Genomic DNA, 66,770 nt, shown 5'->3' on the forward strand with positions numbered 1-66,770 from the left:
AGGCAGCTATAAAAATATTAGTAGGTATTCATTTCCTGAGGAATTCCCTAATAAATTTCAAGCTAATTTTAACATGACATGACAATTTGACACCAACACTGTATTTTGTATGTATTGGGCTGATTCCCTAATTTTACAAAGCAAAACCCTTCACATTGTATTTTGCCATGCTGTTCACTACAAGTCTTTACTCCTCGTACATAGATATCTACAATTATGCAAGTTTTTTTAAAAGGTTTCACAAAATGTTATATTCTTATAATTACAGATTTTGTGTGCATATAAGGATATGAACAGTACTTCATTAGATGTTCCAAGATCACCTTTTCTCTATTGCCTTCAAGCACAGACAATGGAAAACACGGTAAAAATAGTGGGGTAGCAAAGTCGTACGCTGCAGCAGGTGAGAATATGTTCAAATGCAGCAGCCATAGAAACAAAGGAAATAATCTGCTTACCCTTAGGAGGCCCCAGGTAGGCAGGGATCTTTAGGGAGATACCTTACCCTCCACTGCCAGCCCTTAAATGAAGTTTGCAAAGGAGTGGATCCTGGCTGCACCCCTTCCAGTCAGTCAGGCATATTGCATGCACCTGAGCTCCCCTGGGCTGGCTCTGCCTTCCTGCCAGGTACTCAATCACTGGTTCAAGCCATGACTTCCTTTTCCATTACACATGTTGACCTTCACAAGTACCTCAAATCACATAGTAGTAATTTAAATACAATAAAATTAAGATGCGTTCATTTGCAAGAAATCCTGTATTTCACACTGAAGAGTAAATGTAAGATTATATTTAACAGGGATAGTCTGGCCTTAATACTGCAATATTCCTCACATTAAAGTATGTTGGATATTTGTTCATTCAAATAACCAGGCATGAGCATGAATATTAGAGTCACATGCACAAAACAGGAAACTAATGAACTCCAATGACTAGATTTTCAAATACTCTGAGTTTTAGATCCATTAAAAAGATAAAACCAACTCTGGTAACAAGTAAGCAACTGTTTTGTCTTCAGATGTTCTCATTTTAACCATGAGTTTTAAACTATTCTTTCAATAAACAAAGAAAAATCAAATCATATGATACAGTAGCTTTCCACGTTTTTACAAAAGATACTTTTGCTAGTAAGTCACGCTATTCTCTTCTTTTCACCACTGCAATAACAAACAGCAGCTAGCATGAAGTATTGACATATGTGGATTGGATAGGAAGACCAAGAAGGAGATCATCTGCACAACTGGGTCATCACGTATCTTGTCTTACATAGGAGTTTGCAACAGAACACATGTATTAGCAATCTTTGGACAAAAATATTTCTAAGTCTACAACCAAACTTTGACATAACTCACATTTTATCCTAATTCAAAGGGGATTACATTCTTCAAATATCTTGCACTCTTCCACAAATACTTCCAAAAAGTTTCCTTTTTAGACAGAATCTGAGCGCTACAATAACAGACTTAAGCAATTATAATACCAGCAGGTAAACAGGATGCAAATATGGGAATGAGATCAGAAGACTTAAAGAGCAGCAATACCTATCAATGAGTGCACTGACTTGCGCTACGAGTAGTCTCCTTACAGCACATTGAGCTCAGTGAACTAGTTACATTTGCTTTAATTTTTCCAAATTGCAAATACATTTCCTGACTCAGCCAGTTTGCAGATGACACCAAACTGAGTGGTGCAGTTGATACATTGGAAGGAAGGGAAGCCATCCAGAGGGACCTGGACAGGCTGAAGAAGTGGGCCTATGAGAACTAAATGAGGTTTAATACAAGTGCAAGGTGCTGCATGTGGGCCAGGGCAATCCCAAGTATTTATACAAACTGGGAGAACTCCTTGAGAGCAGCCCTGAAGACTTGGGGATCATGGACTTGAGCCAGCAGTGTGCACTTGCAGCCCAGAAGGCCAACTGTGTTCTGGGCTGCATTAGAAAAGGGGTGGCCAGCAGGAAGAGGGAGGTGATTGTCACCCTCTACTCAGCTCTTGTGAGGCCCCATTTGGAGTAGTGGGTTCAGGCCTGAGGCCCCCGGCACAAGGACATGGGGCTCTTGGAGTGGGTCCAGAGGAGGACCACTAAGATGATCAGAGGACTGGAGCACTTTTCCTATGAGAAAGGTTGATGAAACTGGAATTGTTTAGCTTGGAGAAGAGAAGGCTCTGGGAAGACCTTATTATGGCCTTTGAATATTTGAAAGGTGCGCATAAACAGGAGGGAGAACCACTGTTTATGAGGGTGGATAGTGATAGGTACAAGGGGGAATGGTCTTAAACTAAGACAGGGGAAGTTTAGGTTGGATATTAGCAGGAAGTTTTTCCACACAGAGGGTGGCAATACACTGGAACAGGTTTGCCCAAGGAGGCTGTAGGTGCCCTATCCCTGGAGGCATTCAAGACCAGGCTGGATGTGGCAGCCTCGTCTGCTGGTTGGTGACCCTGTATACAGCTGGGGGGTTGAAGCTAGATGATCATTATGGTCCTTCTCAACCCAGGCCATTCTATGACTTCAGTTCAGTGAAACTTGAACCACTGTACCTGAATCTGGATTTCTCTTGCAATTACACAGACACCAAAGCTATAACAGAAGCTTTCACTAAACTGAAAACTAGCTTCTCTTTTGGCCCTTAGAAGTTACAAGATCATATCCCCGTAAACATGCCCCACTTCATATGGTGGTAGCTGAAGAATCGGCTCATCAGCATAAACCAGACTCAGGAAAAAGATTAAAACAGGTGCCCTTGTCATCTTTATAATGGCATCTTAGTTCCAGCTATACTTTTAGCATTGTGCAGCTACAGCATTATGGAGGATGGACTATAGCTTCTTAAGTATAGCCATAAGGCACATTAGGAGATCATCTACTGTGCTCAGTTTCCAACACAGGAACAACCACACTTAAATCATTCTTGACAAGTACATGCTTCAAATATTCTTTATGTTCTCCAATAAAAGAGACTTTACAGTCTCTTAAAAAAGATATTCCAGCATTTAATATTTTTTCCTACAGATGAAGTCACCGAAAACCTCCTTCTAATTTAACTTTCTACCACTGAAGTCCATTGTCCTACTCACCACAGGACCATTATTTTGTTTCTAGAATAGATTTGCAAACTATTGTGTCATCCTCTAGCGTTCTTTTTCTCACCTTAAAGAATCCTGTCCATTCAGTCTTTCTTCATGGATCCTCTTCCTAAGTATCTAATGACTCAGTGCTTTCCTTTGTTCTCCCAGCAAACAGTCTAATTTTTTTTTGGAACCTAACGATGAAACTCCAGCATTCTGGATCAAGCCTTACAGAGAGAGAAGAAAAGCTGAGGTCCTTCTTGCTACAGTCCTATTCAAATGTTAGAAAAAGCACAACACAGTTATTTCTCTTGTGACTCATTGTAAGCGCTGAATCTTCCTCTGCAGAACTTATGCTTAACCCTATTGCTTTCTTGTCCATATTTGCAAAAGAAATTACCACCACCACATAATCACTCAAACCCACTGAATTTACCTGATACTTTTTAGATCATTCCTAATTTACCAAAACATTTTTAATTCTAATCGCATCCTCAACTAAAACCGTGGCTCACCTCATCTTTGGTTCATACTACCCTTTAAAACAAAACAAAAAACCAAACCAGCCATGTCATCAAGGAAATTTTCAAACAGAAGCAGGCTCCAAATATACTCCTGAGAAAGTTTGTGTGATAGAGCCCTTTGCTACAGCCACAAATCACTAGTAACTATTCTACAGTACAATTGCCCAACTGATTTTGTACCTACCCTTACAATAGCTTCACCTACCTCACGTCTTGAATTCATTATGAAAGTGTTGTGCAAGACTTTTAAAAGCCTTTCTGAAGCCAGAATACAGAAGGATTTATTGCTTCGCCTCTATCCACAGATACATTGACCAGCCATGGAAGGCAGTTACATTAGTTAAACATGATTTTTTCTTGAAATATTTTTGGCTGCTTTTCATCCATTATTTCCCAGATACTTCCAAACTGTACATTAATTTGTTCCAAAATGTTGCAAGAGAGTAAAATCAGTTCGACTAGTCTACAAGGTTCCCTGCTCCTTTTCTTTTGCCAACCCTCTTTAAATAAGCATTGTCCCTTTACTCAGCTTTTTAGTGTATTTCAACCACCCTCAACAAATTTAGAGAGATACTAAATAACAGAATAAATCACTTCATTTTGAAGACAAGGCCGGATGATGTGAAAAGAAATCCAAGTCTTACTTTTTGGATCATGCAGAAGCATCATTTTTGAGATTTTTTTTTTTTTTTTTTGCATCTGCGTTTAATGGGGTGATTAACTGCATTATAAAATATTAACTGTACTAGCTACAGCATGTAACTGACCCATTCAGTGTTGATGGATATGAAACAGTTAAAGAAGTCAGCATTCTCAGCATCCATCCTCAGAGGCACAGACAAATTTTGCGTATTACATCCAGAATTTTACCCTCCTGAACCACAGGCATAACAATATCTCTCAACCAGAAAAAAATGGAGGAAGAAATCCTTCAAGCTCTCAGTCTGGACTGATCACTCAAGAGACACAGCTAACTTGGATAAATGTCCAAACTCAACGTTGATTTTTGAGTTGATGCTCCTGAGGTTTACTCATACTAATCATTAGTCACTACCATTTATTAGCTTGCAGATAAACTGAAATAGATCCTGGGAAAGAGAGAAAAACATTCTCTCAGGACCTTGGTTGTTAATTTTATTTATTAAAAAAGAGCTAAGGCTAAATTAATAGCTTTCTATGTATCTAGCAGAAAGTTGGAGGAGAGAAGGAAGGCTCTAAAACACTGTGAAAGCAGGTCTCTCCCATATGTATTCCTCTGAAGAGGTCACCTTCTATCACAGGCCTCAAAATCAGGACCATAAACATCAGTGAGCATTAAACACTGCTACATGGGAACGAGGCACGCACAGGGTTATTTGGGAGGCATACCAGAGGACTGCACCAGCACAGCCCTTCGAAATGACCCCTGCCACACTGATTCGTGGACCCTAAACAGGCAGGCATGCACAAACAGACACTGAATTTCTCATGTCTGACAGATGGGAAATTTGGAGCTGACTAAACACATGCCCTACCCTATATTCTTAACACAGATAGCACTTTATTGACCCCTAGCTGATGGAAACGCCAGAAGAGTACCATCTGAATGTGACCCCTTAATGTAGTCCATGTGTGAAAACCTTAAGAAATCGTTCTCCTTCCAGTGGAGGCCAGGAAATGAATGAAAAACGCCTACTGAAGTCAAGGGATTTACATTGGCATAAATCTGACACGCAGAAAAGATTAGGGATCCAAAATCTGTCCTCCAAACAGAGGCCAAAGGGACCCCAGGCAAGGAGTTTCTCCATTAGTTTCCATATACATAGGCACATCATTCCATTTGGAAATAAGAAATAGCCAGTGCAATGAGCTGTAACACTAACAAACACAAAATATTGTTATTTCAAACAATAAAAAAATCCTCTAAACACCACCAAGGTGTTTTGCTTTTTCTCCTACATACCTAAAAACTGCTTTTCGTGTTAACTAAATTTTCCAAAAGAGTCCAGCACAAAAGGTACTGAAAATGCATTGAAATTCAATGGAAGACTGGCCACTAAGTCTTATTTCAAAAATCCAATTATTCTTAAATTACTAATTATTTGCAGAAAATAGATATTCAGATGCATGTAATTCACTAAGTAGATATTCCCGATGCATATGATCTTTGCCAAAACAAATCTGTATTTGCTTCAACACAAATATATCTATAAACCACTATTCATAGATTACAGTACTGTGATTCGCTACTAAATAAAGTCCATTTTATATACACTCATTTGAGTTAAAGAATATTAAAATGAATTCCAACTTACTGATTATCAAACAGCATCCTCTTATTGACATCTTTATTTAATAAATATGCTTTGAGAAATGTTTGGCAAATAACATTGCTCTTATATATCTTGCTATTTCAGAGATATTACTTCTCTGAGGAAACACTAGGTCTAGTAACAGAAATATCTTTAAATCTTTTAGATAGCCAGTCCACAGGGAAAGGTTTAAGAAAGGATCAAAGCTTGTCCTTTCAGCTTGAATTATTCCATTACAGCTGAATGTGACATAATTACAAAAGATGTTGGATGTGGAATCTCATCAGGATTATCTGACACTCATCTTTGTTGAACAAGTCCCCCCAGCTGTTGCTCTGATAGCACAAATGCGACAGGAGCGTAGAGCTCAAAGTAGCTGTGACTGACCGCTGCTTTGGGTTCTCTGGCCACACAGCAGCTTTTCAGCCACCACAAATACTAAGGCTGTTTAGGACTGACTTGCAGGCAAGAGGGAACACCAAGTATGTTACTCAATTTCTGAATAAGAACGGAATTTATAGCAACCAGACTAAACTTCTAGCTATGTTGTTTAGCTGATGCATACATATAGTTCATCCTTTAGTATCTGAAAGTCAACAAAATTCACTGTCTGCATTTTTACCCACAAAGAAAAGGGAAAATCCTGCTATGCTTTTTTTTTTTTCATTAAGACATGAATAAACTGCTGTTTATGACATTTAAGATAAAGCACTTTCTCTTTAAAAATCCAAATTTCTCTTTAAAATCTGTATTTCTCTTCACACTTGGTGCCTTCTTAATCAGTACACACAAGCATAAATAACAAAGAACGGGGTTTTTCCCTCCTTATAGTGTCATTATATTGAGTGTGCGCCTTTTTTTCCCCCTAATTCTGCAAAGGGATCTCAATTGTAAACTATAACATCAAACATCAGATCTTGAATAATTACCCATTCCAGAGGATTTGGTAGCTGTAAAAATACTTTTCTTTCCTTCCTTGTCATGGATTACATTTCCTTCATACATTATTAATGAAGTTAAACTACTAGTAACATGCCAAATGTGCTGCATAGGAGATTTGTGTCTAATCCAGCACAAAACAGGCCCAGTCACATAATGATAGAAAAAAAGAACAAATGTCAACAGTTTCACACTGGGACTAGATTAAGCAGACCATACTTACTGATTTCTTACACAGGGATTACCTCACTTTTAGGGCTATGAGAAGACAGGCCACACTTCTGTGTTATTAACACAAAACTGCACCTAAAAAAGGTCCCAGAATCTGCTTCCAGATAGATGCACACACACACAGGCTGCAGTTTATTAAACATGGCATTCAAACTCTCCTCGAGCTGACAGAAAACAAAGGGACACCAATAGTAACATACCAAAAACGCTTTTTCTGCTTTAGATATCAGTCCAACTTGCAATGAAGTTTGTTGATAGTCCGTCCTTAAGGGGTTATTACTTACAATCAGACTCCAACTGACTCCCAATTAAACTAAATTAAGTGGTGTTTGTAAGGTTTACCCTACTAACACAGAAAACTTTCTTTGGCTTCGGATTTGAGTCACACCAGCAGCCAACAAGTGTCAGCCTGATAACTTAAGCGCTCACTGAAGCCAAAACTGAGCTCACTCTTAAGCACTCACAGGACCTGGCATTTGGCACAGAACCACCTGTCAACTAAGTAGTAAAAATTTCCACAACTAGAATTTGCCTTCTGTTTTTTAATCTCCTCTCTATGAGGCATATTCTCTAAACCCCCCTATGACAGATGCAGGTGTTTGTTAAGACAGCATACTTCAAAGCACAGCTTTGTGATGTGGATAATGTTGCCCAAAAATGCTTACTACTGCATCAGGAATGCTGAGACCATGACACAGGCTACAGAATCAGTAAAAACTCACTTTGCCATTTCAGATCTGTTCGAAGTAGTAGTTCAAGGAGTAGCTGTCCCAGCAGAGCAGGCAAGATCAGGTGTCATCTGTCTGCACCACCCTGAACTTGATGCCAGATTGGGTATCGGCCCCACTCCTACAGCTGGCACAAGCTGCTGGCAGCAGTACAGTATGTACCACATTGGGTTCACAGCAGCACAGCCAGGTGCCTGTGTTGATCCCAGCCTCATTAGTCTGTGCCTTGGCCTGGCAGAGAGGACCGTTGAATCACAGACTACATTTGCAGCTCCAAGTTGCTCCTTCTTACAGCAGAGCAGTCTGCAAGCAGCTCTGCCTTTCAGATTTCATACTATGCAGTCATAGCTGCCTGGTCTCCAAAAGTTCCTATCACCTTCCTGGCACTGATTCATATGCACGTGAGATTGTACTTCACACCAAACCTTTGAAGAGATGCTGGTTTTATAAACCAGAACAGTAAGCACACGCACAGAGTTGTGATCTCCAGCTCCTTCAGAGGTGAGGTTAGCTTTCTTCAGAGATCTAGATAGGAACCTACAAATACCTCAACAATAATACAAGGGCAAGTTGCCTCTGAAAGAGAAATGTCTTAAGCTGAGTCTTCCTCCAACCAAGTGGAGAGCCACCCTATAATCAACCTACTGCCTTCTGAAGGGACATCCTGTACCTCACCATGAATTCAACTACAAAAGCAAGTAACTGAAAACAAATGAAAAGTTATTCAGTATACTGTATGCTCATTCTGAGCTCAGAGGAAAAACATGAAAAAGAAGCAGCTGGAAGATTACCTTGTGCAAGGCTCTAAGTGTTGATAAAATAAATACACAGAGTTAGGTAAAAGTTTGTTTATTAAAAGTCTGTGCTTACAATGCGTAAGTCATTGTAGCGGGACCAGGTTTTTAGATTCTTAGGGTTTTCCTCAGAAGCCTACATATGAAACAGCACATTATATCTACTCCTCAACCTTGATTTCATTTCTTCTTGCACATTCAGCCCATGGCAGTATCAGAACGGGGAAACAGCCTAAGTCAGAAGAGAAAGTAAATAACCTAAGCACATGCTTAGGAGAGATAACCAGGCTGCATCAATTTCTCCATTAGGAAACAACCCATAGACTGCTGGAAGGTGCAGCAGACAGCACCTCCGTGGTGCCCCTCTCCTCCACACAGAGCATAAAGCTTCTTTCTCACTTAAGAGGTCTGGAGCATACAAACTCCATGGAGCAGCTCTGCTGGAGCTTTCTGCAAATACTCTGTGAAATGCAGCTCCTCCTCACTGCAGAAGGGAGCCTATGAGGAAAGCATTAGTCAGCATCAAATTCTTTCTACATCTCGTGGACATTTTTTAATCTGGACTATTTCCTCTCTAGTTTAGGGCCACGGACTTCTCTAAGCAACATTTGGACCTCACAGGTTGCAAGAAACGGTGTTTCTGAAGAGGTTAAATAAGAATGCTAGGGAATATCCTCAAACAAGTTTTCTCTGCTTTGCAAATCTCATTGGACTACATGACTTTATTGCATGATGATGATGACATTGAAAAATAAATTTTAAGTTCAAGTTCGTGCAACTTCTCTGGCACACTTGCAGTTAGTTAAAGTTTGATTTTTGATCTCATGAAATGCATTAAGTATGAAGTGTCTGGCTTCAAAGAAATATAACACCATAAAGTGTATGCTCAGCTTCAGTAAATTCTAATTTATAATTGCAGCCTATGCTTTATCCAGTTTCAAAGTAGTTACCAAGTCAGAGAAGTCATTACGTTTCATTTAGTAAAAGAGAGCACATCCCAAATGAGGTGTCTTTAAAGAAAAGAAACAGGACAACTTGTGTTGACATTTACCCTTTGTGCTATGCAAAGCTCTCCTGATTCATCACCTGTTCATCTGCTGCTGACACATCACTGGCCAACATCTGTTTGCATCTTAAATCACTGCCTTGCTATGAACTCTCCCTAGTTATGTTCCCCTGGTAAAAGTACAAGCCCCATTCGTACACGGCCTACTGGGAGGAATGCTAGGAACTACTGGAGAGTTATGATATGCAAACAATCTTTATTATTATTACTTCTATTTTGCTGGTTACTCTTAATCTTTAACAAATAAAGACGGGTTTTTTTCAAGTATTTCATGGTCTGAGAGCAGCAGAAAATTAAAAAAAAAAAAAAAAAAACACACACTGATTTTCACTATTCATTCCAGAGGGAACTAGCAGAAGTTCAGAAGAATGGCCCTTATCACAACTTATGTTTTTGAACCCCAGCTTTCCTAGCCCCCTCAGCATACCTAGATCTGCTCCAGGCATCATGCAACCATCTTGTAAGCAGACATACATCAGCCATCCATCTTGCATCAGTCACCATGCATAACGAAGTTAGAAAATTCAAAGTAAAACAACCCTTAGCAGCTGATAGGGAAAACAAAGAAAACGGACAGTGACTGCAGAACATTGGTCAAGGGAGCTAATAGATGTAGTGAACAGTGATAGGCATAATCCTGAATGAACCATTGTTGAGGATTTGAGCCTTTAATCAGTAATTTTGGCATGTGCAAATCACACATTAGGTATTTGACAACTTCTATGCTTTTTAAATATATAGAGTGATGTGCAAAGAGATTTTCATGAGAAGTTTTCATGAAGAAAACAGAGCTAGTCCCCACCCTTTCCCCAACACAGTAAACGAGACAGCACGTGCTCATTTCTGCAAGCACGCCCAGAAGAGGGGAAAAGCTCTTTCATTAGTTTCTCTTGGGATCTGTCAAGTGGGAAAACCTCACAAGTCTTACAGAAGAATACAACCTAAACTTGTGCACCAGGAAACAGTTCCATATTGCAAAAGCCACTGGAGGCTTGCCCCAGCAGGACATCAATTTGTGGAACGATATTTTATGTTATATGTGGTTCAATAAATTAAGCCAGCAAAAATTTTACAACTGAGATGTTATTATTCTCTAACAGATATTTCACCATTAGAAAATCCTGATTCAGAGGGACTAATAAATTGGTCCAGTAGGTGTTAATCAATAATATAAATGAATAACCAATGAAAAGCTGTCACTAGTATGCCAAAGGGGAAATCATCCAAGAATGAAATCAGTGCAATAATACAAGCGCGTTGTATCCATTAACAAATACATGTAAAGCATGCTGGATTGACATCAATTCCCAGTATAAAAGCACGTACTCTTTACACTGCTCAAAATAATTAATTTCATACAGTGTTTTCCAAAGTGAATTTTTTCCTAATTGTAAATGATAAATTGAGCTCAAAGATGCCCATATATGTGTGCACACTCAATATTTTGCTTAAATCTTGTAGGTTTTCCTTCTAAATTATTCCTACAGACAGCTTTTTGCTAGAGCTCTTCACACCTTAGAGGAAAATCCCAGGAGATCTACAGGGGGGAAAAAAAAAAGAAAAAAAAAGCATCTCCTCTTATTTGCTTGTTGAAAACACACTCAATAACAAATTACCAGGATGGGCACAGCCTGCCCTGTTTTAACATCTAAAACATCCATGCAAGACCCTCACACAGTCTCCATGCATTTATAAAGCTCTGGCTTCGGTCAAGTTAACAGTGTTCATTTTAACTCTCTGCAGATTGCAGTGCAGCCCACAGCTACTGCAAGAGCTTGCTGATTTTTGTTGCTCAGAACTCCCATTCAGGTATGAACTACCGGTCTTCTGAGTTCATGACCCTTTGTCTGTCTACATTAGGACTCCTGGTAAAAACACACAGAACACCTGGGACAAATCTCTTTCATCTTTGAAATTAAATCAGGCCCCAAATCTGTATATGCAGTGCATGAAGCTAGTGAGATTACTCCCTTTAATGACAGAGGGAAGATGGGCTGTATCCTTTACTCTTTAAGAGGGAGGGAACAAATTAACTACCACCTTATATAACTGTTTCCTTTGTATTAATGCTTCTTCCCTCCTTCATCAAAAATCCACTGACTAATTTGACCATCCACATCTCTGCATCCTTCTACTTGACAATGCCAAAGGAGTGACTGCAACAGCAGTAGGAGAGGGAGATTTTTCTTTCAAGATTTGAAGATAATGTCTCATCATCAGTACTGGCAAAGACATATGAACATAGCTTAAGATAATCACAAAAAATTTTGCACCTTACAGTCCATATTCCTTTACAAGAATTGAAGGTTTTCATTTCTATTAAGTTTCTATGGCTTTCTGCCAACAATTGGGCAATAAAATCTACATTCCATAAACAAGACCTTCTGAAGCTTCACACAGCAGCATTGTAGCCGCAGTTATCAAAACCCACGTGTCCAGAGAAGCATCTTGTCAGCAAAGGGACTGCTAGCATATGAAGTATGAGGCAGCCTCACATCTAAAGCCGGTGTTATGGTGAGGCACAAATACTCCTCAGAACAGCATGGAGGCCTTCCAGATACTGATACACAGTGCTGATCTCAGCACATCTTCAATCAGGAAGTAAAGAATAAAATGGAGAGTGACAGAAGGCAGCTGCTACTTCGTGTGTCTGAGGTACACAGGATAGTCAATGTAAATTCCCCCTACCCTACATCTTCCTTTTACCCTATCACTCTTATGTTACTCCCACTGATTTCCATCACATCTCAAATTTTACAGTGAGATCTCTGCTGTGGAGAAATCAGCCCTAAGTCTAAACTGCATATTTATAGTTCTTCCTCACAGGAGTTTTCTATTGTATTCACATTTACTTCCCTTTGTCCTTGGGCTGATCTCAGGCTTGATAGTTCACACTCACCTTCATATGGACCCAAAGAGACATTCTGGCAGCCAGAAGTTCCCAGCATGTTGCAAAGTTACAGCCTAACCACTTTTGCTCAGAAAAGCAAAGAATGCTTACACTGAACAGGAAGGTAGAATCCTTTTCAGGCAACGAGTGCTATTCTTGTGACCTTCTGTCAACAGAAGAGTCTTCCAGCCATGGGTTAAGCCAACATTACAGCTACTTCACAGAGGGTAACTAAGCTGCAGACCTGCCAGCTCATCTTTTCTGCAGTCTTACAAAAGGCTCTATGAAAAAAGTAAATAGGAGTCTGTGATGAGCAACACAAATAGAGTACGTTTTGTCAGTAGCACCAGGTAAATCTAACAACAGACATGTTTGACACAGATGTAATAATGTGCAGAAGGAACACAAGTGTGCCTAAACCTCCCATAGGTATCCAGTGAGCATCCACTGTCGGATCTGCAGCCACTGGACACATGGTAGGTGAAAGATTTTAAGATCGTTCCTGTATCGCTGCTGCTGCAAGAGATTTACTGGCTTTATTTCAGGCATCTGGCAAATTCTGCAAGCCCTTTTAGACTTGGAATTTATAACAGTTGAGTCGCAAGGAAGAAGACTTCTGTTAGAGTTAGCACAACTACTGGCACTTCTTGTCTTTAAAATCCCTCTTTTCTGAATTAAGGAAAAGAATATATAGGCATGTATTTCTTCTACAAGCAGCATCTACTGTACCTTCTAAACAAAGCTTACTATAGCAGGTGGATGTCACGATTTTGGCCTGCGTGGGCTACATTGAGTGGAAATAAATTGTTTTAAGCCTTGCGTTCAAGGTGCCCATCAGATTTTTGATTAAATTTTACTCTTTCTGTGCTTCATCCTTCAGAAATTGTTCACAAAAGTACCTACCATCAAAAAGCAATAGTGCTGTTGAGGGCTAATTCTAAACAAACTGGGCTACCATTGTATTAGGTATCAGAAGAATACTTAGTTTTCTTAACCAGGGACTTCCCAGAGCCAGAAGGCCTTGAAGAATATTTTGGAGACATTGCCAATGTGGCAAGAAAACCCAAGGTCTGTGAATTCTTATGATGGTATGAAAATTGCTAACAACCATCATGAGGAGAACTGACTGGAAAATTATTAACTTTGTGACATTTGTGTTAGATGTTGTGCAGATAATGTTACACTGTGCTTGATCTGTGGGTAACCACCAATTACCAAGTGGTGTGCAATCCTGAAATAAGTTAGTAGTGTCTCTCCTGAGTGCGCAGTGATTGACTCCTTGCACACCCAGCAGTGAACCCACTTTTTGGACAACATGAATAAGGCTGTCTTTTTCTCCAGTAAGAGAGGTCTTAAAAATTGGGTAGAGAGATGTGATCACAATTTTGTGTTGAGTACCTGACTGCAACTCCATATCTTCCATTTGAAAATTGGCACATAGTGTATTTATACCAACTGAAAATCAAGTCACAGATATCCAGAAAATTCATGATTTTTTTTTTTTGCACCTTTGAAACCTATTCTCAGATTCCTTTATCACAATGGAAATACAGCTTCATATTTTTCACTGTTCTTGAAACTGTGTTTAGCCAGCGTATCACAATGGATAAGCTTATTTGTCATCACTTGAATCAGCACTGCTCTGTACCCTCCCCCATACCCTGTGGTTTCAGCCCAGACAGTGCTGATGGCACACACTGAGGTCCAGGTGATGCTGAGCAATGGGTGCATGCCCAGGGCATGATGGAATAAGGCAGGCCCCAGTAGGAACTATGCTGGGCCACATGTGGCCCACAGGTTGTATGTGTCTGCTATAACTCTAACAATCACAGGACATTTTAAATGGCAGATAAAATGCTTCAAGCCAGTAAGAGATATTCAAGTATTATAAAATACAACTTTCAGCCTATATATTTTCCTCCAATGCAATTGTACTTGAGTTGTTTGCAATCCACAGGGAATTCCCACTACTCCCATTCAAATGGGACTGTTATTGTTACCATACTGACAGCTACTTTTAAAAATTTGAAGTGACTTAATGTGATAATGAACAGGACTCTCAGTGGATTGAAGAGGGAAGATCCAGAATATCCTAATTTATACATTTCTGTTGGACTAATACCTATCAATCTATGAATAGAGTAAATTGGTAAATACCTATGTACACACAATATTTACTGGAAGTTCCTTAATTTTTAAATAAAAAATCCTAAACATTCAATAACTTTTAAAATAATGTTAACTCACTCATGAAGATGCAAAGTACATCTACTGGTTATCTTCAGATATCAGATTCAATGCTTAGTTCATGTTAACATACGGTACAAATCCATATTCAAGTTACATTTTTAACAATTCACCCATTATAGAAAAAAGCCTATAAATAGTTTTTAAGCATCAATTACACAAGTTCCCATTAAAATTTCCATTCCTACTGGAAAAAAAGCATTCAGTCTTACTTTAACTCTCTTTTGCAGATCTTTCTCTCTAACCTCCTGTCAACCCAAGTTACTTTCCTCAACCATACATATAGTTCATTGAAAAAGCTGCAGTAGTAAATTTGATTAGTGTCAATTCTAGCATTCCTCAAAACCTCTAAGACTTCAGAGACCTGTGCTTACTCAAATGTTTTCAGCTGTTGATAGAAAGCATATCATAGCATTATGGCTTACAGAATGATTTCCTGCACTTATTTAGACATGTGTAAAAAAAAAAAAAGTGACAAGAAATCATCAGTTTGTATCATTCAGGAAATGAAACAATTCGCAGTTAGAATAAAGCAGTCTCTTGAGCACCTCCAGGACAGCTGTTCTCTAGCCACCCCTATTACTCATTGAGACTACAATAGATAAATAACAGACAATGAACTGAGAAGTCTGCACAACTCAAACCAAATCTTGTTTTGAACCTTTTTATAAGTATTGTTCACAGTGATTTTTTTTTTTAGAACATTAACTTTGACATAATTACTATCCCCCTACTTAAATTTTCACCAATTAACATGCCTCCATAAAGTTTATATAAAAACAGCACATACCTTTACAATTCACAAGCCGCTCCTGTGCTCTGATTTATACAGATCTCTGAACAGATTATTTGACTGAAGTAACCACTTCCACATAAGCTCTCCATGTGTTCTCCAAGAATGTCTGATTTCACCTCAATCTCATTTCTGTCACATTCACACTTTTTTGACACATCCACAAATTTCTGCTTCACATGATCTCTTACCTTAACAAAAAAAAAAAAAAAAAAGGAAGCAGTTGTGAAACAACTCACAAACAGTCAGCATAATGTATCTGCATCCAAAGCATACTGGGCTATGTATGAGGATAAAGAACTCCAAGGATTTGAATGCCAAGACTTCACAATTCTGCCTTCAGAACTTTCAGCACAGCCTTGAGCAAAAATAAGTTGTCACCCCCATTACCCATAAAAATGCATTAAAGCTACTCCTGAATCTCATCTTACAGGAAATTTAACAGATACTGAGGCATTCAGGACCTGCCTACACAAAGCAATGCAACACCACATTCAGCTGATGCTGGAGCCAGCTCTGAGAGAGCAGCAAAACTAAGCAGGCACTGCTGCTCACATCCCCAGAAACCCAACATGTTGCTGGGCTCAGAATTAATGAAGCAATGCACTGCTGATATGCAGAAGCCATTCCCAGGCTCAGCTCAGCCAATTCGCATTCAAGTAGACCATGTTCCTCGACACAGCACAGTCAGGCAGTGAAACAGCAGCCTTCCAGCCATGAGAGACCAGGCTGGCCACACACACACAACATACACAATCTCATACCTCAGATTAACTTGAGTGTACTGCCATGCAAGAACCATAGAACTGTTTTAGTTGGAAGGGACCATGAAAGACCATTTAGTTGAGCCCTCCTGCAAGGAGCAGGGACACCTCCAGCTCCACTGGGTGCTCAGAGCCCCTCTAGCCTGACCTTGGGTGTCTCCAGGGACAGGACATCCACTGCCTCTCTGGGCAGCCCATGCCAGTGCCTCACCACCTTCACTGCAGAAAAACTTCCTTATATCCAGCATAAATCTCCCCTGTTCTAGTTTGAAGCCACTTCCCCTTGCTCTGTCACAACAGACTCCCCTAAAGATTCTTTCCACTTCCTTCTTAGATGCCCCCCTTTAGATACTGAAAGGATGCTCTCTGGTTTTCTCAGAGCCTTCTCCTCTCCAGGCTACACAGCTCTCTCAGCCTGTCCTCATATGGAGGTGCTACATCCCTTGGAACTTTTCTGTGGTCCTTCTCTGTACACACTCTAACAGGTCCAATATGAAAAGGTGGTGGAATTCATTCATTTGAACCACTTCCCATGGGACAGGTTGAAATTGTTCTTTGCCAGGACAACTCTGAGATCTAAAGAACCAAGATTTTAGCTGAAGTCTCTGTAAAATACATTTTTATTATTAGGATGAGAATGGAGACCTCAGTGTTGTCTGACAAAAAGCATAGAAGGAAGGCATTTCAAGAAAGATGATAGTATCATGCCTGGCCCAAGCAAACGATTTTGAATTAAGATGGTAACAATTTATTGAAGAGCTGGAAAGTTTCTTCATTTACTAGAACTGAGCAAACTTTTGAAATGTGCAAGTAAAAATATAAATAATATATGCAGCACTCCGTCTTTGAGTAAGGGGATTTTGTTTTCTGAGTGAACAATTTCATCCACTTTTTAATTTAAAATTATTAATTATTAAATTGCACCCAAATTTAAGCCTCACAAGAACTGTAATGTTTTTATTGATTAAAAAAAAAAAAAAAAAGAGAGAGAGAGAAAAGGCAGACTACTGAGGGAGTCCTTAGAAGCTATTTTGTTTATGCGCAGTGTAAAGAAACAGCTACACAACTTAATCAGGGTTACCAGTTTCCTCCCTTCCTTCTGCTCCTAAGCTTACCTCCCACAGATAGGTAGGTAACTCCTTCAGCCACAGCAAACTTGTTTTGTTGGTGAAAAGCCAGCCTGATCTGACCGCTCAGGATATATTTGCTCTCTAATTTGGTAAATGATTAATCACCAACAAGAATAATGGCAATGCCGGTCTCTTCAGTGGATTATGTTATCACTACAATACTTTACATTGGTAAATTCATGTGTGGTTCAGCTCACGCTTCACTTAAATATTTGACTAATGAGAGCTTTCTTGCAGATATTTCCTTGCTGTAGCAGCAGCCTCTCTTAGTGACAGGAGATATGAAACCTATATTAAAACACCATAATCATCTTAATAATTAATTCTTGCAACTGTTTTTTTTTAAAAAAAAAAAAACTATTGTAAGACTAAAATATAACTAATAGCAGTTCCAAAGCAGCAGCTGAAACAAAACAATGAAAGAAGTGAAAACAAGGTAAAACAGGGCAAAAGACGAATTAGCAGAAATCTTTGTGAAATCGCCCATATCACCTCTCCTCCACAGAACATGAGCACACACTGTTGAACTGAACTTTTCAAAGAAAAGTGAGGTGCGCGTAACAGCACTTGTTGATTAAGCTTGTAGTAATCTGTCTGAAAATAAATTCCAAGCATCCCAGCACAGTGAGGAGTACTTAGTGTATAGTCTTTGTCACCCAGACTGCTGAGGATGCAGTCATATGAGATGTTAACTAACTGATTCAATCACAGTACTCAGCTTGTGCTCAGAGTCCTGTGGCACGTGACCTGTTTTCCGTTCTCCATCACTTACAGAATGGAAAAGGGAACATTTCAATCTCTCCCCTCCAGACATGCTGTATTACCAAGGAACCAGATTATTACTCAAGATCAGCAAGAGTAGCACTGCTTGAAGACAAGTCTGAGGTGGTGCTTTTTTTTTTTTTTTTTTAAACAGTCCTATATATGAGAACTTCAATCACTACAAGACATTCAAGAAGTATAAACTAACGCCCAAAAGCCAGCATGACATTCTGACAGTGATAAATTGCTGTTCCTTATGTCAAGGGAGTGCACACCAACAGCTGGCTGTTGCAGGAATTGGACACGCATCCTGTCACTGCAGCACAACCTCCTTACAGACCTTGCCCTCATTCCAGCTAGCCAGGAGAATTTCTTCCATTGCACCCAAGCACACTGCGCATATTTTCTCCTATTTGGTAGAAGGAGGACTCTCAGTTCACTTCCTCTCCATATGCAAGAGGTAGTCCCAGCAAGTCTCCCTCACATAAATAAAGCATTTTTAGATAAAAATTTATTTTAAGGCATTTAATAAAATAATAAGGAAAATTACAAAAGCCTGTTAATAGAGGTTATTTAAACAATCATCATTAGTGTGATACTCTCCACCTTAAATACACAGAATCAAGATTCCATACTTTTTCCCCTCCATGAATTTAGCTTGAAAGTTAGAAATGCACAGATCATGAGAACTCCATGCAAGTGAAAAAACACTGGAATAATAGCAGTGTTGAATATAGGAATGTAAATCTCTGAGCTCCTTATATTATGAAATAAAGTCTCCTTGTGTACATAAAATGCAGTTCAATGTTAAGTATTTTCTAGAAAATGGGGGACAAATCCTAGTATAATCTTCAGACAAAGTCAGATGCTTAATGCCTGTAAAATTATAGCTGTGTCTGGTCCTAAACTTAAGGGTCTTTTGACATACCCCCTGTAAAACCATTTTTTCCAGGAGCTTACAATTTGACCATGAAAATTTGATTCTGGATGAGTGTATAAACCTTCAGCTTGGGTTGTATTTCTGAGTGGTGCCCAAAAATACAAACGAGTTTATTTTCACCCATGCATAGGAGCAGCATCAGTCTTTAAAGGATGCTCTTTGCATTCAAAATTTCACATTCGTGTCATTTATATACATGGGGCAAATTTGAAGAGAACAGCAGACAAGCTGCATTTCTAGCTAACCTGCTTTATAAGAATGCACCGGGCAAGAACAGAAGCCCTTGCTTGTACAGTGATGAGTACACAAAGTAAATATTGCAACATTTTTAAACACAGTACTAAAAATGAGCACTTATGGAAGGAAAAAACCTGAAGCCGCTTCCCAAAAAAGATTTTCCTAACCTACATTATTTTAAGTTTACAAAAAATACAGTCTAAATGATTCTATGTTCCCAGAATTACTATTTTTTTTTAAACTCTATACTGAAAAGAATAAGAGGGCTGGCCAACCTGATGAGGCCTTCCTGCTGTTTTGGGGCAAAGGAATAAAGAAAACTGAGAAGCCAGATCTGATCCTAAAACTCTCTTCAACAACATGAGACCCCAGCAATAGCAAAGGGACAGACTGGCTGGTTATTTTAGCCAAGTGCACGTGTGCTCCTGTCTGCCTGCAGCCCACAGCTGCTGAAGTAGGCAGTGGGACTGAACAGGCACATGGGCAGGCATCTTTAAGTAGAAAAGAATATAAGCAGCAACGTTTGGGTTCAGATTTCAAATGCACCACCGTCCAGCAGCACTCATATCCTGCGTCACGGTGCTCACTGCAGCTCTACTTTCAGGGCACTCAGCCTCATCCATGAGTTAAAACAAGCAGCAGAGGAAGGGTTCACCTGTTCTGCAGTTTGACACCTTAAGAGCGTGCCAGTGAGACCAGGATTAGAGTCATAGTTTGCTCAGGGAGAAGAAAGGATTCTGTGTTTTGCGGGGAGGTGGTATATAAGTGCCTGAAGACAGCTGCCCTCGTTTCTGCTCTCTGCTTGGATGCTTTCAGCACAACCATGAGCACCCGCCCAGGCATCAGCCCCAAGACATCACAAGGAGGCTAATAATCTAATCCTCTTTTTGCTATCCCCTGAACAGAGCTTGCAATTTAACAACAAATGCAAGTGCAGGGAGGAAAAAAAGTCTTAATAGCAGGGATAATTATGAACACCCACATATAATCTGACAATAGGAACAATTCAAGTAACCAAACTATATTAAAATCAGCAGGAGAGCTCAGCTCATATGGTTTGATGCCACCACTTCTGCTAGTTACTAGAGGTGCCCTTTGCAAACACGCATCCTTTCTTCCCTAGTAACAGCCTGTTTCTGTTATTTTTGTGGGTTCTGCTGAAGAGTAATAAAAGGGTCTGCCAAGAAGATTCCTGGTCTCTGCTATGCACTGAACAAGTCAGGGGCCAAGTTACCCTCTTCAACTGTTTCTAGGGGTGTCTTCTAGACAGCAGCTTTCCCCAGCTATGCCCACATGCTTGCACACCCTTTGCAACAAACAACATACAAGGGTCATCTTCCTCCCCTGTCTCTGCCAGGAGGCTTCTGTGCCCTGGACATACACTGGACATACCTGGGACAATACTGCCAGATTGCTTCTGTCCAACCCTTTGGTTGTGTCTAAGAAAAGGATTTTTAATAAAGTGTATGGACTCTGCAGCACTCAGATTTCTACCTTGTTAAGCTACATATCACTGGGCAGACACCCACCAGCTGAGGAACTCCTGCCCTTTCCCAGGAATTGAAGTGTTTTCACAGCAGGAAAAAATAAAAATTGCTATTTTAAACCTCAGTTCTAAACATTGCAGTTAAGGACAAGATGCAAATCCAAGCATAAACAGCTGCTGAACTGCCTACAGCCAAACCATAGAAATCAGATATTTCTTATTTTTAAGGATATAATCAAAGTGCTTCTTGTATACTTGAGAACCACTTTAAACCCAATGAATAGACAGAACTCTACTCCTTCCCATAGGCAGCTATTTAAGTTCTGCTTTCCCTCTACATCTCCTAGGTACCTTATATTAAATGTAATCATTTGGTAGAAGTATTATTTAAGATAAATAATGTTACACTGGCTCTAGAAACATATGTCCTCACTAATGAGAAAATTAAGATGACCTGATGAGTATTTTACTAATTACACATTGAAGATACCATCTCTGGTATTTAATACACATGAATTCATTCATTTACATGAAAAAGCCTACATCATTACAGAATAAAAGCATCTTGTAGCAGGCACGTGTGTCCAAAGGATCTGTTACATCAATGTATTGTGTATGAATCAAACATGAAGAAAGGCTTACATGCCTAGTGGCTTGCCTGTTTCCTATCCCTCCCCAAATCAGCTGCCTGGATAGCAGGAAAGTCATGCTTCCTTGGGACAGACAACATACCACTCCTTTTGTATTTTGGAAGCAACAGCAAGTTCACATCCATTACAGATCAGTTTTTAATTGACAATGGAAGTATTTAATACACCTTTTGATCTAATCAGTTAATGCACAAATATAAAATGCTCAGTATGAAATATAATATTCAGTTCAACTCAGCCATCATTTGGAGTGTGGGCCCACATGGGGCTCCACACACACAAAGCAGAGCACAATGCCTGCCAGTAACCAGCCAGAGGGTTAGGGAAGGATCCTGACCCTCACCTTTTATAAGAACAGAACAAATTTATGCTTTAGAACCCTGTATTAAAGGCATGACTGGAGGAGCACACTAACAGAAGGAAATGGAGGATTGCCTTCCAAGTAGGGCTTCTCTCCCCTTATACCCTAACAAGAAGTCCCATTAGTGCACACATACACACAAAGAAATTTGCTTAGTACAAGCTTTCCTGAGTCAGACCTGCCTATTACTGCTCATGCTCTTGACTTCCCAGCCAAACATTAGCAATTAATGTAATGGTACAGCCATCTGGAGCACTGGTTGATTTTGTACAGCTGTTTGCTACTTGATCCTTAAGAACTTTACTCACAGGACCAGGGCCTATGCCCTAGATGTACTGCTGTGCACCTCACAGGTAGAGTTGTGATGAGGCATGCTCAGAGAGCATAGAATGTGGCCAGAAATGTGCCTCCTGGGCAATACAGGTACAAATACAACTACTCTTAAAGGCAGCACCCTGAGGGTACAAGAGAATGAGATCAAAGAAAAGAGGGAGAACTGAAAGGGACTAATAGAATGCAGACAGAAGAGCACAGGGTCCAGAAAGAATTATACCAGCAAACTAACCAGGGAAGTCTGGTGCCCTTGGACAACTCAAAGGAATCACTGCATCATCTTTTTTTTGAAGACCAAGCTTAAGTCATATATACTAAGGCCAGCCTATGAAGGGCCAGCTTATTACAGGAAAAAAAGAGGATAGGAGATACAAAAATAAAGAAGAAAACATACACCAAAAAAAATACCAGGTACTCAGGGCTCATTCCACTTTGAGCAGCAAAACAGCTGTTCTAAGTTGCTTTGAAACTGTTCATGACTATTAAAATGCATAATATATCCATCCATGGTATGCAGTTCTGAGACACTTGAGTATCAGGATTAGAAGGGACCTCGAAAGAATTCCAAAGGAGAATACAGCTTTAAAATAAAAAAAAAAATACCATAAACAAAGATACTTTGACACAGAGCATATCTGCTGGTCTCACTAACTGATTGAGCAGGACCTCAAGATGTGCAGCTCTGTGCTTCATGTCACAGAACAAGTTGAGACTACCTGAAATACTCAATTAGGTATTTTGTAAACCACAAAGCAGAAAGCATGTAAGGTGTTTATAATAAATCGTTGCTCATGTTTTCCAATGTAAACTAATTCTTACTTTCACAATGTTGGGTTTTTTTTTTCCCATGCTTTCCCTTCTACCTCCTCCTCCCCACCCAAAGGATGTCAGTCATTTTCTAGTCAAAACTAAGCAGTTCAGAACACTAACAGTTTGTTTCTGTACATGCACAGCATGCATGCATTTTCCTGTTTTATACCTGCTACCCTATCAAAACTCCGCTTCCATCACAGCCTACCCTATACAGAGGAAGACAGACAGATTTTAGGTAACATCTATGTAGCATACAATAAAGCCAAGTTCTCAATTCCTTATAAAAGTACACAAGAAGATTTTAAGATCAACCTTTTGGTTTTAGGGTGTCTTTATACTCTCAAGAAACCATAAGTTAATGTTTGCTTAACCCTTACTTTAGTCATATCAGAGTATTACAAGAAATATACATTTTTGTCTATGAGCAACAGTTTGGTAGAAGATGTTATTAATACAGTCAGTACAGTACACACTCCCCCAAAATGTTAAGATTCACGTACACAGCTCTATAAAACTATGTCAAAAAATCTCCAAGAGAAAACACACAGGTAACAAGAGGTTAAGCTTCACTCTTTGGTCAAGCCCCATTTATAATCACAGTAAATTCTGATGATGAGAACAAACCAAAATTCAAAACCAAAAATATTTTTCAAGGAAAGCCACAGTATTATTAATATTATGTTTTAACATTCTCCCAGTATTCTTGGCTGCAAAAATTGTTCTTGGCCAAATGACAGACTGCAAGCAAACTATAAATATGCTTACATTGATACCAGATTAAAGTACTCGCACTCTTTTGGTATAAATTACCCCTGAGTAGCTTGCATCCTCATCTTATGTACACTCTCAATGCCTCCAATAGTCCACACTGCAATTGCTTTTTTCATTCAGAGATCTTAGCACGTTTTCAGCAGATGTATCATCAAGTGTTTTACATGCCAATCTGTTTATCATTAAAATGAAAAATCAATATGTCTGATTCAAGCGTAAACAGAAGTTGAATGTTCAAGCTGTCATTGAAAATGACGTGCAATTATAGAATATGATTTGCACTTGGCAAATCACTGTTTCCTAAGAAGGGCAACAGACAGTAGCAACAAACTTTTCACAGCAACTCAGTGCAGTGCCACTTATAGCCAGGGAATTCATTTCATGACTGCAAAAAAATACCTACGTAACCAGAAAGAGCAATAAGCAAACAATCACTGTTAAATTTAATCATTATGTATGTTTAGTTGATGAGAGAACATGTCACTTCATGTTACTGGGCTGAGTCCAGATTTTTATTTAAAACAGAAGTACTGAAAATAATAACTTCAAAAAAAATACTCCGGGGTTTCTGTTCCGGACCATTAATTTTTCAGTCAAATCAAACTATCATTTAATTGAATCCTGATGCTGGGACTTGGATTCTACATTAAAAAAAACTGGAAACTAAAGCATATAACAATAATTTGTTATGCTGAGCAATTCATCCCAATATGTCAAGAAAAAAGAAAGGCAAACTCAAAATAACATTAGCCTACTTTCTGCAGTGACACAAAACTAATAACGAAAGGCAACAAACCTCAGTCCCAGCCAAGGAACAAAGCCATTAACCATCATTTCCTCCAAGATACACTTAAAAGTACACACAAGATGAAAGAGAATACAGCAAGAAGAGAGATTTAGATTGGACATAAAGAAAAGTCTTCTTTGCAATACAGGTGGTGAGGCAGTGGCTCAGGTTGCCCAGAGAGATGGTGGATGTCTTGTCCTTGGAAACATCCAACATTAGTATGGGGGGGCTTGGGGGGGTCTCTGAGCACTTAATGGAGTTGTAAGAGTCCTTGCTCATTGCTTAGATGGCCTTTTAGGGTCCTTTCCAACTCAAACAATTCGATGATCTATAAATACTCATAACGTTTTCATGAAAAGCCAAGTAATTCCAAATTTTTAGGTATCCTCTAAGCCAATACAAACACACAGGTCTTCACGAGCAGCAGAGAACAATTTCAAAACAAAGAAAACTACCTCCAGAGTTGTGTCACATCAAGTACGTAAACACAACTGGGACAGGGAGAGTTGTTTCTCATCCAGCCTGTACAATCAATAAGTGTACAGAGGTGTAAAATCAATTGCCGTACAGAGTTCTAGGTTAAGTAGGATTATCACAGTGGAAAGATAATAAGCAGAAAATGCTTACCCATGTTGTAGGCTCACAATATTCTCCACGAGGCATGATCTCCAGGAAGAGATTCTTCCTCGGGGGCAGTCAGCTCTTAAATGGGTCTAGGAGAGGTGGAACCAGGCTCCACCCCTTCCAGTAGCACAGTTGAATTGCCTTCACCTGTGCTCCCATGGCTGACTCATTGCTTGCCTCAGGTGGTCAATCAGAGGTTCAGGCCATGATTCAGCAGCTCCCATACAATGCCATACTCGCAATTTGACAGCAATAAGAGAACACCACTTCAGAAATAGGAGTTCTCTTTTTCTGATTTTAATCATGATTTACAGAAGTCTTCAAACCTGGCATATGGAGTCTTTAATTAGTATTTTGGTCCTCTTTGTGTCGTAATCCTATTCTCCCCCACTGCTAAATTACTAGAGACAATATCATCCACAGAATGAGGTAAGCCCCTCCATTTTTTACTTGAGGCAATCATTCAGCTGACCAGCTGTAAATGTTTTCAGGCAGACAAGAACATGCTGAAATATATGGCAACTTTCAGCTAAGGATCTGCGAATGTCCTGGTCCTGCTGCACAGCTGACATGAACCAAAGAATTTCAGTCCTGGTGCATCAGAAGCAATCAGACTCAAACAACAGCAGATGGGAGCACGCTGGTTTCTCCAGGTCTTAAACATCAATAGAAATCACAGAACTCCTCAATGAGTGCTCCTCATCTTGGTTAGATAGTCCAGGACAAAGACAAAGGGGGTGCAGAAGGACAGTGGAGGGAAATTAGTGCTCTAATTATGATCTTGCATTTTTGCCTCCTAGTTACTTTCTATTTAAAAAAAAAGTAACTGAATTCTGTAATCAGGGAAAAATGTGTTTCTACTATGCAGACAGAAGGAAGCATTAGCTTCTTCCATATGTAGAGATCACCTGGGATTGCAAAGTAAAAGGAGCACTGTTACTCTAATTATCTGACTTGGAAGAGTAAATTTTATAACTGCACCCTCTGCCACATCTTTACTTTATTGCCACCAGTAGGAGCATTAAGCACTTAGCATATCTACAGATTGTACCAGCAATCTCACTGCTGTAAGTTAAGCACCTTGCTGCTTATTTAGGCTTTTCTAGGTGTATTCCCATCACCGCATTTTACTCCTTCTCATCAGCTCAGCCAGGTTACAGAACCAAAGGGTACACTTTAACATTTGTATTATCAAGTATTAACAAACATCCAGAGATGCAGCAGCCTTCAAATGCACAATTAATAGACAAGCTTGCACATCAGTTTGTTGAATTGCACAATCAGGTTTTTGCTTTTTGGTTTGGTTTGTTGTTTTTGTTTGTTTTTGCTCAGGAAGAACATGCAAACATGTCTTAGTCTCCAAAAGACATATCTAAAGTGCTTTAAATTGAATTTATTGTATAATATTCCTAATAAATATAACAGCTTAATGATTTAGAACAGCAAGCTCTGCTAAAGATTATTAAATGCTAGCCTGATAAATAAGCTTTGAATTTTTAATATATTAAAATCCAGATTTACTTCACCTCCCACCATAAAAGGAAGAAGGGGAAAAAAAAAACAAAAACCACAGCATTTCCCACACCACTGCTAAAACTAAGTCGCCCTCACCATTAGGTAGAGAGCAGTGAAGAACTCAACATATGGAAGATAGGGGTATAAAATATAAATATATATATATATTATATAAAGCAGATCAATTGTGTCCCAGTTATTTGTATTGTTATAAGGATAGCATTTAATTCTCTTGTGTATTCATTTATTATCTGTTTAAAACATTGATACTGCTGGATCAGAAATACAGCAATTTGCACAAACTCAGTACAGTTTCAGAGATTCTAGTAGAAAGGTAGAAGCATGGATGTACACAGGAGATATATTTGCCTTCTTTCTCGCACAAAATATCAGGAAGAACAAAGGCCTGTTATGCTGAAGAGTGGAAGTAGGAGCTTCCTAAATACACCAAGTGTTGCTTTCCCTTGAAAACTTTATGCTAGCTTGAGAACTAATGAAATAAAAATAACAAACCAGGAAAGAAAGTGTCTGAGCTACACACAGAAATTGCCAAACCTATGAGCAAACAAGACCCTAGATTACTGAGAAGCAGAATCAGCAGTAGAAATATGATTAACTAAGAGCAACCTACAGGTTTTACCTACCTCATCATCCACAGATAAAATCCTCCTCTCTATAGACTAACGCAGTCCATTCCCTTAGCACACGGGTTGTTCTTTCTAACCTTGTGTTTGTTGTATTAGCTACTCAGAAGTCATAACTGAGATCCCATAAGTAAAGACACTTTGGTCTCCTCTAGCTTGTACACTATAACTATTAAAAGACTTGAACTAATATGCCTATCCACACAACAAAGTTATTAACTATAAAGACAAAACATTCTCTGAAATACATTAAAACAAAATCTGTTTAAATCCTTAGCTCCTCCATGGTACTCAGACCCAAAAGTAGCCCTCTTACAGCTGGCATTTAGAGTGCCAGCACCTGACTGGGATCAGCAGGTGTTAGAAGTTACAAGAATTGTGCTGTTCATTGTCTCTGGGTGTGTTTTTCTCCAGTACTCAGGGTTCCCTTAAACTGCTGTTCTAAGATCATTGCTTTTAGTTGCCTGTAACAATGCTAAATGCTAATCAGGGAGGCACTTGTGTGTTGAAGATGCATTTTTTTTTTTAATAAAAATAAAATAGGGAGGGGAAAAAAAAAAAAAGCAAAAAGCAAACACTGGTAAGTGCATAGATAAGTCTTGACAGGACAAGGAGGAATGGTTTCAAACAAAAAGAGATTTAGATAGGATATAAGAAATTTTTTTTTCTACAGTAAATGTAATGAGGTACTGGCACAGATTGTCCAGAGAGGTGGGATGCCCTGTCCATGGAGGCACCCAAGGTCAAGCTGGAGGGGCTCTGAGCACTTGAAGGAGCTGTAGGTGTCTCTGCTCACTGCAGGAAATTGGACCAAATGGACTTTAAAAGGTCCCTTCCAACTCAAACAATTCTATGATTATCAGAAGAAGAGAAAGGCAAAATAACAAGAGATTTCTCAAATCTTGAGAACTTTTGGTATACTAACACTTTCTAAGTAAGACCTGCTATTTAAAGGCAGGTGGGGTTCTGCTTTGGGTATGTTTTCCATAGGAAAATACATCAGGCTAAATTCTAATCCTCATAGAATCTGTGTGTAAACATCCCCCAAAGGGAAAGCTAAAGTGGATGTGTGAGACCTGGGCTCTGGAGTGGAAAAGCTCCAGAAGTGAGCCCTCTGGCAGGGCTCTGGGACAGGAAGATCGTAATCAGCTCTGTAGCTCATCCTTCTAAGTCAAGCACAAAAAAACCTTAAGGAATGCCTGAATGATCTAAATATGCCTTCCTTTTATATCTTCCTATCATCTGCAAATAAAAGATTACTGGCTGTTTGTACCATAGCTCAGCAGGCATGACAAGCAGCCCCAAAATGGAACGCTTTGTGTTTCATTCAGCAGATTAGGAAAGCCCACAGACAGGTTTGCAAAAAAACAGCCTGTCATTTGATACAGACTGGGCAGGCACTGCCTCCACTGCACAAGAGCTGACGTTGCCAGGCCTTTTTGGGTACCAGGAAGAGCTGGAGTTTGGCATGCAATGATGCTGCTGCCTATCACGCTCTTTTCCCTGCCCACTCCTGATTGCTCAGCCTGCCCAGCCACTGCCCAGCTGTGTACCTGCCTGTTCCCTGAAAAAATTATGCTGTCTGCTGCAGCTGTGACTCCTACTTCAGCGTTTGGAAATTTTTTCTCTCACTCCCTCATCTGCGAAGTGCCAAGGAGCTCAGCTGTTCAGCATTTCATTGCTGAGCTCTTTGGGAAGGCATGGAGAAGCCACAAATGGGCTTCACACTCGGAGGAGTCTTAAACTGAAAGAGGGAAAGAAAGAGAGAAAGGCAACTTGAGGCTGTTCTTTTTGTTGTTGTTTTTGTTGGTTGGTTGGTTTTGTTTTAGTGTGTGTGTGTCCTCACCCTCTATGAACTGAAGAATCTCAAAGTTTTCACCCTCACCATGTTTTGAATGTCTCTCTGCCCTCTCACATGTCTCAGAGCAGCAGAGGGAGTGCCCCCACCTATTACTCATCACCCAGCTATACTTGGGGGAAAGCCTATATTTCAGACTTTCTCATCTCTTTGCAGAGACGGTAGAGTCTGCTACTGAGAGTAGTCAGAGGAGATCTTATCACGCCTTTTAAAAGGATTTTTCTCCCCAACTAAACAAAGTAGGAGTGGCCAATGTCATCTATATTCATGCCGTGTTTTATAGCTCAAACATCAGATCACTCCTGCTGTAATCCAGTTTGTAAAGCATGTTTGGAGGGAATGAAAACAAAGCAAAAAGTTATTTTTTTCACTGAGTGTAGATCAAAAGGCTTACATGCTGTACTTTTACCACAAAGCAAATGTTTGTGCTATGTAAACTCCCAACAATTGAGATTATAATGAAAGCACTAACAGACATTTTTATTGACCTACAGCTCGCTTATAATCACAGGTATGTTCAGTAGCTTTTAAAATCCAAGAGGACAGAATTAACTTCCTGGCTGTTCTTACTGTCCAGTGTTTTCTGAGCCTCCCTGCTTTGACGTGGGCTTTCATTTCATTGGGAGATTGTTGCCACAAAGCATTCACAGCCCCTGCATTCCCAGCGCTTCAAGGCAAAAAAGAAAATAAAGTCAAGTGGGTTGTGTGAAAATGTTTGGGGCTCAGAAATCAAGAGGGGAAACAATAACCAGAATCAGCAATAGCTGCCCAGCAGCAGAGAAAGACAGGGAAATGAGCTGCAGAAAGATCTCCTTACGACCCCAATAACTTTTGCCTACCAAATTTAAAGGGCCTTTTGATTTCCTCCCCAAAGGGTGCATGGGGATTGTGTTGATTTAAGAAGCACAGGAAGGCAGCATGGCTCTCATCCCCAGCAATGGTGGCGTAAATAAGCCCAGGCTAAAATAAGCCCACAAAATAAGGCCAGTAGACAGCAGACAGAAAAAGCACGATATACCCATTGCAGAAAGAGCTCAGTCATGAGATCAATGACTGTAGTTACTGCAAGCAAATCCATAAACATGCATTCCTATTAATCCACAGAGCTGAGTTAGCTACAGTTGACAGATAAGTAATGGCCTCTCTGAGCAGAGCGGTGCTGTACGTGGCAGTCATCCTCATGAGGCAGTACTACCACTCCCAGGGAAGGCCATGAGACAGGAGCAGGCTCCATGTTGTGAAAGACCTGCTCACGTTCAGCAGGGTAGCATTTGTGAGCATCTTACAGCTGGGAAGCCAGGCTCCTGAAAGGAGGGAAACCTGCCCTTAGATCTCTTCTCCTTCCTTGTCTGCTGGAGCGGTTTGGACACAACAAACACATTCGGATTCCCTTTTTTCACTATTGCCAAAAAGAAGCACCTTTTAACTGTCCTCTCCAAGCCCAGCTTCAAAGTCAATGTCTTTTTGCCTGGGTGAAGCAGAGGCACTCCTATAGGCTGTATATAAACTCGTCTTACAGTTTAGGGCTTTGGTGTGTGTTGTTCGGGTTTTTTTAGCCGGAGATCTTTCCAACTCTTCTTTGCATTTTATTATACCTACGCTCTGTTTCCAAACACTTTTTGATAAGCTGTCCAAACATGCCTAAGTATGGCTTTATGTGATTGCCGCAATGTCATCAGGAGCCATTTCATCTAGACTACCACGTTAAGCTAACTATAAATTTGAATAACAGATCACATCATAAATTCCATCAGAACAAATATTTTTCTAAAAGCATTTAACGTTTTCTCTGACAGGGGATGCCAGAACAGCTTCATATAAAAATACAAGTTTAAAAAAAAAAAAAAATGAAGCAATGCTGAACTGATGAAGAAAATTTGCCATTATGTTTCCAAGCGAAACACTTTTTAAAAGAACTGTCTAATAAGGAGCCAGCTCTTTGACACGGTGCGTTACAGTGAGTAAGCAACTTGGCTGCACTCCCAGGCAAAGAGCAGCTCACTGGGTGCCACCACATTGCTCTTACACAAGAGGTTTCCCCAGTCGCTGCTTAATATGTTAACCTCTTCTGGGCTCTGTGGGGAGAGCAGGGACATCAGGTCAGTGTTCCTGCCACTGTCACAGCCAGTGAGCAGCCTGGGGTCAGACCATGGCATGTCTCTCACTATTTCCCCGTGAAGAGGCACGACGGTGGCAGTGGCAGCAGGGGCAGCCATGGTACCATGGTGGTGGCAGAGCTGCCTGGACATACATGAGCCTGCCTGCTTCTAGTGGGCTCTGAAGGCCACAGAGTGGAACAACCTCAATGCATACCAAAACCTGACTGTTATGCCTCAAAGTCTTCTGCCTTGAAATTTCAAAAATGCACACCAGACCCTTTCCCAAGCAATTTTACCAAGAAAAAGTGGCAGACATGGGGTGAGAGACATACTCCAGAGCCTCCACGGAGAATGGGAGCAGCCACCCTGAAGGACCACTGCCACAGTGGACTGCTGAGGGCCATGGTAACTCACATCAGAGCAGGGATGGTCTGAGGGCTCATGGATGGCACACATCAGCTGGGACATCAGCCGGGACACCCCAGGGGCCTGTGGTGACCCACATCAGGGCGGGGACACCCCCAACAGACAGTAGCAGGGCAATGCCCATGCACTGATTTATCCCAACACTACTACGGAATGGCTTTCAAGGAGGCCAGGTGCCATTTTCCCCACAGAAGTGTTGGATTGATGAAGTCACACTGCCCATGACCATCCAGCACAGGGAAAGTTTCAACACAAGAAGGTGTGCAGCCTGAAACATAGGCTTTCTCTCTTCATGGCTGGCAGAAAGTGAAGCAAGTGAAAGGAAAAACCACCACAGAGAAAATACGAGATATTTTATAGCATGGGGTTTAAGCTGCAGTTGCAGCACTACTGCAGTGATCTTAGTGACCACTGCAGTTTCAGGTTTGTAGAGAAATTCTACTTCTGTTAGGAAGAAAAAAAAAAAAAAGCAAACAAACTTCTTTTGGATAATTTTATTTTGATGAAATTTGCTTGGGTTTTTCTGTTTCCTCAGTGAGAAGCTGTGATGGGGGAAAGAGACCTGTGCTGAGAGATGGGAGATTTCTGACATGTTCTTCTGATTTAAGATAGTTTACACACACACACAAAGAGAGAGAGAGAGATAAATCAGTGGCAACTTGAAGGCCTTGGAAAACAGAAAGATGAGAAAGTGATTTGCTGTGAGGAATGACATGAGGAATGACATGATATCTGTTGGATACTTACTAGATACTCTGGATACACCATCTAGAACACTGTAGACAGGCTGGATGCAAATCATGACATCAGACGTCCCAAAAACTGTGCAAGAGGAAAAAGCCTAAGTGATGCATATTTACCTCATCTTCAGTAAGCTTCTTCACAATCAGTTCACAACCAATAAATATAATAAAAGTAATAAGAAATACTCTCTTGTAACAAAACTATGGTATTCAGATATTTTGAAGTCATTCTGGCATTATTTTCACTCTTCTCATTCAGAAGCATTCAGACCAGAGCCGAGCACCACACACAAACACCTCAAGCTGAACATTTTACAGCTTGAGGGATGGAGTAGCACCAAAAAAACACGAAGTCCAGCAGAAGCAGCTATGTGACAAGCATAGCAAGGAGAGTGAGCACAAACAGTGCGAACACTCACAGCATGAGCAATGAGATCCAGCACGCCGCAGCCATCAGAAGGTGTGACACCTGCGTGGTTTCCGGATGAGAGCAATAGGAAGGCAGTGAGCTGGGACACCCCAACAGTAGCAGTACTGTTGGGCTATACCTGTTTTTTGAAAAATGTGACATCCCCTTCAGCCTACACCTGCAGCGCTTAGCAGAATGTCTAATTTCACCAAGCACGGATGAAAATGAATTAAGCAACTACATGAAGATCTTGGATTTCCATAAGCTTTGGACAAGATGTACAAAGCAGTGTAGAAAGCCATGCTAAAAAAAAACCCTCCAAGTGGCACCCCTTCTAGGGTTTCTCTGCTAAGCTCTCAAATCCCCCAAATTTGAATCCAGCTCCTACAAGGAAACAAGGGGTGGTTTCATTCAATTGCTGAACTACAACATGACACTACTGAGAAAGAAGTCCAATGACAGTACTGCAGAGTCAGATAGAGGGAGAAGAAAGACGTGTTAAGTACACTGAGCTGGACATGGGATATGAGCAAGCTATGGGCTGAAAAGTCCTGTCACAAACGACTGAATCCATACAATGAGGCTTGAAAACCAGTGCTAGGCCATCTAATCATCACTGATAAGTGTTGCCACTGCACAAACCAGATTGTGAGGAGATGAGGCTCAACGGGGAGTGTAAGGCTTAGGTCTAACCAGACAATCCTGGTTGCTGCAGCTCAGTAGCTGGCTCATGAGTGATGGGTGGCACACACTGACGACATGGACATCGTCTGCCCTGCTCAGAGGTGAGACATGAGCTGGTCAGACTGGCACGTGCTGAGAAAGGGCAGTGATCCTGCAAAGTAATCCACGGAGTAACCACACACTGAGCAGGAGCCCTCTGAGCATTCACAACCTGGGTTGGGATGCTGCTATGGAGTGGACAGAATGAGAGAGGCCAGCATAGGTGCTAACCCCATCCCTCTGACTCTGCTTCCTGACTCTGAAATAAGGAGTGAACACATACAAAACAAGAGGGGGGGGAAAAAAAAAAAAGAAAGAAAAAAAGAAAGAAAGAAAAAAAGAAAAAAAAAAAAAAAAAGGAGGGAGGGGAAGATGCCTGTAAGCAACAGCTTGCTTTGTCCTGAAGAAACAGCAGCCAGAGCAGGAAGAAGGAATGTGCCTGTGTGTGTGCACCATGTGGGACAAAGGCAGCTCCTTTGCTTTCAGCCCTATTGGAAAGCCCCGCTGTCATCTTTCAGTCTTATATGCCTGCAAACGAGCAACACCACGCACGACGTGCTTCTTGGTGTCTTTGATAACAGGTTTCTGTTGTTACTCTCATATGAATTTTCCTTTTGGAAAGATGTATGCATCCAGTTTTGATATTCCGTTATCTGGCTGCAGACAAGTTGCAGGCTTGCATGTCTGGTGGGTGCAACACACACACATATACATACACACGTTCACCTCCTTCCCCCCTCGTGCTGACCTCTCTCCACACTTCTCCACCCCAACCCGATGCGTCTGCTCCGTCCTCATTGCCTCCCCAGCCCCAGGGCAGCTCCTCTCTCTGCCGGGGGAAGGAGTCGCAGAGCTGCTCTGGGGCGGGAGGGAGGGGGGGGGGGGGCGGTGGGCTGCGTTTTGCCTCGGCCCCGGGACTCGCTCGGGTAGCAGGGTGGGGGCGAGGATAAGGCTGAGGCCGCGGCGGTGGGAAGGAGAGTTTGGGAATGGTTAAAAAAGTTCTCGATAAGCAAATTCAGCTGCTGTCAGAGAGATCCCCCCCCCCCCTTTTTTTTTTTTTTTTTTTTTTTTTTTTTTTCCCTCTCCCTCCTCCTCTCTCCCTTTTTATTTTTAAGGCAGTTGATGTGGTAATTAAGAATTTGGTGAGAGCCCGGTCAGGTCATCTCGTTTCTCAGATCAGAGCCCCATCAGAAATTCTTTCAAGTGTCCTTCTGCGTCGCCAAAGATGACAACAGCAAATCAATAAGCGCTTGAAATGAAAGGGGCTGCCGGCTAGCCCCCGAGGCTACAGATTTTCGCACCGCCGCTCTCTTTTTCTGAACTTCTCGCGCTGTGCGCTGCCTCTCGTAGCGGAGACGCCTTTATGCCTATGCTCATGACGAAGGTAAGCTCTCGGCTAGCACACTATCGCGACACGGGCTACTGCCACCCACTGCCCCGGGACATCGCAGAACTGGAGGGCCCGGGTGGTGTCTCCTCTTCCCTCTCCTTCTGGAAAAAAAAAGAAAGAAGGAATTAATAGGAGAGGAGTAAGGGATCAAAGAAAAGAAAAACAAATAAGGGGCTTGAGGTTACTTTGTGCTTACGGAGATCGCTGCGCCCCATTCGCACTGCCGTCCTCACCCCGGCGTGCCCCGATGTACCTAACGAGCGGGCTCCACGGAGCGCCTTAATTGGGCAATTCATTAGGTATTCTTTTAGTTCGAGTGGTTAAGCACTCATTTCGAACCGATGATAAAACGGCCGGAAAACGCGAGGCAGGGCCCCTGTAATTTATATGCAAATCGCTGCGTCCGTTCGAAACGCTTAATTTTGGAACAATCATTGTGTTGTAGCGCCGGGATCAGCCGTCCGAATGAGCAATTTTGAAACCGACTCTGGACGGGAAGAAAATATTCGAGCAGCCCAACAGATCGATAGCGTCTGAGCGTGTTAACAGAGCGGCCCTAGGTATCTCCATACGCGTTCGCCGCCAGATAAGGAGCGCAGAGAGGCGGGGGGGGGGGGGGGGGGGGAAGGCTGAGGGCAGAGGGACGGAGCGCTTCGAGCACAGTCTGCCAGCAAAGGCAATCAGCGCCCGGCGCTGCGCAGCAGAACTCCGCTCTCCTTCGGTCCCTCCGCGGAGGCCGATGGAAAACACCGAGGGACGTTTCGTGGCCGCACGGTGCCGGTTGGGGGGGTTCTTAATTTTCATTTCTTCGGAAGAGAACCCCGGGCCGAGCCCTTTCCGTCAGCCGCCCTCGGGCTGTCACCGCCGTGGCAGCTCTTTGAGCGGCCTTTGCTGCCCCGGTTTGTGCTCTTCCGTTTCTCTTTTTGACAGAAGGGGAAAGAAAAAAATTGGAATCCGGGCATTCAGGCGGCTCCGCGGTTTCCAGCCACCCTGGACCCTCTTCCACAGCAGCATGTCTAATGTATTCCCCGGTGACTCCGGGCATTAATTAGTTGTTTAATAGGAGTATGACTAAAAATGTAAAAGAAGGATTAGGAGCGTGAAACGTATGTCCAGCTCCTTCCACACACTCGAGGAGGGAATGAAAATCACCCGCTCTCCTCTGTTCCTCCAGGAGCCATTTGCATTTCCCACCAGCTGCTCACTTGGGCTGCAGAGGGGTAACGAGGGTGAGAGCGGGGCCGGGCTGCGCCCCGCGGGGCTGCGCACCCGCGCAACTCCCCGTTAAACCCCGGGAAACGCCGGCTGGGAGCCGGCAGTGCTGCCTCTCCTTTCTCGGATGCGCCGGGAAAAATGGGTTTCGCTCGGCTCTGCGGTCTCAAGGACAGAAGCAGGCATCCGAGGGCACGCTCCGTCCATTTGGTTCTCCCATAGAACCCCTCACATCGGCGAGGGGCACACGGTGACTGCAGCCGCAACCCCTCCGCTATGCTGCGCTGCGCGGGGCCGGGAAGCAGAGAGCTCCAATGCACCGCGGCTGAAATCTTTTCAAAACAGCCACCGATAGACCTAGTGCTGCCCTCGAACTGAGAAAATGTGTAAAGAAAATGTATCATTTCTTTTTTTTTTCCTTTTTTTTTTTTCTTTCTTTCTTTTTTTTTTTTTTCCCCGCATAGTCCCTCCAGAAACAAAACTATGAAAATGCTGCGAAAAAAAGCGTTCCGTTTGGTTTGTTCTAAGTAAACACATCCGACTTCGTTTGTTTCTCAAACGCCGAAAACGGCTTAAAATCGAAAACCTCTCCCTCCGCCGCTGGGTCGGGGCCGTTCGGGGCAAACGGGGCCAGTAGTGATCCCGGCACGAACGAGCAGCGCGGGGCTGAGGGGCATTTTCCCTGCCTTGGCTCTGCGTTGGTGGTCGGATGAGAACAATAACCCCGAGGATTTGGAGAAAAAGGGAAAAGAAAAAGGGAAAAGAAAAAGGGAAAAGAAAAAGGGAAAAGAAAAAGGGAAAAGAAAAAGGGAAAAGAAAAGAAAAGAAAAGAAAAGAAAAGAAAAGAAAAGAAAAGAAAAGAAAAGAAAAGAAAAGAAAAGAAAAGAAAAGAAAAGAAAAGGAAAAAAGGGGAAAAATGGAAAGAAAAAAAAGGAAAAAAGATAAAAAGACAAAAAAGGAAAAAGAAAGGAAAAGATGGGGGGAAAACAGAAAGGGAAAAGAAAACAGAAACAGAAAAGAGAAAAAGAGAAAAGAGGAAAAAAAAAGTGAAAAAGAAAAAAAGAAAGAAAAAAGCGGGGGGGGGGGAAAGGAAAGAAAAAGAAAGAAAAAAAAAAAAGAAAGAAAAAAAAAAAGAGAAAGAAAGAAAGAAAAGAAAAGAATGGACAGGGGGAGGCGGGTGGAAGCAGAGACCTCTCGCCACAGCCCGGCGCTACGTCTCTGCACCTGAGCAGGACCGGCCCGGCCTGGGAAACTTCTCGCACACAAACTCGCGCCTCCCGGGCGGGCGGGGCGCGCTCTACGCGGGCGCGGAGGGGCCACGGCCGCCCTCTCTCTCTCACCTCGGCTCTTCTGCGGCCACCCAGCCCTCCTGCCGCTGCCGCCGCCGCCGCCGCCGCTCCGCCGCCTGCCCCCTGCGCCCGCGCCCGCGCCCGGCCCCGCGCAGCATAGCGCCGCGGAGCCGCCGCCCGGCCCGGCCCCGGGGCACTTGGAGGAGGCTCCGTGACGTCAGGCCCGGGGGCGGGGGCCGGGGCCGGAGGGAGGCGGTGGCGGCTCCGAGCCCCGCAGCCAGCGCAGGAGCCCGCCGCGGCCCCGCCGCCCCCGGCAGCAGCGGTAGCGGCAGCAGCAGAGCGGCGGGGCGAACGGCGGCCGGCCCCGGTGAGTGGTGCACGCAGAGAGGGGCACGACGGGGCGGGACGGGACGGGGCCGAAGCCGGAGCTGCCCGTCCCCGGAGGCTGCCCGGGCTCGGGGGGGTAGCGAGCGGCTCCTTCTTTGCAGGAGCAGGCCCGCGGTTACCTGTGGGTCGGGCCCTGCTCCTGCGAGAGGCAATTACGAGCGGTCGGCCCTCTCGATCCTAATTTCTAAACGGCTTCTCCTGGCCCGTCGAGCGCCGGAGTTCTTTGGGAACGGCTGCTGCCGCTGCGTCCCGGCTTTCCCCATTGGGGCGGGTACGGCGGAGCCTGCCGTGTCTCGGCGTGGGGTGGCTGCGGCCAGGGAGCCCGTGCCTTGCGGTGGGGGTGTCCCCGGGACGGCGGTATCGGCCGTCACCGGCGGGTGGACGGCCTCGCTCCGAGCCGCTTTCGTTGTGGAGGCGGCGGCCGTGGGCCGAAATCCCGGCGTAAAGCCGCTCCCACAGCCCTCCGTGCTTCGGGAGTTGTTGGGATGCGTGCCGGGGGACTCGGCTTATTTCTTTTTTTTTTTTTTGTCTCTTAAAGAATAGCAATAGGTACAAAGAAAAAAAAAAAAAAGGGGGGGGGGGGCGGGGAGGGTCGGGGGAAGAAGAGATAAAAATACATTGTGTGACACTGCTTCGTTGTTCGCGTCTTGCAGGTTTTACAGTGGTAGTTCTGCTAGCAGGTTCTTCCCTAGTGGAGCCGGCCCGGGAAGGGAAGGGAAGGGAACGGAAGGGAAGGGAAAGGAAAGGAACTCTCTGGGCTGCTAGTGTGAGCCTGCAGAAATGTTTAATTGTGAACGAGGAGTGCGCAGAGATACGGCACTAGCAACGGCACTATAGGTGGAGGGCAGAGCCGCCTGCAATTGAGGCACCGCGCTGCAGACTATAGGGAAATGCTTCTCGTTCCTCTTGGACCTGCTCTGCAATGTGGTTTATCAAAAAATACGAATTTTATTTAAAAAAAAAAAAAAAAAAAAAAAAAGGAAAGAAAAGAAAAGAAAGAAACAAAATGAAGAGGGTGAGAAAGGGAAGGAGCATTACAGTCAAGGAGCAGAAATCGGCCCTGCAAAGGCATTTTTCTTCATCGAAGCGGGTGAATACAGAGAACAAACTTCCCCTCGGCGTGGCCGCTGTCCCGTCCGTGGGTCAGCCGAGACCCCGAGGCGGGCAGGCGGCCGCTGGCTGTGCAGGACTCGTTTCGGGCAGCCGGAGGAGAACGAGGGCTGCGGGCCGCGTCCCAAATAGGCCGTGCCCGGCGCTAGGCCCAGAGTCCGTTCCGAGCCGCGTCGGCCTCGGGCAGAAGCGCTGTGTCACGGCGTCCCGGGACCGCCAGGCTCGTACCGTGCCTCTCGATACTTTGCTTTGGGTTTTCCCGTCCCTCTTTCCTTCTCGTAGCTGCCGGGGTGGACGGAGCACTGCCCGCCGGCACCGGTCCCATCTGCGGTATTGCCGAGACCCGGCCCGGCTTGGGCGTTACAAAAGGGGCAGCAACGAGGCACACCGAAGCGACGGTGACATGCAAATTGTCCCCGAAATTATCATAAGTAAACACTGGAAGCCTGGACTAATAAAATCCCATCTGTGTTACTTCATATCGAGTTAGTAGAGAGCTGTGATAATGAATTTTGTAATATCTCCCGAACAGACATCTCAATCAGGCACTAATCCCATGATTTTACCGCCCAGCCGCTCGGACCGGGGGGGCTGGGGACCTTCCTCGGCGTCCCCAAAACGTGGCGGCGGGAGGGAGCCGGGCCGGGAGCCGCATCGGGGGCTGCGCTCTATTTTCCCCGGGCGCGACCTGTCTCCGTGGGGGGAGGTCACGTCAGCATGGCTGCGACGGGGCTCCTGGGCACCTGTTGTTATTATAATTGCTATTATAAGTGCTATGATTATTATACTTATTACATATGTAACTGTAGTCCTGGATTCGTTGCTTTAACAACCCAACGCGCTTCGTCTTTTGCAGATAACGGGTAATGGAGTCCAACTGCCGTAAACTTGTCTCAGCCTGCGTGCAGCTAGGTAAGAGAACCCACCGCCCCGCGGCCTCCGACGGGGGAGCCGGGAGGCGCCGGGGGAACGCAGGGACCCGCCGCCCACAGCTCCTCCGCGGGCCTCGCCGCTCCGCGCCCGGCCGCCCGCCTGCGCGGCACTATGGCGCCCCCTGCCGGCCGCCGGCCGCTCGCGCGGCGCCTCCAGGTGCGCACCCTCCCCCAGCCGCCCGCTTCCAGCAGCGCCCCGAAACGCTCGCAGCGCTCGCACCGTGCCTCTCCGCTGCCGGCGGGTTCTCTCTGCTAGCTTGGGGACTTTTTTTTCTTAATTGTTTCCATTTTTAGCCCCCCATAACCTCCCCATAGCTGAGGGGTGCCACACCGCCTTCACATCCTCTGCCCGCTGCAGGGGGCCCGAGGGTGGGCGAGCCCAAGGGGTGATAAAGAAAAACACCCAGGCAAACACATTACAAAGAAGAAAACAAGCGCTCTGTATTCCAAGAGACTGTTTAATCCAAGATAAACGTAATTTTGTTTAAATAAAATATATTAACCTGAATTAATAATACAGGAAACTAGACGGAATTAATAATGCACGCCTTGCCGGTGTCGTGGTTAAACACTCCCCTGTGGGAATGCCGCGTTAACCCCCGCAGCTCAGTGCTGTTCTGGGAGTAGCCTCAGGCTCAGAGCACCATGAGGCCATCGGACATCGCACCCCACCAGGCACTACGGTGAGGATCGGAGGCGGCAGAGAGTGAAATGCGGGGCGATCCCGGCCGTGCAGGCTTCAGGAGCCAATAAGTTTTAATCCCGGAAACATACGCCATGTTGAATTGTGCTCAAATCGGTTTTGCCGGGTGCTGGCACTTTGTCCTTCGGCCGGTAATAAGTGTTAAATAAGGTGGAAAGGAAGGGTGACATCGCTTTATGTATGGTTGGGAAATAAGGAGGGCCTTCCTCCCTCCCGACCAACAGGTGGTCTTAATCAGAGCTCTGAGCGCAAGCTAATGGGGAAGTGGGAACCTTTCCGATAGAAGAAATTTACGAGCCCTTCCCTGCCAGCTTTACTCTTCAAAATATTTATAAAAGTAATGCCACCATGCGCTCGCTGACATGCTCACTTTTACTTCTCCCGCCGAGAAACAAACGGATATTTTCTTAAGCGTCAATTAGGAACGCGGGTTATTGTCAAGCACGTACAATGCCCTGCCTCGTTCCCCTATCATCCGTTCTGCGTCCTACCCGTCGGGCTGAGGGGGAAATCTCTACCCGAATAGCTTGAATGCCATTAATTGAACAAGAACCCATGGAGCAGCGCTGGGTTGTACAACTTGCTGTTGTGGGGCAGATGTGCTCGGGTGGCAGCTCTCGGAGCGCCCCGACGTGCGGGGCAGAGCCCGAATCTCTGCGATTTGTCTTCGAATTCCGTAGAGGTTTGCGCAGAGGTTTTATCGATTTTTTTTCCCCCTTCGTTTCGTTGCGCTATGAATCCCGCGGTGCTCGTCGGTTGCGGGCTGTGCCTGAGCATCAAAACTTCAGGTTTTACGTAGTTTCCTCCGAGAGAAATTTTTCGTCCTTCTGTGCGTCAGACGTAGGATAGTGAAATAGTGCGGGGACCGTCCAGGACCGCTTCTGTCGGAACGCGTGTTTGGGAACGGGCAGCGCTACGCAGTGATTGCGCGGGTTGGGAGCTATAGGTGGACGCACGGCGAGGAGTTGCTGCCTACGGATGCCTCTAACGGCAGCGCGAACGCGAGCGTCGGGTCAATGCAGCGCTCCTGCGGGAGGAGGGAACGAAATTCGGGCGGAGATGCCGCAAGCGTGGCGGGCTCTGGGGCTCCGGCTTGGGAGCGGGACCGCTGCGCCCGGGGAAATGGAAATAGTCAAGTGCGAAAATAGCGCTACAGCCGAGAGTGGCAAAAGCGGGTGCCCTGATTACCCGGAGAGGCGGAAAAATTGCTGCTGGGTGCATATGGTTGGAAAAGCACCCAACAGGAATGCTGGTTTCTGAGGGGCTTATTCGAATAATTTTTACGAAGGGTCAAGGGATGCTTAGATTCTACCTGTGCGTTTTTAATTGAACGAATAGAATCTATAGAATTCGTTAGCTGCCCGAATTGTGCTGCAGAATTCCTTCCCCATCAATCGCTAACGCGGGTGTCGCTAAAGCAGCGGCCACCTCCCAGTATAAAGCACTGGGATTACAGTACGCCCCGTATCAGCGGCACCAGCGCGAATCGATTGTTTCAACCCCTCGGATGGGAGGAGGGGGGGGGGGAAGAAGAAAAAAAAAAAAAAAAAAAAAAAAAAGGAGCAGAAAAGAAGAAGAAATCGTTCTTTGGGCTGAACACTCAGTAACTTCATATCGCTTAAAAAAAAAAAAAAAAAGAAAAACAAAACAAAAAAAAAAGTGAAAAATGGAGCAGTGATCCCGCCTTACGCCCAGCCCCACGGAAGGTGCCCGGTGTGTGCTGTGGCCCCGCCTCCCCCCGCTGCCGGACGGGGACAGACCCCTCACCCGAAAGTTTGATACCGCGTTTCGGCTGTAGCATCAATTATGGTTTATTTTTTTTCCTTCCCCGCCGGCGCGTGAGAGTAATATATGCAGCAGTTGTTAGCCTCACTCCAGGGAAAACGAAATGTATAAGGAAAGCTTATTCGTGAGGAGGAATATACTAATGGAACAATCTGATGTCTTCTTAATCCTATGTAAAAAGCTCTGTAGTCTTCCTAATATTGACTGAATGGGTAATTAATGGCTCTTCATCGAGGAGAATACGCGGTAATCCGAGATAGGCGGGAGACAACAAGGGAGGGGAGCAGCCGGTAAAGCGAGCGGGACTGCGCAACCCCGAGGTGTCGGTCGGGGAGAGGGTTACACAACGATCCTATCGGGAGATAAAGGAAAAGTGGGAAAGTAAAGACCTGCGGGAGGTGGGTGGGTGGGGAGGAGGGAAGGGGGCAAAATAACACTCAGAATAAGATAAAAATAAACCGAATACAACCAAGGAATAGCAAAAGGAGAAGGAAGGGTCCCCCGGTCCCTATTATTAGGGGTTGCACCCAGCACCCCGGGCTGGGCTTTGGGGCGGCCCCGCAACGAGGAGTGCGGGCCCGAGAAGGGATGGGAGCTGCCAGAGGGAAAGGAAAAGTTTAAAAAAAAAAAAAAAAAGACTTTTGACATTTTAATTGGAACCTTTAGCGCTAATATATGGCTTGGGTGCCTACAATGAGCTTGTTTTTCGGTTGGCTGACAGCTTCTAAAATATTATTTCGCTTGGGAAATAAAAGCTTCATCTCAGCTTCTAGGTGGGTATTTTTGGATTTAGGTGATTTATGGTCGCCATGACAACTAACGCCGCCTGCCCGCTCCCCTCCCAGCCGGGTGCGGGGCTGTAGGAGGGGGGAAGAGCCTAAACCCCCTCGCTTTTGGGGGATCTGCTTTCCCACCCCCCCCGGTGGGAGCGGAGGACGCAGGGCCGGGTCCGCAACGGGGGGGTCCGACAGCGGTAGCGAGGGTTGGGAAGGGTGCGGGGACAGGATCGGTAAACAAATTGCGCGGAGCGGAGCCGGCTTCGTATTGACTCAGTTATAGGTCATCGGCTGCCCGTGCGGAGGGAGGAAATATTTACTTTACACATATACTTTATGATCTTGGGGGAATTAGAGGAAATTCAATAAGAAAACGGCTAGAATCATTTTAAACCCCCTATTTAAGAGACTTAAGCAAATTAGAGTCTTATCAGATTAAAATCCACTACAAATGTAAGAGCGTTGTCTCCGCCGAAACGCTGTGGGGTCTGAGGAAAGAGATTCGCTGCCAAATCTCGGGGATAAAAACGCGTCATTTAAACGGCAGATAATGAGCAGAATGTAAATTAATTTAACCTTCTTTACTAACAGCCCGCCAAAGGAATATGTGCTGTTCGGCGATAAGTGCCATTGCGAGGAACGGTGCGAACATCAGCGGGCGGAGAGACCCCGGAGGGGGGAATGAAGGGAGGGGAGGAAGGAGGAGGAACTGTCCCACGGGCCGGCGGCACCTGAGCCCCGGAGGGGGGGGAGGACGGGGCGGGTACTGCTGCGGGGAGGGCGCGGGGCCGTAGCGGGAGGCTTCTCCGGCGGGTCCGGGCGGAGGCGCGGAGATTACGCGTGCTCGGGGCCGGGATTCGCGCAGCCCTCCCCGCATCGGTGGCTGCGAGGTGGGGGCTTCCCGAACCGCGCCGCGGAGAGCTGCTCTCGGCCGTCGTCTCTTCGTTGCCTCCGCGCTCGTTAGGGCCGTTCGCGACCGCCGGCACCGCTGTCAGCGGCCGCGAGCCCGTCCCACCCGCCGCAAGGCCCTCGCTCTTATTGCCCAGCCGGGGCCGGAGCCCGGCCTCTCCTCCCGGGGCCGCCCCGCTCCGCTCCGTTCCGGCAGCCCGGTGCCGCCGCGGGGGAGGCCCGGGAGGACGGGGCGGGGCGCGGCGGGGGCGGGCGGCGGGAGGCGGTGCGGGGGCGGAGCGGGGCGGGCGCGGGTGACGTGCCGGCGCGGGGAAGGCCGCCACCGGTTTAAGATGTCAGGCCAAGAGGGAAGCGTCTGAGCTGATGCGGTGCGGGGCTGGCCGCGGCGCGGCGCGGGTCCATGCGCGGGCGGCGGAGCGGAGCGCCCCGCGGAGCGCCGCCGAGCCCCGCGGCGGGCCGGGGGCCGCCGGCCGGGGAACTGCGGTGCGGCCGTGACGGCTCTTGCGGGACCGGAGCCTCTCGCTCGCCTGCCGCCACCGCGCCCCCCCGGGCGGCGGGGGCTCCGGGGCGCGCCCGCCCGCCCAGGCGCTAGCAGAGCCCCGGGAGGCCGCCCAGGGAGGGGGCGCCGCGACGGTCCGGGCCGCCCCCCCGGGCACACGCGCTCCTTCTCCCGTCAGCCCTCCCGGGCGCGCCCGTTGGCTTCGGCGTCCTTTCGCCGATGAGTTGCATGAAGGATCCGTTAAGCCTGGAGCGCCTGGGAGCCGGGAATAATAAGCTGTGCTCTTCCTCACCTTCCTCCTCCTCTTCCTCGTCCTCCTGCCATCACCAGCAGTCCGCGCTGGCCATGGCGACGGCGCTGGCGCCGGGGCAGGCTCGCTCCTCCCTGGAGGCCGCCAAGCACCGGCTGGAGGTGCACACTATCTCCGACACCTCCAGTCCCGAAGCCGCAGGTAAGAGGCGGCGAGCGGCGCGGAGCCCCCGGCCCGCAGCGCCTCGGTCCTGGCTCGGGGCGGGTGGTGACGGCTGCGGGAGAACGGTGTAAGTGGAGCGGGCGAGAGATCGTGTGTTGAGGGCGAGTGATGGGGGAGCGAATGGGTGAACAACGTGGAGAATGAAGTGAGTACAGATGAGCGAATGTTGGGACGCAGAGGGCGGAATATATTGATACAGAAGGGTGAGTAATGTGGATAACAGACAGGCGAATATATAGTGAATAACGTGGATACAGATGGCCGAATTGTACGGGTACAGTGGGCAGATAAAATGGGTACAGGCTTACGAATATATGTCGAATCGTGTGGGTGCAGATGGGTGAATGAAATGGATACTGAGGACGAATGACATGGATACAGTGGGCAGGTAATGTGGGTACAGAAAGGAGGTAATGTGGATACAAATAGGCGACCGTATGACGAGCAGCATGGATACAGATAGGCGAGTAACGTGGATGTGTATAGGCGAATAATACGGGCAGATGGGCGAATGGTACAGATAAAAGGATATAGGATACACAAATAACATGGATGTAGACGGGCGGATAACACTGTTATGGAACGTGAATAATACGGAGGCAATAGGGTGAATAACACGGGTAGAAACAAACGAGTGATACGAACAGAGGATGAGCGGTAACGGACGACAACGGGCGAGCGCTGCGGGTAGAGGCGGGCGGCCAGCGCTGGTGGGGACGGGCCGCACTTCGGCTGTCCTCCGGCCGGTAACGCCGGTTACGCGTACGCGGAGAGAGGAACACCGCCGGCGTCGGGAGCGCAAACAGACGGGAGAACGCAACTCCCGTAGCGGGCGGCGGAAAACCCGCAGAGGAGAGCGGAGCCGGCGGGGGCCGGGCGCGGGTTAATGATTAGCGGCGCGGGGGCAGTCCGCGGGGAGCGGGGCGAGGCTTGGGAGGCTGAGATGCCCCTGTTTTCCGCCCCGCTGTTTTCTCTTCCCCCCTCGCAGAGAAAGAGAAGAGCCAGCAGGGCAAGAGCGAGGATGCGGGGCCCGAGGACCCCTCCAAGAAGAAGAGGCAGCGGCGGCAGCGGACGCACTTCACCAGCCAGCAGCTGCAGGAGCTGGAGGCCACCTTCCAGCGGAACCGTTACCCCGACATGTCCACCCGCGAGGAGATCGCCGTCTGGACCAACCTCACCGAGGCCCGGGTTCGGGTGAGTCTGGGGGCGGAGCGGGGAGAGAGATCCGCGGCCTCTTTCGGTTTCGGGTCGTCGCGGAGAGTGGCGCTCGGCCCTCCGGCTCTGTTCTCGCTGCGGAGCGCGGCCCCCCGAGGAGCTTTCTGCCGTCACGGTGCCGCTCCTTCCGACGAGAGCCTACGGAAACCACTGGCCGGGAGAGCGGCCGGGATCAGGCTGCGACCTGCGCGGCTTCTAACGAGAAAAAGATGTACAACACACGCGGGCCGTGGCCTCCCTCCCGACGTGCCCATCCGCGCATTTTCTTTCGCTTCGCAATTCGCCGAGCGCCTCTCCGCCCTTTCCCCTCTCTGAGATTTATGGGAGCCATCGGTGCACTGCGGACTTCCCGAGGCCACATCCTGCGTGCGTGCAAAAGCTGGGAAAATAATAATAATAATAATAATAATAATAATAAATAAATTAAAAGATATACAGTGAGCTGAACCGAACCTCCCAAATGTTCGGGAAAACAAACCAACAAAACAACACCTAAACCTTCTCTTCTCTTGGAGAAGGCAGAAGGCTAGCAATGCGGCGCGGCGCTGGGAACTGTGCGTCGGTGTGCCCGGCGCTGCTCTCAGCTCCCTGCTCCGCTCTGCCGCCGCCGGCTCCGCACCCCCCGGGGTTCCAATCCACACCGACTCCGCGGCTTCGCCGCCGCCGCCCGGCGCTCAGACACCCGCGTGTGGATTGGAGAGAGCGCGCTGCCCTTTGTCTGCGGGGAGGCTCCCTCAGACCTCATTTAGCACATTGTTAAGAAGCGATTTTCTTTTCTTTCTTCCCCCCTCGCCTCTCTCTCCCCCCCACCCCCCTATTTTTTCTTTTTTTTTTTAACTAAAGAGCGGTCGAACGAGTTTGTTTAGAAGTGGTTCCCGGCTCTGGAAGCTCTCTCAGGGGGAACTCGGAGCTTTAACCAAGTGAAGCAACGATTTATGAGTTGCTGGCTTCCCTCTCCCTCCCCGTAATAGGAAACATTGCCTTAAAGTTCCGCCGCTTTCCAGGCTCTCTGCCGTCCGTTTTTGCACTCTTGTATTTCCCCTGGATGGTGGTGCTTTGGATTGAGCCAAGGAACGGGGAAAAAAATAAAAGAAAGAGAGAGAGAATCGGGGAGGGGGGGGGAAGAAAAAAAAAAAAAAAAAAGGACAGAAGGACAGAAAGAAAAATAAACGGGGGGGAGTAAAAAAAAAAAAAAAAAAAAAAAAAAAAAAAAACAAACCAAAACAAAAAAAACCCACGTTCTTTCCTGTGGTTGGAATGAGAGCACAGCCATCTACGGGAGAAGCTCTGTACCCATCTGGGGATGGTAGGCTCGGGGCAGCCCCCACTAACATGCTTCTCCATCTCCCCCCCTCCCCCATTTCTAAAGGTTTGGTTCAAGAACCGCAGAGCCAAATGGAGGAAAAGAGAGAGGAACCAGCAGGCCGAGCTGTGCAAGAACGGCTTTGGGCCGCAGTTCAATGGCTTGATGCAGCCCTACGACGACATGTACCCCGGGTACTCGTACAACAACTGGGCGGCCAAGGGCCTCACCTCAGCCTCCCTCTCTACCAAGAGTTTCCCCTTCTTCAACTCCATGAATGTCAACCCACTGTCCTCCCAGAGCATGTTCTCCCCTCCCAACTCCATCTCCTCAATGAGCATGTCCTCCAGCATGGTGCCCTCGGCGGTCACCGGTGTGCCCGGCTCCGGCCTCAACAGCCTGAACAACTTGAACAACCTGAGCAACCCCTCCCTCAACTCAGCGGTGCCCACGCCGGCCTGTCCATACGCCCCTCCGACGCCTCCATACGTTTATAGGGACACGTGTAACTCGAGCTTGGCCAGCCTGAGACTCAAAGCCAAGCAGCACTCCAGCTTTGGCTACGCCAGTGTGCAGAACCCTGCGTCCAACCTGAGCGCCTGCCAGTATGCCGTGGATAGGCCCGTGTGAGCCCAACCCAACCCCGCTGCCACGGACTGAGCTGCGCTGGAGAGCGGTGGGCACCGTGGAGGAGGAGAGGGGGTAAACAGAGAGGGGAAAGAGGAGAGAAGGGAGTAAAGGAAACCACTGAATTGAGATAGTTCCTTTGTTTTCAAAGGACCTCCTACGGATCAGGAGATCTTCGCTAAGAGTATTTCAGCAGTTACAAGGACATATATATATATATATATATATACGGACAAATGGTTGACTGGATATGATATGACATTTTAATGTTCCTATAAGCTTGTTATTTTTTAAGTTTAGCGTTGTTAACATAAAAAATGACGGAAAGGATGTATATATATCGAAATGTCAAATTAATTTTATAAAAGCAGTTGTTAGTAATATCACAACAGTGTTTTTAAAAGGGTAGGCTTTAAAATAAAGCATGTTACACAGAAGCGATTAGGAGTTTTTCGCTTGCGAGCAAGGGAATGTATATACTAAATGCGACACTGTATGTTTCTAACATATAATTATTAAAAAAAAAAAAACATTGTGTGATATCGGTTTTAGAATAGTACCTCTGGTGGATGCAAAGATGTTTCTGATATTGCAATGTAAAACATGCCCTGTGTATAACATTTCGTACAATATTCTCGTTTTACTTTTCAGCCGACTTGAAAAATAATGTGTTTTATTTCATGGGAGTAAAAGATGCAGCATTCACTTCTTCTGTCCAGCGCTTTATTTCCGAAGGGGCGCGCAGCGGCAGCCGCTCCGCAGCCGCGGATGTCTTTCCTGCATTCCTGCGGCGCCGCTTTTGAGCGCGGTACGAAACAACGACGCGCTTTTTCATGCGGAAAAAAATACATATAGAAAACCCCTGTTCCCTCTGGAGGTGCGCCGCACAGAGCGGAGGATATCCCTCTGTTTGTCCCCCTGCGCACCCCAAGAGAGCGGTTGCAGTGGTGCGCTCGGGAATTGGCGGCCGCAGAGCCGCAGAGAGAGCTTTTATCGCCTTAAAGAAGAGGGAGGGGGAGAAAAAAGGAAAGAAAAAAAAAAAAAATCGAGAAGAAGAAGCAAAGCCCGTCCGCAAAACAACCCGCTCCCGTGCGGCAGTCGCCCCCCACGCTCACCTTCTCAGCGGAGCGGCAGCTCCTTCACGCAGCGCTGCATCGCTATTTCCGAAGCCCCGCGCGGATGGTACGGAAACAAAGAGCGGGCGCAGCGCGGCGCGGGGTGAGAGGTGAGCCCCCGCTTCCTGCCGCGCCGCGCCGCGCCGCGCGCTCCGAGGGAAAGGTCGTGCTCTCGAGTGTTTTGTTTTAAATACGGGTGACCCATTAATTCTAAACCTGCTTGTTCCTGAAATTATACGGGATTATAGCTCGTGAGCTCCGGACAATGAGGCAAATCAAGATGAATTGCCGCTCGGCCCTCCCGGCGGTTCCCACCCGGGCTGCCGGGAGGCTCGGCGGAGGGAGCGGAGAGTCCCTCCAGAGAGCGGAGCGCACTCGGGAGCGGGGGGGACTCGCGGCGGCCGGGCCGAGACCCCCGGGCGGGCGCCCCCCGGAGCGGGACCGTCGGGGCGCAGGGGGGCGGGGAGTGAGCACCTCCCGGCGGGCCGGGGGGAATGAGCGGCGGGATAGGAAGAGGGAGAGAGGGACTGAGGCCTGGGGAGAGATCGGGCCCACGGGATAAGCTCCCCCCGCCCGATACCGGGATCCCCCCGCTCTGAGGCAGGCAGCCTCCTCTCTTTTCGTTTTTTCTTCTATTATTGTTTATTTCTTTCTATTTCTTCACCTTTCCCCCCACCCCCCCGACACTCTCTCGGGTCGGGGGGAGGTAGTGGCCCCCCCCGTGCCCGGCCGCGCTGCCCGCTTGGCCCAGCGCTGCTCCCGTCGGTTTTCCTGCGCCGTGTCAACGCTTCGGACGGGTGAGTGCCAGCGGCGCGCCACGGGGCCCCCACCCCACTCCTCCCCCTGCTCTGCTCGGCGGAGCCGGGGGCGACCCAAGGAGTACCCCCGCGGGGACAGCTCGGTGACGGCGGGCGCCTCTTTCGCCTCTCGGTTCTTCTCGGCGCGCGGTTATTTATACCGCTCTCCCTCCCTGTAGAATGTCTGCATGTGTGTTTAGAGGATGTGTGTGCGTGGAGAAAGAATATACGTATCTAATATATGTATATATACGTTGAGGGTAATATATGGGCCGTTTCCGGAGCACAGAAATATTGGATCAGAGTTTTCCACTCTACTGTGTAATGGCTCAAACGATGAAAAATCAACGTGACCGCTCGGAGCGGACATAAATCACTCCGAGTGTGATCTGAATTTCTCTCTCCGCCTAGCTGAAGCCTGGAGGGTCATCATTTTTCTGCGCCACTTGACCAAAGATATAATGTTTTGATTAGGTCGTAAATCAAAATCTTGGGCTGCGCTTTTCTTCCTTTTTTTTTTTTTTTTTTTTTTTTTTTCGGGGGCTTTCCTTCTTATCAGCGGTGGCAGCGCGAACCTGGAACAATGGAGGCCGTGCAGAGGAGAGGGGGGCGAAAAAGAACCACAACGAAACAGGGAATTTGCAGCAGACCTCTGGCGGGCGGCAGCCGCGGGGGGGTGAACCGCGGGGCGCCCACCCCCATCCGCCCCCCCCCGCCCCTCGGCCCGGCCGCTCCCGTCTCCTGCTGTGCGGCCCCCGCGCCGGGCGTGCGAGCGGGCAGCGCCGTCTGCTCCCAATCCACATCCCAATCCACAGCACCGGCGGCCCGCGCAAACCCCGCGTAATCCCAGCGCTGCCCCCGCCGAGCCTTGCAGCCCCTCTGCCGCCGGGGCAACGAGGTGCCGCCGCGCTCTTTTGTTTTCGGACGCCTCCTCCGCGTACTTTCAACGTCGGCGGCGTGCGCATGGCCCGTGCCGGGCCGGGCCGCAACGAGATGCGCGGCGGGGCGGCTCGTCTGGGTCAGCGCGGGGCTCCGCGCTGTGCCATCGTCCCTCTCTTGTCTTCCCGCGTTATTTTCGCTCGCACGCACTCATCCGGCCCCTTATTTTCCCGAACGCGCAGGTCTCCCATACCTGCCCGTTTCTACACCTCCGAAATTAAAGAACCTTTTCACTCCTCTGCGAGACCCATCGGCATTTTTGGAAGGAAGGAACTTCCTTGGGAAAACAGCTGACATTCGAGCCCGGCCGAGTTTTCTGGAAGACACTGCAGCCGGGCAAGGGCGCAGCCCGCTCCCCCCAGCGCCGCACTCCGCACAGCGGGCGCTCAAGATGTGCTGGTGAGGAGATGGTGGGGCCACCCTGGGGGTCGGTGCAGTCAGGGTGTGGTTTTCCCCCTGCGGATACCCGCGTTGTAGTGGTGTCGGTGTGGGCAGTGTGCGCCCCGAGGACCGAACGGTCTTTAACCCTGAGCTACAATGGGTTTGCACCTTCGGAGCTCAGCGCAGCGCCCGGTTAATGGATCGCTGCATCCTGGGTTTGTAAATGCAACCCATTGCGGGATTAATTGCAGCAGACATTCGTGTCTTCTCCTCGGGAGAGGAAAAAAAAAAAATAACAGGGGAAAAGAAAAAGAACCTTTCACTCTTAAATCACCGGCGGCAAAGCCTTTACTTTTTTCTTATTTTTATTTTTAAGGTGTTGGAGGCCGCATTTCATGAGCTCGGCTCTCGCTCGTCCTAGGCAGAGACTCAGGGCAGCTCCGCGCCTGCAGGGAGAAATGCGGGTACGGCAGCTCGACTCCTGCTGCCAGGGGGCTTTTGCTCGCCTTCTCCCTTGGGGTCCCGGACACCTTTTGCCTGCCGCAAGGTGGAGGCTGAGGTTTGGAGTCGGGTCCGTGTAGGTGGCACCGTGCGAACGGGGCTCCGATGGGGGATGCGGAGTGAGCTGGAGGTGAATCCCCGGCTCGCGGCCCCGGTCTCGCGCGGCCCGAACCGCCGGCGGAGGATGGATGCATCGCAGCGCTGGCCTGAAACAGGAGGAAAATAATGCAAGGGGAAGTAATAAGAACGAAAAACACCGAAAGAAATGAAAATAAAAGGAAAAAAAAATAATAACAATGAAGGGAGGAGGGTGGAGGGGGAAATAATACAAGAGTAAATAATAATAAAAGGTTAAATAATAAAAGGAAAATAATAACAGGAAGAAATAACAAGAGGTAAATTTAGTAAGAAAAAGCCGCAGCTCCAGGGGCTGGGGTGGAGCTGAGGAAGAGCCGCAGCCCTTCGGCCCCAGCCCCCGTCCGAGTGGCGCTTGGGGCCGTGTGAGCGCGGAGCTCCGTGTGCAGCCGGCCCGCTCCTGAGGATGCTCCCGCGGGTGCCCACAGAGCGCCAGATAACAGTGGCGGGGGCGGACCACCAGCACCGCCCCTCTGCGCTCCGGCGGGGTTTGGCCCCTTCCCGGGGCCGCCGGGCGATGCGCGGGGAGCTGGCCCGGCTGGCAGCCCGGTCGCGTTGAACATTAACCGGCCCCACACGCCGCGGAGCAAAACGAATCATCTCGCAGGTTCTAGCAAAACGTCCCGTAAAGGCCACCTATAAATCCTCTCGGCGTTCTCGGCTTTGCGTCTTGCCGGTGCGACGGAGTACCTATCTGCCACTCCGCTCCCTCCCACCCTGCTCCCAAATACCGCCCGCGGCCCTAATCCCGACCCCGCACGCCCCTGGGTGCCTGCGTGCGGCTTACGGGAGCTGCCTCATACAACAGAGAGCCCCTACACACCCCGGCCTGGCCCCGCCGTGCCCAGTCGTTACGTGTTTTTCTCTGGATTAAAAGGAAAATAAAAAGATTTTTTTTAAATCCCAATGCAGCGCGGTGCCGTGCAGCCCCATGGGCGGGGATCGATGAGCACGCAGGGATCGATACCGTTGCAGCTGAGGTTTGTGCGGAAAAGAAGGCGGGGAAGGGGGGAGAGAGGTGGGAGAAGAACCCGCTGTGCAAAGCCCTGTCCTGTGCGGTGTGTGGGGGAATGCGAAAGCCGAGAGTGGGGCCGAGCTCACCGCTCCGTGTGTATATTCAGTGTGGCTGCGGTGCTCAGGCTCATAGGGACTACTTCCATGCTTAAAGTTATTCGCATGCCTGAGTGATTTGCTGGATTGTGGCCATATGTAAAGCAATAAATATAAGTGGCTACTTCTGTGCAAACAGAGATCCAGAGGTCTGGCAAGTGATTTTCCAGCAGATCTCGACCTTGCACCGTTGAGATAAAAGCCAAGAGAACTCTTGGCTTGCCTTGCCTTTCGTTCGATTAAACAAAAACCCAAGACAACAATTAAGGTCATCGGGACAACACAAGTACAAGTCGTTGCAGAGCACTGCACAGGGATCAGCAGCCCCACACCTGGGCTGTTGCTCTCAGCCCTCTGAGCTGGATGTGGAGCTGCAGAGCACCTCACACACACTGAGTGGTGACGGCTCTTTTGGTGCCCTCTGAAGCTCTCGGGGCTGCTCCTGCAACGCCGAGAGGAGAGCAGTTCCCAGGCAGCAGCAGCTCCTCCCGCGAGGATGGGGCAGATTCCCATCATTTCTCTGGGGAAGGTCATGCGTGCTTCCCACTCCTCAGCTGGGTTGGGAAGGGCCATGGAGGCAGAGGTGGCTCTTCTGCCCTTTATTTGCGGAGCCAAAATCTCCAGCAATTTGCATTTTTTCATTGCAAAGTAAAACAGAGCTTGATTAAAATAATAATATCCAGCTTTTGGCAATGCTTCCTATAAATTCATAGCTTTAGCCTGGTCTGTCTCATGGCCAGACAGTAAATTTTTGCATTCTAACTTGCTGTGACAAATCTCCAGTCATTGTTATTTCCTTCAGCTTTCACATCCTTCTGGCAAAACCTCCAGCTCTGGTATTCTTCCCCAAAACAGAAATTCCTACCATGAGGACTATTACTCTGAGAACATTTTTAAATAATCTTGTTTGGCAAATGAAAACAAGACACACAAGTATATGAATACTAGTAACATCAAGTGAAGGCTTGGAAATGGTATCAAGTCACGTTACAGTTAGGAAATAGCTTTCCAGAGATAGAAATGTGTCCCATGTTTGGTGAATGCCAGAGCTTGGTCCATCTCTGTCCCCTGACTTGTTTGGGCGCTGTGAAACACTGTTGCCCACTTGATGTGAGTGTAGCTGGGGGCTGAGCTGCGAGACTGGGAGCTTGGTGTTGCTAAAGTGGCTGGTGGTATCCTCAGTGAGTTGTGGGTGACAGTCATCCCCAAGGGCCAAAGCCACAGGAGCAAAGGAGGTTTTGGAGTGCAGATCCCTTCCCAAGGTCCTGGCCCACATACCTGAGCTGCCACTCAACACCCTGACTCCATATAGAGCAGAAAAAATGGCTTCTGCCGGCACCGCTGGTGTTCTTTTTACAAAAAGGGCCATTCATTACCCTGCGGAGCAGCCTCACGGCGGCTTAGTGACAGTCAAAGACTCTCAGCGTCTTGATGGGTGTTTTCTTTTAATTGTCTGTGGCATAGGGAACGCTGCATTTTTCTGTCCTCCTAACAAAAAGACTTCAGAAGCTGGAGCACAGCTCTGACAGCTCTTTCTGTGACAATAGCAGTCTTCGTTCTGGCTATGGACAAACACTGCCGCTGGAGTTCAAATCCCCTTGGGCAGAGCTGGAAATGCCAAGGACATAAATAATGCAGTTGCAGGACTCCAGTGAGCACTGCTCACACATCAGTATCACGGGTCTGCTGCACTCAGCATGCTGCTATCCCCTCAATCTGGAAAGGGAAGCAGCTGCAGGGTGCTCTTCAACCCAATGGGGTGCGTACATCTGTGTTACATCCCATCAGCTTCCAGGTTCAGATAACACACTGGAAGTCAGCAGGAGCTGCACTGGCTGCATCAGGAACAAGCTCCACTGCTGGACCCATCCATGGGCTGTGGAAAAACAGCACGAGCAGAGCACACCACAGCCCCGTGCTAGAAATTAGCTGCATTGCAAATCACAAAGCACTTCTGATGCTTTTCTGCTGGGATAAATGAGGCCAAAGGAGGAGAAAGAAGAAAAGATGAAGCAGCTTGAGAAGGAGATCTGGTTCTGGCTCTCGGGAGATTTCCACTGAGGAATCTGTCATGAGCAGCAGCTCTTGCTGAATGCAGTGCCGCTGAAGCCAAAGCGAGGTCATATAGATAAGGCAATACATTGTCCTGAGCAGCTTTGTGGGGTGGGTTACAGGAGTGATAAGTCTTGTTCTTTGGCATCCAATCAGTTGAATATATATATATATATATATATATATATATATATATATATATATATATATATATATATATATTAATGGCAGTTTTTTTCTTCTTAAAAAATATCTGGTTGAAATAAACTCCTGGAGGGAAAACAGGACAACTAAGCTCGTCATCTTGACGCAGTTTCTGTAATGGTGACAATGGTTCCCATCGTTTATTCATACTCTTTATGACTCCTGACTGAAATTTCACAGCAAAATTAAGTTCATATCTTCATGAAAGTAGAGTGTGTGGAGATGTGGGCAGAAGGCCCACCACTTGATTATTACAGACTCAAGATCATTATGAGGAGCGTGGCATAGCCTAGAAGAGGCTCTAAGAGGAAAACCATGCGGTCAGCACCACCATAATTAGAATTAGATGGACACATGGGAATTTTTCCCTCTGGAGAATCCCAGCCCAGGGAACTGTACACAGTGGGACAAAGAAAAACCTTGCTCTGTCCATTGGTAGGTACCCATCTTGGGGCTGCAGTCAAGTGAATGAAAATCATAAAATCACACAAAGCAGTTATTGATACCCAGGAGAGGAATTCAGGACTGCATCCGACACCCACTACACATCATGCTGGTTTGATGCTACTTAACTCTTGGGGACATGGTGTTGGGTGTGCTGCTGTGGCTGGGAGGTCTTTTGGTTAACATGCTGCCATGCAGGGTAGTAGCAGTGCTGCCACCTATACAACAGGGCAGCCCTAAGACTCACTCCAAATGGTGCAAGAGTGACTGTACAGCTGCAGAACCAGCTAAACTCAAGGTGCAGGAGCTGGTGCCCATTTCAGGTGTCAGGCCAGTGAGAGATGTTTAAAGGGTCTGTGGTGCTTCAGCAGTGGTATTTCTAAGCACTGCATGATTCACATGGTATGCAGACTTAGTTCATGTGTACTCTGATGTGTGCTAGCTTTTCCTGCTTTTATCTGAACTGGAATAACAATTGTCTTCTGGGTGATGTGAAAACAAAAGCATGTTGGTTCTTGTGAAATGCTCAGCTGACTTAGTGGGGAAGAATACTTCAGTATATGGAAGCACATCCATAATTTCTACCTAGTAAAGGGCACTTACAGGGCATAATGCACACATTCCTTTTAGTTAATGTTGCTTTATTGGCATAGCTAAGATTAGCACTTCCAGCTCCAGGCCTTTCATCCAGCTAAGAGCATAATCCTCATGAAAGGCTCTCCGGGCAAAGTGGCATACAGACCTGACCACCTGACATGGCCCGCCTGCACCCAGAACACCAAAGGGCTCCATCCAAGAGGTGCAGGAGCTGATGACTCACAGGGAAGCAGCCACCTCACCACAGCATCATTAAGGAAAGACTTTAATAGGCTGGGACAGGTTTATAATAATTAATACAACTTGCTCATTATCTGAGACAAGGCATTTACAGCATACTGCATGTCTCTGCGTGAAATTTTAGACTTATTTGCACAAGTGTGGGCTGATTACATTACATGTAAGTAGCAGGGCAAAGCAGGACATTTGGTCCAAGCACATGTAAATAGAGTACCTAATAGCTTAAAGAAAGCAGTGCCACGGGTGATTTATGCCTCCCGCTCTGCCAAATCACAAAGATGATGTTAGACGCTTGCATTTCATCTCCCCAAGGAAAAGAGTGCAGCATTTCAGAGACTCATCTCCAGCAAAAGTGCCACCGTGGCGATGATGCCAGCTCCTCATTTTCCCAGTGGGTGGTCTGCTGTGAAATCCCCAAAAGGCGAAGGATCTCAAGCTAGCCAGGGCCCCCTTAAGCTGGGGTGTTTAAGAGATTTTTATGTGTAATTTAAGATGTTTGCTGAGAAATAGAGACTCTGATTTAACTATTTGCAGCTTATAATTTTTCCATTAAAAAATCTTAAGGAACCATCAGCACATTCCGTATTTGACTGACCACAAAATCACATCTTTTTCCCCTCAAATCTAATGCCCCACAGCAGCGTCCTTTGTTCTTTCCCTCTCTCATTCGTCTTGCACTTATTTGGAAACTGTTGGGGTGGACAGCCACTGTTATCCACACCAGGCAATACGAGTCTCTCAGAAGATTGCCATCACCTTCTTCTGGGACAGATTGCAAGATAGACGTTCTGTCTGCAAGGCTGAGCAGACCGGCATCCCTGCTTAGTGTTTAATTCAGCTCCAGAAGCACTGCAAGGTTTCCCCCTGCCCAACTGCACAGCCAGCCCTTTGCACCACAGGAACTCTGCTCTGTGCCACATGCAGTATCCTTGCACGTATGCACCCCAAAGTGCCAGAGGTGTTGGAAATACATGGCAGAAGACCATGCAACATCTCATTATCTCCTTATTTAAGTGCTGTATTTTTATAGGAGATGCACTAGTGTTGCCTGGCAGTGCAGCGGAGTAGTTCTCTCTAAGCATCCCAAACAACCTGGAGCTGTTTTCCTTTCTTGCTCCTCACATTAATTTCTTTGCAAGGAAGTAGATGTGCAAAGGAGCAGCAGACAAGATAGACACTGGAGCCAGATGTTCCTCCAAGAGCTGCCTCCTGACTGGGATAGAACTCCAGCTGGTGAACTGCAGGCAGAAAGCTCTGGCATTTGCCAAAGGAAGGCAAATGTTGGATAGGTCATTTATATTTTAAAATTAACAGCCACGCTCCTCTGCCCAGACTCCTCCAGGCTGTAGATAGAGGGGGGAGGTGAGCGCTTGGCTGGGGAAAGGATGCTCCAGCCCCTATGCTGTGCTGATGGGGTAGGTGGGCACATCTCTGCTGATACCTGCAGCAAGAAATCCTGGTCTGGGTAGTGAACCATTGAAATCTGGGCATTTGACTCATTTAGAGGAACAATGCTGAGGAAAATGCTCTGCTACGGATGTGCTGCAAGCTGGCAGCTTATGCCTGGCTAGTAAAATGTATTAGATATTTACAAACATCTAGTTAGGCCAAAGTCAACATAAGATGCAGCACATTATATCCCTGAACAGAACATCACTTCCATCCAAAAAGTATGGTTTAACATCCAGAAAATTACCCCATTCAAACCTGCACTTAATACCATAGATCTGGGGGGAATATAGAGTTTTCCTACAGCATTATCCATCAGATGCAGTCCCTGACTTAGGAAACAGCCCCACAGACAGCACAGATTGCATGCACAGAGATGTCTGCAAAATAACATGCCATGAAGAATGAAGAAAAACCTGTCCTTGGAGTGATTTTCACTTTATACTACTCCTAACATACAAAAGCAACCACTAAACATGCAAATCCTCCACAAAACGGATGTTTGAGAGATGCCCTATTGTCTGGAGGACATGCATAGCAAATCTGAGTTACCCATACCTGTTCTAATTCATTAGGCAATTCACAAGAGGCACACTTTCACTCACAGCCAGGATTAGGAGCACCTCATCTTCACTGATAAACCGCAGCATGAGAGCAGACCTGACTTGCACTTTGGAGCAGTGCAGTTCAGCAGCCTCAGTGTGGCCAGGCCTGCTCTGTGCTGCCTCCAAAAATCTCTCTGGAAAGTGTTGGTGATGCCACATCACAGTTCCTCGATGGGAAGAGCAGCAGAGCTGAAGCACAGAGAACTCCATGAAAAGAAACCCAGCCAATTCAAATTTTATACTAGTGCTTCAAATTGGTAGTGAAACTCGCCAGATTGGCAGTGCAATAATCCCAAGGAAGACATAGTCACATTCAGCTAAGGACTGCTAGGTGAGAAATTCCCTGCTCATCAGGGCTGCCATTTAGATAGATAAGGCAAACTGCAGGAGGAGAAGCAGGGTGAGAGAAAAGTGAAAAGACTTGCTCAAGGTCACATGACAGGGCAGTGGCAAATCAACAAAACCGTCTGGTTCTATGATCAGTCTGTCTGCTGTCCTGCAAAATCCTTGGGGGAAAAAAAAAAAGGCTCTAATAGCTGCTGCTATCCTCATATCCATGGTGAGGCTGCATAGAATATATATCACAACACCAGTTCTGACATCTCAGAAATCAGAACTCCATATTTTATGCACTCAGATTATGACCCCCTTAAAGTGTCTATCTTGAAAGCATAATGGCTTGTTGGATAGGTCATTTATATTTTAAAATTAACTTTTGGAAAGTTAATTTTGAATCTTTTGTAGTTTTTATTCCATGGGCAGAGAAACATGCTGGTGACTATAATCATGGCTAAAATATAGGATAAGACACTCTTCCCCCCCACACCCGTGTACTATTTTAAGCTGGCATGTGTTTACAGAGATAACGTTTGATGTCATAGTTGCCACATTCGACAGAGAAAAGCCTGAGAAAGAGAACCATTAACTATAGGACGAGTCAGCAATCTAAGGCATCTTTGTCCTTTGCTAAATGATTAGCTCAAAGCAATGCTTCTTCTGATGTTTCCACCCCAAGAAAATCCTGCAAACAAACACTCCAATAGCTATTATAAAGAATCCTTTATACATAACTAAATTTTACAACTATGCAGAATCAACTCATCTTTATTCCCCAGAAGAGAAAATATTTATTTTTCATTCTTCTCTAAACTCATTATAGCAATGTTAACTACAGATTTGAAAGCATCAGAGAAGGAAAGAATAGGAACTAGAGACAAATAGGAGTCAGGGTGCCAGATTACTTTTTCTCCTCTACCAGTTGGTTGCTCTGAAACGTTGAGTAAGTCACTTAACCTCCCCACCTCAGTGCATTTGTACGCAAAAGGGAATGATGACTTCTACTTTACACAGCAATTCTTCTTCCGCCAGAGACCCCATTCCTTGAAACTCCAGGGAATAGCATTCAGAAAAAAGAGATTTACTTGTGCAAATTTTGGAAAAAGCTTTTCCTCTATGAATCCAGGTAATCCCCAGTGAGCTTAGTGAATTTGAAGGGATCACATCATTCGGTGGATTAGATGTTGCTGACAAAGATTTGAATAGCAACTATATTCACAGGAGGCTGCCAACCACAGCTGCTTCAGGAGGATGCTGGCCCATGATGAAGCCTTTGGTCACAGGTCTTTTTTCAGATACCTCTTAATAACAGAGGATACAGTGACACTTTTGCCTGCAATTCATTTGGCTTCTGGACTGTAAAATTCCCTCATCATAGCTAGGAGAAGGCGAGGATGAGAAAGGAATAAGAACAGCTTAATTTGTCTCTGCAAGGGAGGAGAAGACAGGCAGAAGGTCCTTTGAGTAATGGGATCTGAGCAGCTGGGGGAAGATCCTACCCCCAAGCATACTAACTGGTAATGGGTTGAGAAGAACGAGATTATTTTTAACTCACTACTTGTGAAACATTTTTGCTCTTCCTTGAAGAAGTACTTTGACAAAAGGTGTGGCACAGATGCCTGTAATAGTAAACGCGGTTACTGGGAAACATAGCACTACATCTCATCCATAAGAATGTGGAGTTTCCTTTTGTAAAAGACTATTTTAGGCAGTCAAAAATTTTCCATGCTTCCCTTCATGCTAAAAACATCCCTGAAGGATGTCTATCTTTGGTTGACCATTTATTTATCTTTTGGTTAAAGATTCAGCAGAAATGGCTCAGCCATTATTTGCAAGGGTAATGAAATTAATCTGATAGTTGGCTTATTTTCCAAAGGGAGAAAAACTCCTCTGTCTGACTGCAAAGCACTGATTTGCGTGTGCTCAAGAGCAGGTATGCGAATTTGCTGACAAGGTTACTCTGATGTCAGGAACTTGCCCTTTGCTTTCCTACATACAATCAGCCAAAAATTGTGATATTCTAGTTTGTACATACAGTGAAGAGACTTGTTAGAGCTGGGCAGCTAAATTCTCTGATGATTATATGTGCCTCTGCCAACGTTCATCAGTCTCCAGTTTCTCTATGAAACATGCACTGAAGTGTTACGAACCCAGGGCTGAGAATTTTCTCCTTAGGGATGGTAGAGAGCTTGGATGGTTATGCCCAGATGGGGGCCAGCACTGACAAAGACACCACGGCATTGCAAAGAACTGCAATGGATTATGTCCTTCCTGGAGTTTGTAAATGCTAGCAGTGGGCAAGCAGCGTGGATAGAGGAGGGATAGAGGAGGTGACATCATGGCTTGTGCTTAGAAGAGATCTTTATCTACACAGTGGAAAGCAGCCACACCCAACTGGTTAACTACACAGCTGAGGAGCCTCAAAGCCTACATCCTCAGGACTAGGAGTGCTTTAGACATCCACAGTGCAAGTGTGTGTCCCAGTGATGTCCTCAGACCACGTTAGGACAGGGCCCTGATGTTCAAAATGCTCTACCAGGGGTTTGGAGCTTCAGTAGGCCCAGGAAAGATGTGACTGTGTTGCAAGTGAGTGTTGGCCTTCAGTAGCTTATGTCTGCACATAAGCAGTTTTATACTCGTGCTCGGACATTTTTACTTGTTATGATGGCTAGAGGAGAAAGATGTGAGGAGATGTTTTAGCAGCTTTCAGCTTGGCTCCATTCTCATTCTACCCCGATCTTCAAGTAACAGAGTAGGAGGCTATCAGAAGTATTGGTTCTAAGGGAACACCAAAAAATACTTATTTTCTGCAAAATTATTTCTTCAAACCCCATTAACTGCTAGATGGGATACTGATAATTAATGCCAAGAGAATTTGTACCGTGTTGTAGAGAGTACCCAAAGAATAATGTCAGCTCTGAGGTATCCTAGTTTTGTGCAATCTTCTGGACTCCAGCCTTTCTGTGCTCATTTTACCATGCTAAAAACAAAGACAATACTTTTCCTTTCTTTTCCTTCCCCTGGAAAATTTTATTTGCCCTCTACCCTCAGGAAAATAGAGACAGGAACAAAAGAAAAAAGGAAAAACAAAATAAGCAAACAGAATTAGATTTCTTTTTTTTTTTTTTTCTTTAAAACTCTGAACATTTTAAAAACAAAACATTTTTCATAAAAATGCTCACATCTGTTAGTTATAAAATTCCATTTTTATGTTGTTTTTTTTTTTTTTTCTCCTTTTTCTCTACTGGCTCCCATTCAGATACCAACAAAGCTAATCAGACACAAGTGTTACATGTTGTACCAGTAAGTGCTAGAGTCCCTGAAAGAACATAGCAGCGATTACTTTTTTTTTCCCTAAAGACTTGGCAAGGGAGGTGTGTTTGGAGGAGGGATAGAAGGAAGAAAGGTAGCTTGAGAACAAAGAGAAGGGTGATTAATAGAGTACAACCCTCTTTATCTTCTTTGTCTCCAGATACCAAAAATATTCAGGTGAGTAAGGAAAAAGGCAAGTCAGTGTTACATCCCTGATGAGAGCCTGAATCAAATGAAGCAGGCTTCCAGATAAATCCATTTTCTTCTTCAAATAAATATATTCAAGAAGGCACAAGCTTGTCAAGTTGGGCACTAGACTTATTTTTAAACATTTATCTAGTCAGCATGCCAAGCTCCCAGATATGCTCACCAGCAAAACTCTTAAGCTCGGTGCTTTATAGCTGCAGAAAGTCTCCCTTGTCTTTCTTGGGAAATTCACTGTTTCGGCCCTGTCTGCACACAGAAGCTGTGTTGTGCCGACTGCTTGGGCATAAGAGCACCGGCACAAATTTCCCCTCTTCCCCCACATCGTGGCTGCCATTATACCAACTTAAAGACCCCATACTGGTATTATTATTCCTCGCCAGGAAAGGGAATGAATTGCAAGCACCTTCCTGACACTGTAAGTGAATTGATACCAGAAGCTGCAGACGCAGTTAAAAGACCCCCCTCGTGCTTCCCTGTAAAGTCTCCCACGCAACCGACACAGTTACACTCGTACAAAATCTACCTGTAGAGCAGGCTTTCAGGGACTAGGAATCTTTACTCCTTTTTAATCCACTTAGATTACCAGCGGCGCGCTGCTAATTCACATGGCAAAGGGCAAAGGGCTTTCTGCAAAGCACTACTTCTTCTTATAGCAGAAATAGATGAACCCACTTTCCTCCAATGAACTGATTACTTGATACCTTTGTGAGTTTTGTATAGCACTCTGGCTGTGTGAATTGCACATATCTTGGTGACTGTGAAAGCTTAACTTCCCTTCCTCCAACAATGTGCAGAGAAAGCAGGAATTTAAGTTCAGGATTGGAAATAATACAATAAGCTTCTTTTTTAATAGGTCATATTTTTGTTTTTATGCATAATATCCCACATTTTAAATGAAGAGATAAATAGAGCTTTCTAAAGCTCTCCTGAGATGTCTGTCACATTAAGAAACTCAATTCCCACCAAAGTGCCAGCACATTTTAGTAAGAAACAAATAAAATCATAAATACGTTAAGGGCTAACTTTACCCTGTTGACAAAGCTACTAATCCTTGGACCATAAGGAAGTTCCTGTGAGATAGACAAGTCAATGTAAGGGAATTATTAAATATTAAAGGATCACTTTCACTTTACATACAGAACTTGTGTCTTTAGGCACTCTGAATTTTTACTAACAGAAATTAAGCAATTCAGAATATAGGCTGTTGCAGTTGCTTCAGCTCAGCTATGCTGCAAAAGCCATTTTTAAGCACATGCTCTCTGAGTACAATCAGCCATTCAGTTACATCACGATTATTTGACCACATGCAATGAAGATAGGCACTGCAATAATTCAAAGACAACAGAACTAGAAGTGATGGGAAGCTGGAGAGGTAATACGTGAAGGCAATTTGTGACCACTTTAATCCTTTTTTTTTACTTAAACTTCCCTTAGAATTCAGGATTTTCTTTATTTTCTTTCTGGGACTTTCTTTATTTTTCTTTCTCAAAACAGTGGGAGATCTCTGAGTAATTAACTGAAGATGCTAATATTTTCAAATTTCTAATGCTGGGTATATCAACTCAGTGACATTATTCATGTAGTTAAAAATAAGCTCATGCTTCAGTATCTGTCTGAAAGAACCAAATAGATTTTTCATTGCTCACTCAGCAAAGGAGTTACATCAGTGCTAACAAAAAGGGTTTATGCATGAACTGATTGTTAGTCATGTTCTGTCAGACTGTCAGATTTCACTTCCTCCTTGCCTGATGCTGCATCTACTAAATCTCCATTCACCTGTAGATTAAAGCAACTAGGGGAAAAGAAAAAAAAGGACTGGAATTTTTTTCTGTGAAGTATTACCAGAAAATCTGAGTCTGGTATCAGAATGAAAAAATACCGTGGATTAGTAGAGATTAAGACTACAGAAAGTTATTTTCTCCCAATATTAATTCATATATTTAAGGGAAGCCCTAAATCTGAATTCGCTTGTGCTTGCCATTCTTTCAATATATATATATTATATATCTTCAGTGAAAACTGAGATTTTATTTTATTGACAGTAAAATGCCTGTGACTGCAAAAGAAATATTGTTTTTCCAGGTTGTGATGGAGATAAATATTGCACCATCCCTCTTTTCCGTTTCTCTTCCTCAGATTTTGTTTCTTCTCCTTAGGCTATGATAAATGGTCTGGGATCCTTCAGTATCACAAGTGCAGCTTCCTTAAGTATAACATCGTGCTCTCTGTACCAGTACGCTGCCAGTGCCTACAGCGGAGTGCATACCTCCATCCAGCCTGTGTGCAGCCTTCTGAAATGCAGCAAAGCTGTAGTTATAAAGTCAGTCATCTACATGAATCAAATTTGAGAAGTAAAAATTGATAGCTGCTTGGGTGAAGCACAGAGCCAACATCATCACCAAACATAACTGTGATGTTGATAATTTCTGCTAATAATTATAACGTTGATCTAGTGCTGTATTGCACATTTCATAGGGATAATGATGTTAACATGCTGCTCATATGTAGACCTTTTCAGCTCCAGTTCCATAAATTTTATTACATGGTTGCTGCCCCGTGTACAAAAAAATTCATCTTTTGTGGACCAGAAGCTAGGTTTAGGGCTTTTAAAAGCTGTATCCAAGACCCACAGAAACAAACAGATTAAGTAATCTTCATCCAGTAACTGTTTACTTGGGACATGAAACGAAGAACTACTTTCTGCACTCCCACAGATGCACAAAGCTGATCATTTTGGAGATGCAGAGTGACTGCGTCCCCATACTTCATTGAAGCACAGAGGCAAGACATAGCTGAGGCCGTCAGCAGGACCCAGGAGCTAAGAGGTACTTCGGGTCAGGCTGCATAAACACAGTCAGTATTAAATCTGTATTGTTTGCTTACACCGCAGTGCCTCGGGTCTCTGAGAACCTCACCATGCTTGGCACTGTACAAGTCCAGAACAAACTTACCCAGATACAGATTTTGAATAAGGGCAACATAGAACTGTGACAGATTTAGAACATATCTGTAAAATATATTGTTAAAAATACTTTAAACTCCCCCTCTCCCTTCCCCTTTTTTTTTTTCTTTTTTTTTTTCTTTTTCTTTTTTTTTCTTCTTTTTTTTTTTTTTTTGAGCAGTAACACCCCTCACTTACTCCCTTTGGAGGGGAGACCTTGTAAGGAACTAAATAAATGTTTACAGAAAAGTCTTTATGACTCAACATTAAATAATGATTTAAGGTGGAAATGTTGAGAGAGCCTGAGTGCTAGCAATACATCTGAGAATCCTGATGCATCTGGAAATTTATTTCCTTTTACAGACTATGATAAAAGAAGAGAATAACTCTAAGCATGCTTTAAAGTAAAAGGAAAATTTCACATCAAGTGTCAATAAAAATGATCTGCAATCCCTTGAAAATAAGAACTCTACTAGAGACAGGGACAGAAACTCTACTGTAGTTGTTTCAGCATGAAAAATAACATAAAAGAAATCATGTGCTGTACAGATTCCTTTCCTCATTCACAACTTATAGTTTCTGAAGTCAGGATTTTTAATTAGCGCTGTCTTTTCTCCATTCCTCTAGTTTGTCTCCTTATCTTAAAATGCCCATTTGCTTCTGAACAGCCTTCTTAGTTCTGACCCACTGGTGGCCCAGCTAAGCGCTGAGCTAATATTGACTAATGTTTCAAAATAAACTGCTCCCTCTAGTGAGACTGCTGCAGCACTGATGCTGGCAGATGTGGTGGCTCTGTGCAGCTCCACCAAGCCCGTGGCCCATGGCTGCGTTGGTGCTCGCTCCAGACGAGCTCCCAGGGAGCCTTTCCTGGATAAGGAGTGCTTGATAAGCCCTTCTGCATTTAAAACAATATTATTTAAAAAGGGTTATGCCTCGTACATTGTTAAAGCCTTCCCTTAAACAGCAGACTGGTTAACTAGCAGACCTTTGGAGAGCTACATGAGTTCACTGAATTATGGATTTCATAAGCATGTGGGTCCCATTTTCTTTTTGATTTATTAGAGCTGCTCTGGCAGCTTGATGCTGTTAGTATCTCCTGAGGGGCCCCAGACCTGGCAGAGGGCTTCACTGTTCTGCTGTGGGGACGCG

The 66,770-nt window shown here is 45.6% G+C and overlaps 2 protein-coding genes and 1 long non-coding RNA gene across 4 annotated transcripts; 2 read left to right on the plus strand and 1 right to left on the minus strand.

Moving 5' to 3' along the window:
* Positions 1–12,693: 12,693 nt before the first annotated feature.
* LOC125692298 (uncharacterized) lies at positions 12,694–27,648 on the minus strand. The gene is made up of 3 exons (XR_007376571.1): positions 27,390–27,648; positions 15,570–15,763; positions 12,694–12,813 (listed from the first exon to the last, which is right to left on the minus strand). It is a non-coding gene; the product is annotated as an uncharacterized LOC125692298 (long non-coding RNA).
* Positions 27,649–37,810: 10,162 nt separating this feature from the next.
* On the plus strand, positions 37,811–48,947 carry PITX2 (paired like homeodomain 2). Of its 2 annotated transcripts, XM_048941783.1 has the most exons (4): positions 37,811–37,905; positions 39,892–39,947; positions 46,100–46,305; positions 47,696–48,947. In XM_048941783.1, exons 2-4 carry the CDS (start codon positions 39,902–39,904, stop codon positions 48,257–48,259), a joined length of 816 nt encoding a protein of 271 aa, XP_048797740.1. In that variant the 5' UTR covers positions 37,811–37,905; positions 39,892–39,901; the 3' UTR covers positions 48,260–48,947. The 2 variants fall into 2 exon arrangements, with proteins under 2 accessions (XP_048797740.1, XP_048797739.1); XM_048941782.1 differs by lacking the exons at positions 37,811–37,905; positions 39,892–39,947 and adding an exon at positions 44,756–45,090.
* A 689-nt stretch (positions 48,948–49,636) lies between these two features.
* Positions 49,637–52,619, plus strand: LOC125691998 (uncharacterized). Its single transcript, XM_048942031.1, has 4 exons — positions 49,637–49,814; positions 49,935–50,168; positions 51,290–51,506; positions 51,865–52,619. The coding sequence occupies exons 1-4, from the start codon at positions 49,637–49,639 to the stop codon at positions 52,067–52,069; spliced, it is 834 nt and encodes a 277-aa protein (XP_048797988.1). The 3' UTR covers positions 52,070–52,619.
* The last annotated feature ends 14,151 nt before the right edge of the window (positions 52,620–66,770 follow it).

The sequence above is a fragment of the Lagopus muta genome, chromosome 4 (genome assembly GCF_023343835.1).
Source record: "Lagopus muta isolate bLagMut1 chromosome 4, bLagMut1 primary, whole genome shotgun sequence".
Taxonomy (NCBI): Eukaryota; Metazoa; Chordata; class Aves; order Galliformes; family Phasianidae; genus Lagopus; species Lagopus muta.

What these genes read in the sequence shown, in the direction of transcription:
- LOC125691998 (XM_048942031.1), top strand. Translation starts at nt 49,637, where the DNA reads ATGAGGCAAATCAAGATGAATTGCCGCTCGGCCCTCCCGGCGGTTCCC. An exon ending in GCGCCCCCCGGAGCGGGACC is followed by an intron (nt 49,815 to 49,934) that starts GTCGGGGCGCAG and finishes CCACGGGATAAG; the next exon opens with CTCCCCCCGCCCGATACCGG. An exon ending in CGGGCGCTCAAGATGTGCTG is followed by an intron (nt 51,507 to 51,864) that starts GTGAGGAGATGG and finishes TTTATTTTTAAG; the next exon opens with GTGTTGGAGGCCGCATTTCA.
- PITX2 (XM_048941782.1), top strand. Translation starts at nt 44,859, where the DNA reads ATGAGTTGCATGAAGGATCCGTTAAGCCTGGAGCGCCTGGGAGCCGGG. An exon ending in CTCCAGTCCCGAAGCCGCAG is followed by an intron (nt 45,091 to 46,099) that starts GTAAGAGGCGGC and finishes CCCCCCTCGCAG; the next exon opens with AGAAAGAGAAGAGCCAGCAG. An exon ending in TCACCGAGGCCCGGGTTCGG is followed by an intron (nt 46,306 to 47,695) that starts GTGAGTCTGGGG and finishes CCATTTCTAAAG; the next exon opens with GTTTGGTTCAAGAACCGCAG.